General features: G+C 36.6%; 1 protein-coding gene across 2 annotated transcripts; it reads left to right on the forward strand.

Annotated features, from left to right (window-relative positions):
* Window positions 1–2,440: 2,440 nt before the first annotated feature.
* Window positions 2,441–51,063, forward strand: GUCY1B1 (guanylate cyclase 1 soluble subunit beta 1). 2 transcript variants are annotated; one of them, XM_010358034.2, is made up of 14 exons: window positions 2,441–2,611; window positions 3,255–3,328; window positions 18,653–18,753; window positions 21,220–21,338; window positions 33,317–33,514; window positions 36,786–37,016; window positions 38,267–38,383; window positions 39,309–39,442; window positions 42,809–43,006; window positions 45,779–46,016; window positions 47,016–47,156; window positions 47,979–48,133; window positions 48,488–48,614; window positions 49,811–51,063. In XM_010358034.2, the coding sequence occupies exons 1-14, from the start codon at window positions 2,609–2,611 to the stop codon at window positions 49,832–49,834; spliced, it is 1,860 nt and encodes a 619-aa protein (XP_010356336.1). In that variant the 5' UTR covers window positions 2,441–2,608; the 3' UTR covers window positions 49,835–51,063. The 2 variants fall into 2 exon arrangements, with proteins under 2 accessions (XP_010356336.1, XP_010356337.1); XM_010358035.2 differs by lacking the exon at window positions 2,441–2,611 and adding an exon at window positions 2,653–3,009.
* Window positions 51,064–63,072: the final 12,009 nt, after the last annotated feature.

A 63,072-nucleotide genomic window follows, 5' to 3' on the forward strand; every position in this document is an offset into this window, starting at 1 on the left:
TACAACACACCCTAAACGAGAGAGTATGGGTTCATTGCTTGTTGCTCAAAGGTGAACAGATAAGAGACAGAGTTTTTTCTTTTTTTAATTTTTTTAACAAGTTAAAAATTATTTTATCTATATTATTAAAAAGTCAAATAACAACAGATTCTGGCAAGGTTATAGAGAAAAGGTAACTCTTATATAGTGCTGGTGAGAATGTAAATTAGTTCAGCCATTGTGGAAAGCAGTTTGGTGATTTCACAAAGAACTTAAAACAGAAATACCATTTGACCCCGCAATCTCATTACTGAGCATATACCCAAAGGAGTATAAATCATTGTACCATAAAGGCACATTCATGCATATACATTCATTGCAGCACTAGTCACATGGAATGAAATAAACAATTCACAAAGTGAATAGTTGTGAATATATGTAAATTCATATGTGAATTCACTATATGCAAAGACATGAACTCAACCCAGATGCCCATCAATGGTAGACTGGATAAATGTGGCATATGTATACACCATGGAATACTATGTAGACATTCAAAAGAGTGAGATCATGTCCTTTGCAGCAACATGGATGGAGCTGCAGACCATTATCCTATGTGAACTAACAGAAACAGAAAACCAACTACCACATGTTCTCACTTGCAAGTGGGAGCTAAACATGGAGTACACATGAACACAAAGAAGGGAACAACAGCCACTGGGGCCTACTTGAGGATGGAAGGTGGGAAGAGGGTGAGGATCAAAAAACTATTTATTGGGTACCATGCTTAGTGCTTGGGTGACAAAGTAATCTGCACACCAAACGGCCAAGACATGTAATTTACCTATGTAACAAACCTGAAACTAAAATAAAAGTTAAAAAAAATTCAGTTATGTAACACTAAACAAAATTAATCTATGTAGAAAAACAATCAAAAGGTACAGAAAGTTATAAAAAGTAAGAGTCATGGCCATTCCAGTCACTGGTTCTAATTACAGACGATAGCCATATCAACATTTCCTGTGTTTCCTCCCAGACAATTATTCTTACAGCAACATGTATGTGCCTGTGTTATTACACACATAGCACCTTACTGTGTACTGCCTCTAAAAAATGGAAAATTATTACATTCATGTGTTTTTTGGTAAACTGACAATACTTTTCTGCATCATCATGTTCTAGTCACCCTCCTGCTTTTTCATGGTTGTTTAATGTGTCATTTTAATGGTTCAAAATTAGTGGTTAATGGTTGTTAAATAATGGTTAATATTTTAATAGTTGTTTAAAACAAGGTGTTAGATTGTACAAAAGGCTATAATCTATTTACTCATTCCACCATTGCTGGAAATTTTTAAAGTAATTTGTTGTTTTGCTTTTTTGCTATATACCGCTATTTCTTCATCAGTTTCCTTCATCATAGCTCTCTGGGTTCTGATGTCAGCACAATCTTGTTCTGACGTTTTTCTCTAACCATATTGAGACTGTTCTCACAACAAACTATTCTCATCTTAGAATATCATCTGGCTTCTCAGGTCCACTTTAGACTGATGACCTCACTTCTGACCTTGCCCTAAAAGTCAGCTAGAGTCTATATACCTCACGTACAAATAGCTTTAATGAGCTGCAACTTCCTGTTCCTCTAATCTTCTCTCTATGGCAGGACTCAGAGCGTTAACTAACCTAAGGGCCTGGTAGAACGTAAACTGCAGGTAGAGTAGTTAAAGTCTGTGCATTTTGCATTGGTCCCTTTCCAGTTCCTCTGTTGCTGAGAAACAGCAACAGAGGCCCACTCTAGAGTGTTACAAACTCCCCGGAATTATGGCTCCCGGACATGGTGTAGGGAAAGGTGTCCCACTGGGATCAAGCCTAGAACATCGCTGGATCTTGTACAGTTTAGTAAAGGGCAGGACTGGATTTAACAAGATGCCCACCAAACTACACTACTGAAAATTTTTGGTGGTTCACTCAACTAGTCTCACTGACTAGAAGTAAAAATATGTTTTTCTCAATATTACTAGTTTTAAATTTGCTATAAACTGTTGTGGGACCAAGCCACAGAGGAAATGTTTATCCGCAAGACAAAGATAAGCATGAGGATGTCAACAACGGATGATACTCCTTTTAAGGTCTGTCCATTGCAAAGTACACGCATACACGCTCACACAACAAACACGCCCTGCCCCCTTTTGCTTGTGTTAACCAGAGGGCAGATCTCTGAATAATAATACATTTAGTGGGTCCACAAGAGCTGCATTTCCTCCGCTCCAGAATTCATGCAAGGAGCACTGCTGGGGCTTCTCCACTGTCATTGTTACGGCCTCAAACGAAGGCCTTGTCACCAGGCGGGGGCGGGAAGGCACTGTAGCGCAGCAGCATTGAGAGCATCCGAATTCCCTCCTCTGTCCCTTATTGGTTGAAGAACGGGGGGGCACCGACCAGCCCCCTGCGGCTCGACTCGCTATTGGCCGGGAAGAGGTGGCAATCAGGGCGGGCCGACGCGGCTGTGCTTGCTACAGCTCAATGCTGCCTCCCCGGCCCGGTTGCGCTGTAGCCGCTGCCGCCGCTGCCTGGGTCCCTCAGGCCGTGCCTCTGCTTGGGGGTTGCCTCCCCGGCTCCCGGTGCAGACACCATGGTAAGTGCTCTCAGCCGGGTGCGGCCGGAACCTCACCCCTCCTCGTCCGGCCTGGCAGCGAGGGAACTGGCCGCGCAGCCGGAGCTTGGCTCGGGGGCCCTGGGAGCTCACCGCTGGCAGCGGGAGCAGCCTCACTCCTTGCCCGCGCCCAGGCAGGGGAGGTGGGAACGCCGCGAGTCGTGGCGGGGGCGATCGGTGCCTTTGCTTCCCAGGCGGGTTCGCCGCTCCACACCGCAGCTTCCTGAGCTCGGGAAGGGGAGGTGCGACGGAGGCGTGGGGTCTTCCCGGCTCTGGCCGGCCCCACCACTGTGGGAGGCTGAGCGCCGGCGGCAGGGAAGGCTTGGGGTTCGCGTCCCCGCGCTGCCCCCGATGCCCAGCCTCTCCCGGAGCGGTGACAGGTGAGGAGGGTGGGAAGATAGCGTGGGGGTGGGGCGGATGGTGACGGGGAGAATCCACCAGGGACTGGGAGGTTGCGCCCCCACAATCCAACCCCTTCGGTACATAGTAGCCCGGAGGGAGAGGAGTCAGGAGCGGGGTGAAAGGTTAAGCCAGCGCCTTGGGAGCAGAGGCAGCCGCCTCGTCCCCAAGCCGCTTCTCAGCTACAGCGGGTCCCTGACGCTCAAGTCTCTCCCTGTCCCCGCAGTACGGATTTGTGAATCACGCCCTGGAGCTGCTGGTGATCCGCAATTACGGCCCCGAGGTGTGGGAAGATATCAAGTAAGTGGCCGGCTCCCCTGGCTGTGGCCCAGGTCGGCGCCCAGTGTGGGAGGCCCCACGCACTTCGCCTGGTCCTCAGCCGGCTGGTCGGGTCGCGGGCGCGCATCCTTGGAGGTGCCTCCCCGCGTCGCTCCCCGTTGCAGCTGCGCTCCCACGCTCTGGGACTGGAACCAGGAGGGGAGGGGCGGCTGGGGCGGGGCTGCGAGGGCGAGAACCGCGGAAAGGAGCCCCTAGGGGTCACCACGGCTTCCCAACCCGGCCAGAGCGTGGGAACGCGCTGCTGGCGCTCCCAGACTCAGCGGGCCGGGCAGCTCCCACGCGGATAGAGCCCCGAGGGACCACACGGGCCTGCGAGAGGTTCCTGCGTCCGGAGGCCTTAGAAACAAACGGAAGACTTCGACTTCTTTATGATTTTCACACCTAGCATAAGTTAGGCCTTTTTGGTATGCTGAAACACGCAGGAGATTATTTCTTGGGCAACAGTGAATTAAGCGCATTTATTCATTTTTAAATTAAGTGAAAATTGGAAGTTTTTCATTTTCCCCAAATCCCACTGCCCGCCCCCTCCCTACTCCCCCAACCCCCCCGCCCCGCCTTTTTTTTTTCTACTGTGTTGAAGACTTACAGTTCTAGGAGGCATTCTAATTTTAGTCCTGGAGCTTTGAGCCCAGTACTGGGGGTATGAATGGAAATACCACACCCACCTGAGAGTTTAAACCTGTTGGAATGACTCACGGGTCAGCATGTCTGCAGGCAGGTTGACTATTTCACTCTAATAAAGTTCTCCTTTTCCTTCTCACTCTCATAAAATTTGCATGTAACTTACGGAATAGCCGACCACCACCAACTAGCTACTCCAAAACCATATTTATGGGTTTTCATATTAGCACAACAGTCAGACTATCTTTGTAACAAAGTTAGAAGGAAGGGTTACCTGGGTGGGCAGATGGGAATACACTGTTATTATTGACTCTGATTTCCTGTACTTACTGATTTCATTTTGTTGTCTCAGGTAGGTGAGGCTTCCATGCTGTTTTTCCCTAAGCATATTACAGTTATTAGCAATCAATTCTAATAGGCCTTATTATGCAGTTACATGATGGTGATTTCTCATAACTATCTGTTTCCATAGAAATGACCAGGGTTATATATTAAGCACTAAAATGTAACTTTTCTTTCCCCAGGATCTGTATCACTGAGCACTTCTTTCATGTTTCAGAAACCATTTATATTATCCACAGGGCATATTATCTACATATTATAAACAGAAGCAGAGATTTGGCAATTATGTGGTCGAATCCAACGAGAACATAGGCACCAAAAGTTACTTTGGGATTTGAATTTTCTGGCCATCTTAATACCATTATAATTTTTATTTTGCTTAGTAGACAGATATTGAGAAGGCAGACATCCAAAAAAGATTGTTAACAGTATAACTTAACTACCGAATTATTTTTAAGCCACTTCCTTTGTAAATTTATAAATGCAATATATATATATATATCCTCCATATGATGCTTTTGCATCTGTAAGACAGAAATTCCCAAATGTGCTGGTAGATATGCTATGACAATGAATATGCTTAGAATTTTTAGAGCAGAATAAAAGATGGCTATTATGATTAAACAGTCATTATGTAATTTAACCAGATTTAGATTGGATATCCTAGCCATTATCAGTTTAGATCACTGTTAAATACAGAGATGAAAAATAATACTTTATAGGGAAATGTATCAGACATTTAAAAAAGTTTAAATTATCAAGAGATTTGTTTATATTGCTCATATTCTCCCAGAGAAATTCCAAATATGTAAAGATTCAATTGATGAGAATTTAGCTCTGCAAAATCAAGCTGAGAATATTGTTCCATTCTACTTAAAAAAATTATTTATTAACTTACTAATTTATCTTTAAGTAGCTTCCAACAGCATTCATAATTTGTCTAAATAATAAAAATTCCAATCATCCACAACATAATTTTTCTGGTAAGAATGAAGCAAGTTATATTGGTCTTTTCTTAAATAAAATTGCCTCAAGGTTATGCCCCTGCAGGGGAAAAAGTGTTAGTCACACTGGAGTTGGTAATCCAGGTGTTAGTGTTGATTCTTTATTCGTCTAAGCATCTTTGGGTGGACCCCAGCTGGTCTTGGATGTGGTTTAGTGTCTGGGCTAGAGAACATGGTTGAACTCTCTGCACTGAGGGGATTAAAGCTGCTCTTTGGTTTCCAATCCAATACCCTTGAGTAATTACTAAATGCTTCCTGGAAGAGCATTTGCTTTCCACAGAAAAGAATCTTGCTGCCTAGGGAGAGGGGAGGAGAACCTGGAGGAGTGTAATTGAAAAATTCTCCTTGGGTGATTCTGGTTCCTCCTCCCCTCCTTACCCTCTGCTTCAGGGAATATTACAACAGTCATTGGTCCAAGATGCTTTCAGTTTTAACTTTTTATAAGCAATTGAATATAGGAGGAAAAAAAAATGTTTTTTGTCTCAGTAAGTACCAAACTCTTATTTTTTCTTTTGGTCTTTGAGAAACTATCTAAAATGATGTTTATACAAATTTACATAATACTTTTTTGCTTCACTAGGAAATGGCCATCCATCCTTCATGAGAAAGGATGGAAAAAGATGCCAAACATTTAATGACAAATAAAACCCTAAGTAACAGATTCCAGACAGCAGACAGAAAATTCTAAGTGGATAAGGGCCAAAAATGCTTCATTGTAAACTCAGTATGCACTTACACTCTTACCAACAATATAACCATTTCACAAAAGTTTTAAATTCCTCTTAAGAAGAAGAAAAATTGTCTTGACCAAGGGCCAGCAAACTTTCTCTTAAAGGGCCAGATAGTAAATGTTTTAGGTGTTGCAGGCCAAGGTAAAATTGAGAGTATTATGTAGGACTCAATGTAACTATTAAAATGTAACCACTTAAAAATATTAAAACCATTGTTAGCTCTTGGAGCAGGAAAACGCAAACAAACAACCAAACCAGACAAAGTGGACTACATGTGATCCATGGGCTATAGTTTGCTGACCTCTGATTTAGACCATAAGAAATGTGAAAAAGCAAGAGACCTCTGAATCTATTTCAAAGTTTGTTTTGTTGATTTCCTTTCAATATTCAGATAGTCCTTTTAAGAGGCTATGGTTTCTAAGTAATGACAAAAATAAATTATCAGGGTAGAAAATAAAGTTAGGTGTGATATACCCTTGAAAAACACCTGAATACTTGATTTCCCATCTCTGTTATCCTTCCATCAGCCCTGACTAAACTCATCATTGTGTCAAATTACTGGGTTTAAGTTTAGATTTTTTTTCTTCTTTCTTTCCTTCTTTTTTTCTGGGTGGCAGCAGAGGAGAGCAGTTAGAGACAGGTCTTGCTGTGTGCCCAAGCTGGTCTCAAACTCCTGTCGTCAAGTGATCCTCTGGACTCGGCCTCCCAAAGTATTGCATTATATGCACCACCTCGCCCAGCCCAATTTTAGATTTTCTAACCTCACTGAAACATACAAATTATGAAGATAGATCCAAAACATTGAAAAATCCCAAATGATTAAAAGTCTGTAAAAAAAAGTACGCTGTCCTGGCTTAATCAGATGCAACGTTTATCTTTAATGAGCGTAGTGAGCATTTTAGGCACTGAGGATAGAAAAGCAATGGTGTAATCACCACCTTCAAAAAAAATTCTAGAGATTTCATGATATTTCAGTCTTATTATTTGTTTTTATTTTCCTGCCTGTAACTCAAATATAGGAACCTTTTGACTGTTGGATAGCATATACTTCCAGTTTTGAAATTAATGTGTCTTTTTAAATTTGCTAATCACAAATTAATCATTATGGTTCAAATAAGGAAACACTTTGCTATAAACTAGTTATGGGACTTTCCAAGTTGCCTAAACTTTCCAAGCCTCCACTGCATAAAGGAAAAAAAAAATACTTTATGGAGTTGATGTAATGCATTGAATAATGTCTGCAAAATGCTTAACATCGTTCTTGACAATAGCTTAATAAATGAGATTATTTTTTATTTTACTCTAGAATCAGAGTTTTTAAACTTTCCACTTCCCCAATTTACTTGAAAGATATTAAGCCCTCCTTTAAAAAATATTATTGCAGTCTATATTCTATCAGTCTAAATTTTTTTAGCACTCTAGGATAAGTAATCATCATCATCATCATCATTTTTCATTATTTTGTTTTGAAACGCAACATATGCTCTTAATATCCATTGTATCAAAGCAAATTAAAACAAACAAAAGAGCACATCACCATGTTTTGCCATGTTTATTCAGATTTTCGTATTTATGAAGGTGTGATATAAACTTCCATACCTTTCTGTAGATCTGCTTAAGTAGGAATAAGCCTATGTATGTTTTAAAGTAGTAAGCGTACTTTATATTATAAAGCAATTTCAAATTTCCAAAGTTTTGTTCTCTTTATAATTTTGATTGACTGCTACAACATCCATTTGAAAGAGGAAAGGACTTTACAGCTCAATTTTTTTTTAATGACAAAGTTGATTTTCCAAGAGGTTAATTCCCATATGTAATTACTAACTGTCCCAGAGAATTATATATAGGAAGCTGAAAAGTCAGAACTTCAGCCCTTGTTCTTCTGGTGCCAGGTTTAATGCTTCTTTTAAGATATAATTGTGAAATAGGAACTAAAGTAGTATACATACAAAAATGAAACCACGTTAATTTTCTTACCCGGAAACTTCCTCAGTACAAATAAACACATTAATATACAGACTAAGGAAATAAGTAAGCCAGATCATTGTTAGGATCAGGATCCTTTTCTGTAGAAAGATCTGCCAGTTGACCTGAAATACAGAGGAAAGCATTGCATTGTATTGTATGTTGGCTGACAAGCTCACTAATGTTTGAAGTTATCTTTTGTGGCTGGAACTGGATGCCCGTGTGTATACTCCATCACATACCTGCTAGTGAGCTCTTTGCATAGGACTCTTCCAGAACCTGGACCATGTCTGGGAGCAGCATGGCAGGCACCTAGGTGATAAGGCGGGTCATCACATGATCTCAGGGGGTTTGTGGGTGTTTCTTTTGAGTTTTATTTTGGTTCTGATGATCTGAGGTATTCCCCAGAAGTCAAACTGGGTCTTGGAGTCTTTATTTTCCTTGCATTCTGCAATTTTAGAGAATTAAAAAAAATCAGAGGAGCACATCATTTAATTTGGCGTGTCAGAAGGAACTTTGCACATTACAGTGAACATCAGAAATCAGAAAATCTGTATTCTCACTCTTAATATACCCAGATGTAGTTTTGGCAAACATTTACTAAGCATTGTTATGATTTGCAAGAACAATGTCCTTTCTACTTTCTTGCCTTTCTCCAGAATAAGGGCCTCTAGCAAATGTTTCTCTTTAATGTGTTGGAAAACTATAGTTATGGGTTGATACTGTGCAGACATCAACAGGAAAACACACTTAAGGAAATGAATGCTATAAAGAAATCTAACTGGCTAGATCCAAGGGTAACAGCTCAGCAGACGTGAGTACTTGCAGCTTTTTCATTCTCTCCTTTGCCTCCTTGTTCATTGAAGAGGAAATGATGGGAGAAAAAAAGGTCTTCATTGTTTGTGTCTAGCAAAATGAAGCATCTTTTTCTGTGTCAAACTGTATCAAAAAATAGTGAAGTTAAAGTTGTTTTTATTCCAGGTAAAAGTAGACATTCTGAAGTATTTATTGGACCTCCTTGTTACTGTGGCTTTGGTTCTGTTGCTTATTCTGGTCTACTTTCCCTTCATTGTTGAATCATGAATTATGAAATTGTTAACTTTATTGAAATTCTTTGTGGTCAATCTTCAGATAACCCAAACATGAAAACCTTTCACTCAACTTGTCCTACATACCCTTAGCATTCCAGCCCCATGGACCTGTTTTTAGTTTCTCAGCCATACTGAGCCTTAAATGTGTCCGTTTAACACCTGTCCTTGGTATGGTCTCCTTTTCTTCACCCTCCCCAACCCTCCTGTAAATGTAAACACCTCTCAGCTTTGAGATGTCAAAACAAATGTCACTTCTTAAGGGAACCTTCTGTCACATCCAAACTTTTCCCTTTCCTTCATAGTGATATAATCCAAGAGTTTGTACTTAAGTATTTGTACTGCTGATTAATGTCTATCTTCCATGACTCTAGCCTCCATAACTCTTTCTAGAGTGCTCTCTCTCTCCCTCTCTCTGTATATTCAATAAAATTTCAGGCTCTCTTTCTGTAATAAAAATATGGATGTTTATATGTGAATGATGTATCTTTCACATTTTTCATTTCCAAAGAATAGAGCACATACATATTTTCACCAAAGGTTTTTTTCTGCAACCAGAATTTGTGTCAGCATGGTGACATCTTCAACTACTATTTAAATAAAAGCTGTTTTCAAATAGACATTTCTTTTTCTCCCAGATTTATTGAGATATAATTGACAAATAAAAGTTGTATATATTTGAGGTACACTTCATGTTTTGATGTACATATACATTGTGAAATAATCACTGTAATCAAGCCAATTGCCATATTCATCACCTCACATAGTACCCTCTCTTTTTGTAGTGAGAGCACTTAAGGCCTACCCTCTTAACACATTTCAAGTATTCATTATAATATTGCTAACTGTAATTGTTCATTGTAATTGTTAATAGTGACATTGCTGTGCAAAATAAACATTTCTTATATCAGCAAGGGCAGAAGGTACAGTAATGTAGCAATACATAACAGCACTTCCTTTTGGAACCATCAGAGTTCTTTTGTTTTCTCATGTCATATGTGGATATATTGGAAGGACTAAGAACTCTGTTGTTAGAATGACGATTTCATACGTCAAAAAACAATTGCTAGATTGAATTCAGGACATGACTAAATCCTTTAGCAAGTGCCTAAAAGGCAGGGATGTGTGGTGCTGTTTAAAGTCAGTGTTATAGACCATAGCTCAATGTTTAGAATAATAAAATTAAATTTGAAAACCAGATGGGCTCTCACCACGTCATGCTATTTTGAATGTAATATGTCACGTATATTAAACACATACCATATGGTTCTGCAGCCACAGTCCTACATGCTTTATACTCATTATCTCAGTTAATCCTCATTACCATCACAGAAAATAGATTCCTTCGTTATCCTCATTTTGCAAATAAGAGAATAGAGGCTTAAAAAAAGCTTGCCTCAAACACTCAGCTATTAATCATTAGAGCTGGGAATTGAACACAGATAAAGTCATAATTATCATGTTATATGTTTTCTTCCAAAGAGAAAGACCTATAGACAACCAATTTAGCAAGGACATGGGCAATGTTTCTGTGTATTAGTACTACCTGCTGGTTTTTCTTTTTTCTTGGAATGTTCAAGCATGCGTACAGGTGATTTTTGACAATAATATTTTTAAAGGTGAATTGACATAAAGCATACACACAAGTGTCTAAGTAAATTCATTTGTCTGTTAAAGCTGCTGACAATGGCTCAGCAGCTCAAACGAAGGTTTGTAAGTTTTGTGGATATGTTTTCAAAATTGAAGAAATTACCATTAAGGGTCTCTTGTGTCAGGCTGGTCACAGAAAGAAACATGCAATTATGTATCAAGACTGTTGTTGCTTCCCCTAAAACTGAGGTATGGGTGTCACTCATGAGAGCATTTATTGTTACTGTTTACAGTGCTTGGATGAGTGAACACATTGACATGAAAGGACTGACCTTTACCAGCTAAAAGGGGGTTCAGGCAGGAAGTCTTTACTGGATTTAAAGGGCCTGTCTCTCCACTTGGCAGTTCCCTCAAACTAGAGTCTCTCCTTTGGGGTTCAGGCTTACTGAGAATCATTAGATTGGGCTATTGAAAACTCAGAGGCTATTCATGCTTCACAGCCACTTAGAAAAAAGGAATATAAAGTTTTACTTTTTTAGATGTTATGTATAGTTACTATCCACAGTTTATAGTGGGGGATTTTAGTTTTAATAATGGTTGGGGACAATGCAACATTGTGGTACCATTTTAGCTCACATCAATGGACCGTTCTAGGATTAATTATCAAGACGACATCTACATACTGCTTTTTAATACAGCATGTGTTCTGATAATGTTGTTTACAGGATCAATAGTGTCTTGGAGCTGTCATTGGTCGGTTTGATTGTTTGATCCTGATTGACCTTTTCTGCCCAAGAGCAGACCTTATGCTGAGATTATGTTTTCAACATGCCTGTGTTCAGGCTCTCCCCTTTCAAAATACTCCACGGAAAACTTCTTTAACTGAAATATAGCAGTCTTATCATATTCTTAACTTACTCTAAAAATATACAGTAGCAGAAGCTCAGGGCCAGAATATGAATTCAGTTTTTCTATGTTCACATATTGTAGTTAAGGAATATCTCCTTGTATGTGAAGTTATAAGAAATATTACCTGGACATTTTGGACAAATTGTATACCTAGTTTTAAAAAATAAATTATAAAAGATGCTTAATTTTGAAAGCAAATGATGGACTTTTGTCAGTAATGTTTGATTGCTTGTTTTTTTGTTTTGTTTTGTTTTTTTGTTTTTTTTTGTAGGGAGCTTAGAAACATATGGGGAAATCGATTTAATTCATTCATTCACTAATTTTTAAACATGTATACCTTTATTAAGCACATACGCAGTTCCAGGCACCTGGGTTAGGCACCAGTAATTACATTAAAAAAAAAAAAAAAATTCCCAACTTACCAAACACCCCCACTATAAAAATACCAACTACCTTTTTGTGGAAAGATAATTAGCATAAATAAAGGATCTGCTTAAATTCCAGCAAATAAGAGTAAGTAGGAAGTTGACTGCTATTGGGAAACTATTTCACTTATACACATTCAACTTCTAAACAGTTATTGTGGCTACAAATACAAAGAATGTGATTATTTCTGATTTTGCTCCCAGGTGAGAATTTGATCTTTATTTATTTATTTATTTATTTATTTATTTATTTATTTTTTTTTTTTTTTGAGGCGGAGTCTCGCTCTGTCGCCCGGACTGGAGTGCAGTGGCCAGATCTCAGCTCACTGCAAGCTCCGCCTCCCGGGTTTACGCCATTCTCCTGCCTCAGCCTCCCGAGTAGCTGGGACTACAGGCGCCCGCCACCTCGCCCGGCTAGTTTTTGTATTTTTAGTAGAGACGGGGTTTCACCGTGTTAGCCAGGATGGTCTCGATCTCCTGACCTCGTGATCCGCCCGTCTCGGCCTCCCAAAGTGCTGGGATTACAGGCTTGAGCCACCGCGCCCGGCCTGATCTTTATTTTTAAAGCTCTTACGGGAGACAGAGCTTGTTTGTTTCTTGGCTATTTTAGTTTGTAAATTCTATCAGTGAATCTGCATACTAAGTGCACATATTTAGTTTAATCATTTGATTCTGAATAAAAATGACTAAGATTTTGTTGTCATTCCTCCCTTCTCTTCTTCCACTTGCCATTTCCTCTTTCTTCTTTTTCCCTTCCTTCATCTTCTCCAACATACCAGTTAGAGGAAGTATCAGGCATTAAGTGTGTGAGAAGTACTATCCTGAGGTTTTTGCATGGATTAATTCCGCTAACCAACACAATGACCGGAGGTAACTGCTGCTGTTAGCCTGTTTTGCAGATGAGGAAATGAAACACCAAGAGGTGAATCTGCCCAAACTGCACATGGGATTGGCTTAGTTGTTTATTTTCCATACTGTGTGAGGAAAGACTATGACTTATGACATAGATGAAATCAAGGGAGTTTCTCTTTATGTAGGTTTGCTTGTTAGCCAATGAAAGTGCTTTTTAAACTTCAACCTATCTAAATATTTATTATTGTCTGCTGATCTCTTTCATTGAGTAATCCACTGAATAGAACATTTTAATGCTTAAACCAAGCAGAGTCATTGGGTATGTAAATACGGCAAGTCATAGTATTTGAAAATAGTGAAAGACTATGTTCACTTGGGATTCGGTAGGGCTTTTAAAAATAAAAATAATAATAGTAAGCAACAACAGAATGTAACACAAACTAGGACCCATGAGGATTGTAGTGCTGTTGGTTATTATTTGATAGATGAGCACTCTTGAAAATAGTTTAATCCAATTCACTTATAGTTTATATGATATTTTGTATCATCTAAGAAGCATTGAAAAAAATGACAGTGTGTCCAAAATTTTCAGGAAAATCCTAAACTGTGGTTCTCAGGGAAACCTGTGGGTTTTCTCACATGTAAAATAAGTGTAATTTAAATAATAAGGAAACTGCATAATTGACCTGTGATGTAATTACATAATTACACAATAATAATTAACAATGTACATATAATGCAACAATTTAAACAAAATTGGAGCTCAAAAAATAATTCTGAAAGAATGATTGAGTCTAGAAAATTTGGTTAATGTACTTGGCTGAATTTGGATAATTTAAGCCCATATAAATTCTACTTATCACAAAAATAAATTTTAAATTATTGGAAGTGTTATTCTTGCCTTTGCTTTTGAGGAAAGAACTTAAAAGTTATGGGATAGCAAAGTGGGGGATGGAGAATTATGAAGTAATATTACTTGAATTATGTAAATTGTTTATGTAATCTACATATTAGCTTACTTCCTGACTTTTCTTTCTTTTACTGGTTGCCCTCTGTGACTTCAGGTAGCAGATGAAAAAACAGCTCTAAAGCTAAGGAGAGAAAGAATTGTGCAATGTGGGAAGGGAAGCCAATAAACCTTTCCTCAAAGAACAGTGACAGCTATATTTTGTGGAGTTCTGGGAAATGGTTATTATCATATCTCTGTGCTTTCTGGAGGCTAAAACATTTGACAGCATGAAGTCTGATTATATATAAATTTACCTAAAAGTTAGAAGAAAAGTTGTGTTGAGAATCGAGAGACAACAGAGAAGGCTTTGTTGATTCAAAATTTCTACTAGCTTCAAAGGCCATATTGTCTGAAATTAATTCTCTTAGTTATTACTCCTTTTCCACGGTAAGTTCTCTATCTCAGTTTAGTGTATTAAATCACTTCAAACTAAAGAGTTTGTGATACCTCCAATTAACTCTTGCAATATTTCCAATTAACTTTTCCCCTGAAAGGAAAGAAAATGAAGAATAGGCTAGAGAAGGAAAGGAAGTGGCCCCAGAAAGGTTAGGTGTAAGGTGGTAAGGATGGAGATTTCGTGTTCAAGTCCTTGCTCAGACGTCGCTGTCCCCATGAAGCCTACCATGAGCATGTATGTATATTATCCTCATATATATATTGCATCCAGCCCCTTCCACTTACATTTCCACTTTCATGTCTTTATCCTGAGCTACCTCTTCCTATAGCATCTATTGCTTCATAACATATTATATCATTTTGTTATACATCATGGTTATTGCTTATTACTTGTATCTGCCAGCTAAAATATAAGCTTTATGAGGGCAGGGATCTTTATCTCTTTTGTTTGTTGATATATTAAAAGTACTTAGAAAAGTGCTGGGACATAATAGGCATCCAAATATTTGTGGTAAAGCTCTTCCACCGGAAAAAAAAAAAGAAAAAGGGTAGCCCCACATTCCCAAAGATGTAAATAGAGTCCTAAGTAGTTTGAATAATTCAAAGGAATTCAGAGTTAAATTTTTAAAAGAAGATTATTATTTCCTTCCGTGTACTACTGTTTAATTTCTATTTCAGTTCCCACCAGGGAGCATTGACACTGGTCATTTCAGGAAGTAAAGCTTTGACAATAAGGGAGCTTATTTTAATAAAGAGAGAGAAAGGAAAGGAGGAATGCATTGACCCATGGTTAGGCGATTTCTGAGGAAATGGCTGTTCCCCTATTTTACACAGAGGGGAATTCTGCTTGTACCTTGTTTATTTATGTTACTAGAGATTGGTGAGTTTTTCAAATAAACTGCATTTATTACAGAAATTTATGTGATTTGACTTATTCCAATTGGAAGAAACAGAATGGTGAAAACATGAATAAATCTCTACTTTATTGTATCTTTGATTAGAATGTTCTGTCAGAGTGTCCAAAATTTTAATCTATAGATCAGTGTTGTTTCATAATAAAATGTTAATAGCAAAATGACAAAACATAGGGTATCCATATCCTTTAAACCATTAATCCCGTTCCTAGGAATTTGTTCTATTTGTACGCAGAAGTATAATAAGCTACAAAGATACTCGTCACTTTTTTTATAATTTGGAAAAAATAAAAGTATCTAACTACCTACCAAGACTTCAATATGTCTACAATGCAATTTTATGCAGCCATGGTAGAAGTATAATTATGATATAAAAAGATATCCATCAAATATGCACTCAAATGAGGAGGTTTTGAAGCAGTATGTTCTATATATAAGTATATTAAAGCATGAACAACTTGACAATTATACTAGCAGTGATTATCTCAGGATAGTGGAGGCTTATTTTCTCTTTTTAGTTTTACCTTTCCTGTACTTTATATATATTTTTACAATTAGAAATTAGAATGCAGAAAATATATAGTAGCATTTATCAGAGGATAAGAAAATGTTTGTATATTACGTTTTCATATTTTTTGATATCTCACTGACTTTTGGTATTAAAAAGACTTGAGGTCTTTGAAGAGTTGTGTCGCTTTTGTTTAACAGCTGTTTATGTTTGGAAAAAGGGAGAAGAATTTCATATTTTATGTACAGTGCTGTAATTGTTTGAGTAGACATGGGGAGCACTATACTCACTGGGATAATGTATAGTGCTTTCACTGCTTAGAATATATTTTTGTACACTTTATCTCTTTACTGTTGTGAAAGGTGAATTATCTGTTGCTCCCACTTCAGAAAACAGAGGTTTTGTTTGTTTGTTTGTTTCCTGAGTCAGGATCTGGCTCTGTTGTCCAGGCTAAATGCAGTAGCAAGATCACGCCTCACTGAGGCCTCAACTCCCGAGGCTCAAGCAAGATTCTCCCACACCAACCTCCCAAGTTACTGGGACTACAGACTTGCACCACCATGCCTGCCTAATTTTTTTTTTTTAATTTCTAGAAGAGAAGAGGTCTTGGTATGTCACCCAGGCTGTTCTCAAATTCCTGAGCTCAATGGATCCTCCACCTGGGCTTTCCAAAGTGCTGGGATAGCAGGCGTGAGCCAACCTGCCTGGCCAGAAAAGAGAGATTTTAATGCTTACGTGCTTCATGTGATTTGCTCGGGTTCATTTAGCTGGTAAATCCTGGGCTCTGAAATGCAGATCTCTGTGCTTACTGAAAACATGTTTTAAAAAATATGAATAAATGCAGGCAAATAAATTATGTGCTCTGAAGAGCAGAGGATGTTTTTAAAACTATCTGCATACTAAGGTATGGATATAAGACATACCACCATGAGGAATTTTCCCCTTGAGCATACACAGATATAGTCATGAGTGGCAGCTGTGATAGCACAGCTTCTGAAAGAGAGAAAGTGACTAACGACTTCCTTGACAATATTTAAGGAGTTATTTGAGCTGTTGTGTTGCAAGCTCGCCTAATTAGAGTGGCTAGTTTCCTTTGTATTCTCCTGGCAACGTACAAGGATTCCGATGAATTGGATTGAGAGTAAGAGGTTGACATCCAAGCTCCGTGTATTTTTGTGAAGTTAACATTGGCAATGATATCTGGAACTTAGTTCTTTTCTACAGTTGACCATGTGGGTTTTTAAAATTTACATACATTTATGACGTACACGTGCAATTTTGTTACATGCATAGTAGGCGGCAGTGTTTTGAACAATGGATTTCACCTCTTCTTTGAATGCTTATTTGAGAAAAGTAATTCAAATCCTACCTAATAAATACATTTATATAATCATGACAACTATTAAAAACAATTATCATTTTCTTTCACTAGTACTGTGTATGTTTTGAGCTACTGTGTTTAATAAGCTAAGGATGTATTTGAAGATTTTATCAATCCACTTGGCATCTCAAACTTAGTATGTTGAAAACATAGCTCTTGACCTTGAACCCCTATCTGCCTCCAACAAGTCTTTCCCAATTCTGCTACTGGTGACAACATACTTTTAGTTGCTTAGACCAAAAACCTCAGTGTCCTCCTTGAGTCCTCTCCTTTCACACCTTGTGTCCAATCCATAGCAAATCATGCTGAATTTACCTTTAGAATATATATGAGTTTGAGGCACGTCTTACCAGCTCCACAGGTTCATGTCTTTCTCCTGTCTCAGCCTCCCGAGTAGCTGGGACTACAGGTGCCTGCCACCATGCCTGGCTAATGTTTTGTATTTTTAGTAAAGATGGGGTTTCACCATGTTAGTCAGGATGGTCTCGATCTCCTGACCTCGTGATCCACCTGCCTCGGCCTCCCAAAGTGCTGGGATTACAGGCGAGAGCCACCGCGCCCAGCCCACCAACACTTCTTACCTGAATATTGGCAGCAGACTCCTAAATGGTCTCTCTCCTCTGTCTTGTACTCCTTCAGTCTAGTTTCAATGCAGCAGCCAGGTGAACCCCTTTAACCTAGATCAGCTTATATCACCACTCATGTCATAAGTGCTCAAGCCCTTCACCTCTTTGAGGTAAATGGCAATTATCCCAATGTCCAACCAGGCCAAGCACTGTAGCCTCATGTTACCTCTCCCACTCATTCCCTGATAGCTACTTTTCCCCCTCCTCTGTTCCAGCCACATTGGCCTCTGCTGTCCTACGACACCCCAGGCATGCTCCTGCCTCACCCTTTGCACTTGTTTTTCCCTCTGCCCAGAACACAATCTCTCTAAATTGCCCGTGGCTCACTCTCGGAGCTCCTTCAGACTTTACTCAAATGCTGGCTTCTCAGTGAGGCCTTCCTGGCTGTTGTACTTGAGCTCTCCACTGCTCTGCTCTGCTTTATTTTTCTCCAAAGTGTAATACTTACCATTATATGTTATTTATTAATTTTATGTGGTGTTTGTCTTCCCTTAATATATGTATTGCAAGAAGTCAGAGATTTTTGTCTGTTTTACTAAATCTTGTACCCCTAGTACCCAGGACAATGTCTGGCACATAATAGGGACTCAACAAAAACTTGCTAAACATTTATTAACCCAAAAGTTATTTAATTGATTATATTTAATGGCAGGTATTGTACTGAGCAGTAGAGTACTATGTATTGTTAATCTTGCTAAAATATACTTAAATATATCATTTTAATTTAGGGAGGGGTATATGACATCATTTCTGCTCTCTCACTAGAATTTTAGGTACATGATGCTGTTTAAACAAATTTGCCCCCCAAAAAAAATTCTATTTCAGAGATAAAACCATTGTTTATACAATTATTATACCTATAGTAGCTTTTTTTTTAACTTCACCTTTTCTGTCTGTCTCTCTCTCTCTGTTTTTGTTTTCCAGAAAAGAGGCACAGTTAGATGAAGAAGGACAGTTTCTTGTCAGAATAATATATGATGACTCCAAAACTTATGATTTGGTTGCTGCTGCAAGCAAAGTCCTCAGTAAGTTGAATGCAACTTTCCTTCTTTGGCTAAGTTACACATAGAAGCTCAAAGAATGCATGGTTCAAGATCACAACGCAGGTTTATGCAAATGGTGCAGAGCATTTGTACAACCTGCACAGTTGTGTGGTGGAAATCCACATATCATGTTAGGCTCAGGCTATGCCAAGTCTTATTTTTCCTTTTACAAGTTCTTTAGAGAATAGAAAAGAGTAAATGTGTTCTTCTTGTTGTTTTTTTGAGACAGGGTCTGGGTCTGTCACCCAAGCTGCACTGCAGTAGTGGCCCAACTCCAGCTCACTGCATCCTCTGCCTGCCAGGCTCAAGTGATCCTCCTGTCTCAGCCTCCCGAGTAACTGGGACTACAGGCATGCACCACCATGCTCAGCTAATGTTTTGTATCTCTGGTAAAGACAAAGTTTCATCATGTTGCCCAGGCTGGTCTTGAACTCCTCAGCTCAAGTTATCCACCTGGCTCTGCCTCCCAAAGTGCTGGAATTGCAGGTGTGAGCCACCATGCCAGGCCCAGTCCTTTGCCTCCCCCAAAAGAAAGCCATGTATTCAGGAAGGAAAGAAAATTATTGATACTTAATGTAACAACATCAGTTGTGGTGTCAACAGTATGGTAGTTATTCAAGTATAGTATGTGTTTTCTCCAAATCTCTTTTGCAGTCACAAGTTAAATTAGCTATTGGTAAAAGAAACGTGAAACTGAGATCTACCACACACAAATACCTTCCTGAAGAAGGCAAAGTTTTAAAAATTTTATGGAGAAAAAGTTGTTCTCAAAGTGGTATCTATTATTCCCATAGTGCTTAATTTTTAACTGGGCTATAGTTTGGATACAATAGAATGAAGATTTTAGTTTTATTACATATAACTAGGAAACCAAATGCTATCTATAGTAGAATAAAAATTTTTTAAAAGATTGGTAAATATTTAATGTTAACAAGAAAAATATCTAGCCTCTAGCAATCAAAGTTGAAACAAACATGAAATAACTTTTTTCTTATCAATTTGGCAGTCTCAAAAATGGAAATATCTAGTGTAATGATGGAGTAGAGTTAATGGGAAATCATACTCATTTTTAATGTGATGATAATTAAGACAACTTTTTTGGAGAATAATTTTGCATCATGAAAGCCTTTTAAAAATATTAAAACTCTTCAGGAATTTTTCCTAAAGAAATTATTAGATCTGTTTTCATTAAGATGCATGTATGTGTTTTCATGTTGGAGTTCCACATATTGTCAAAAACTGAAAAAAGCTTACATTTTCAATAAGAAGGGATGGGTTAAATGAATTATTGCATTTATATGTTGAATAAGATAGCAATTAAAATTGATACACAGCTCTTTGGGAGGCTGAAGTGAGTGAATCACTTGAGGCCAAGAGTTCAAGATCATCCTGGTCAATGTGGTGAAAGCCCCTGTCTATTAAAAATACAAAAATTAGCCAGATGTGGTGGCGGGTGCCTGTAGTCCCAGCTACTCAGGAGGCTGAGGCAGGAGAATGGCCTGAACCCGGGAGGTGGAGTTTGCAGTGAGCCGAGATTGTACCAGTGCACTACAGCCTGGGCAACAAAGTGAGACTCTGTCTCAAAAAAAAAAAAAATTGATACAGAAAATTTAAGTTTTAGGAAATATTAATGATTGTTTATTAAGAAAAAAGCAGAACACCAGGGTACATATTATATGTAATCAAGTTATTAAATACACATATTTATATGAAGACTATTTTGTATCAAAATACTGTCATGTGCATTCTTGATGATTTTAAAAATTTGTGTTTTTTGGAAAAAAGAAGTAGTATATCAAATATATGCTTTAAAAAGGTCAAAATTAAGTACAGGGTGAGTATCACTTGTCTAAAACTCTTGGGACCAGAAACGTTTAGGCTTTCAGAATTTTTTTCTTTTTTTTTTTGGATTTTGGAATATTTGCATATCTTAAGAAGATATCTTGGGGATGGGATTCAAGTCAAAACATAAAATTCACTTATGTTTCATGTACACCTTATAGACGTACGCTGAAGGCAATTTTGTACAATATTTTAAATGATTTTCCGCAAGAAACAACGTTTTGACTGCAGTCCATCACATGAGTTCAGGTGTAGAATTTTCCACTTGTAGTGTCATGTTGGTGACCAAAAAGTTTCAGATTCTTGAGCATTTCGAATTTGAGATTTTCAGATTAGGTATGCTCCACTTGTAATTTGTAATAGAAGCTGAAAAACTGGTTGCTTTGCTTGTAAATGCAAATGTACACCATTGACATGTTTATACATTGTCTTCTCTGATTTCATTGTATTGTCCTGGAGGGATTTTTTTCATATGATCTACGTTTGCCATGCACAAAAATTGAAGACATTTTAAATTATTTTAATAAACACTTACCTTCATTCTTTCTATTAACAATATTTCACCTATTATATGCTTTTTTTTCCCCTCTTGAACTTGTAAAATAGATCTCAATGCTGGAGAAATCCTCCAAATGTTTGGGAAGATGTTTTTCGTCTTTTGCCAAGAATCTGGTTATGATACAATCTTGCGTGTCCTGGGCTCTAATGTCAGAGAATTTCTACAGGTAAGCAATTTGAGGTCCTATAGTTAAAAGTTCTGTGTTTGTAACTCTCAAATATAGACTCTAGAATCCTTTTGTTCACTCAGCTGGACGAGAGTGTCTTACTTCTGAAATGGAATCATAGTGACCTTTTTCTAATTCACATAAAATCATAGTTACTGGAGGGTCTTGAATACATTTTAGCATTATATTTTTTCTTTAACTTCTGGTTGCTGATACTGAATACGCAAGTTGTAAATTAATGTTCCCTGAAAAACTCCAGGTGGTCTTTTGTGATCTGTTCAACTGCCCTTTTTTGGGGGTAATGACTATATATCCTAGTGACTGTCGTTTTAGACATTTAATATGGCCTTATTTTCTATTTTCAAAACATTCCTAGTTTGTAGATATAATTAAGCAATGTATCAGTGTTTATGAAGTTCTACCTGGAGCTCAACGTTTAGGCAAAAGTAGCAGGGTTTTCACGTGTTCTGTCACCAAAACATACTTAAGATACATTATCATGAGTTACATATTAATTAATCTACTGTACAAGGGAAAATAGGAAACAGTTCAAAGTCAGTTTCAGGTGAAAAAGATAAATAATGCAATCAAAGGCCTTTGTCTTATATTGTTAAAATTACCTTAAAAGATTTTACTAGTAAATTACACATTAGATGAGAGACTATTTCTGGATTGACTATACTATTTTAAGCATTGGCATTTGTGAGACCCTCTTCTTGAAATGTGTTAACATTGAAAATTATGTGGTTGTTTGCAAAGGATATTTCTAAACTGGCTGCTGAAAGCTGCCAGATCTTGCTGGAAAATGATGTCAGTGCAATACTAGCTGAACCGAAGCCCAGTTTTGAGGGAATGTAAACACTTTCAATCCAGCTGCATTATTGATTTAACAGCCAAAATAAGAACTTTAGTGTTTAATCAAAATGTCTGTTGTTTACATAGTGACATTTTTCTTATAAACTTAAAACAGCATTAAATCAAGTTGGAAACTGGTTTGCAATCTCCTGCCATGGATTTACTAAACTACTGGTGTCAAAAAAAGCTGCCACTTCCAAATGAAGTAGCTGCCAAGAGATATTTAAATAAAATTGAACAGGCAGCATTTAATGGGATTATTTTAAATGGATTAAAGTTTTGGGGGATATGGGGTTTTTGAATACATATTTCACTTTTCAGTACTTTTGTTGACCACTATCAACTTATCAGCAAAGTTTCAACTTTCAGTTGTTCTGGCTTTTAACTCTCTCTCTCTCTCTCAATGGCCATGTTTACATGACAAAACAAAGATTCAAATGGTTTTATTAATTCCTTTTTTTTTTTTTTTCTAACCTGTGCTCATGGTGACCATCTGCTAAGCTTGTTACAGCACGGTAAGAGAGCAAGCAGCCTTTTAGGTGTGTTTCTCTGTGTTCCAGAGCTGCTTTATCCAATGGGACAGTCACTGGTTTCATGAGGCTACTCAGCATTTAAAATGAGATATACAAACTAGGGAGTGGCTCACGCCTGTAGTCCCACTTACTTGGAGGCTGAGGCAGGAGGATCACTTGAGCCTGGGAGATGGAGACTGCAGTGAGTGAGCTATGATCACACTGCTGCGCTCCAGCCTGGGTGACAAAGTGAGACCCTATCTTTACATACATGCATACATACAAAGCGCAATGTGCTACAAGTGTAAAATATACACCAGATGTCAAAGACAGTAGAAAAAGAATAGAAGATGGCTCATTCACAATTTTATATTGATTTCATGTTAAAATGATAACATCTTGGATATATTTGGTTGTATAAAATTTAGTTAACATAGCTTTAAATTATACACAATTTTATTTTATTTCTCTTTCAATGTGAGAGTGAAAAATGAAGAAACTAGAAAGTTAGAATACTGTAAAGTTTTCATCAATATTTTACATAATGATTCAGTTCTTTTATTTTATCCTGGTTTTGAAATTATACATTTTAAGGGCAAATTGAATGTGTTAAAGTACTGCTTTTCTAAAAAGTAGATATTTATGTTATCATTAGACTGATTACACAGAAATTAAGTGGACTTTTTCTGTGTGACTATAAAACAAAATCATTAACTTTCATACATTGTTTTAACATACCAGCACACATATAAAGATTGATATTTTTATTACATAAATTAATAAAATATTCTTTATGGTGACTTCAACTCTTCGCTAAAAATTTGAAGACTTTCTTTCTGTTTCAGCCCTGGTTTTAATCAGTCACCACATCTTTAGATTCTATTTCCCAAATACTGAGCTTTGGGAATTCTGCCACTTTTCTCTATTTCCCCCACACTTCTTTGGGAGAGTCTACTGTTATCTAGAGGTTGGATGGATTCCCTGCTTCTCTTCATGACTCCTCCAATCTCTTCTCCATCCTATAACTCTGGTGCTTTTTCTGTAATGCAAATGTATCTCAACATATCGTTTTCTTGGTTAAACTATGGAGTAATTTTTTATTACTCATTGGAAACTGTCAAAATATTTAAAACAATAGAAACCTTCATTCTTTCTCCATCTTCCCTCTCCCTCTCCCCCAGTCCAGCCAAACTTAACCGCTTTCAGAAACTTGTATTTATTATGTTCCCGCTATCCTCGCAGATTTTCTACTGCTCTTCTGTTTGCCTGGAATATGGTTCCAGCACTTTCCCCACAGATAAATGCTATTAATCCTGCAGGTAAAATTACTTTTCTGGGAAGGCGCCACTCCTCTCTCCAAACTCTGTCTTATCCTAGTCATGGTAACTAACCTCTCTCTTATTTTCATAGGACACTGCATTTCCCAAGCCACAGTAGTTTTCAGACTGCATTATCATTCCCATTTGATGGACTGGAATGTAGAAGCCAGAGATCATGTATAATCTCTTAATGTTTGTACCTTCACAGGTGCAATCTGTATATCTGAGAATAAATGAATGTATCTTTTTTAAAAAAATGAATATTTGTTGTTTGTGCAAAAGCAGAAAACACACAATAGGAAGCAAACACACCAATAGATCAAGCTGAATTATTTGACTCAGGGTAACCCATTTTGAGGGAGAGCCTGTAATTTTATTTACAGATGAATCATAGATTGAAATATGAAAGAAGAAACATACACTAGATCAATTTCCTTTTCAGGTGAACATACTAAATTACTGTCTATTATTTAATTTACAGGGTACATTGCATGTGTCTGTTGACACTTTTAAAATAGTCATTCTAATATTTCCATTTTAAGCTTTTAGGGAACACTAAAATAGCTACTGAAATCATAACACGGGAGACTATTTGATTATGCGTTAGCTGAGCAACTCTGACTCACTCATCATAGCAAGCAGAATTTCCTTGGAAGTAGTCTGTCCACAGCCTCTCAGTTGGATACATTATTAAGAATAGGTCTGTCTTATATATGTATATACATACCATACCATTGTTTTTCCTTTTTTTGAAACAGTTTAAAAACAAATTTCTAAGTACTAGACACAGCATATAATAGGCAATTAATGAAACAGTCTTTGAATAATAGAATTAATTAATTCTGAAATATATGTGTCTTTATAATTATTTGGTCCAGCCTGTTTTATCAGGATAATACTTCTTTTGCTTAAATTTTGTACTCAAGAACATGCTGTAGAGATAATATCTGTAGCTTAGCTCCAGAAACATATTTCTTTTTTCACATGGACGTTATCATATCCATTCATAGTTGACTTAACGAATACTAACATATCTACTCCCTTGAAAGGCTTTGGTGCCAATATCCAATTCATGACCCTGCTTATGCAGTCTCTCCTGTGCTTCCAAATTCAAGTTTAAAACATTTGCATTATGCTTATTTTAAGCCACCCTGAAACTTTAACAAAAAATAACTGGAAGGCATTTCACAGTTTAGAATTGATTTTTTCTTAAATCGCCAGTGAAACCATCAACTTGTGGACTGATGAAAAAAGTAATAATCTTTGGCATTTATTCTTTGGTTGATTTAATAATTGAAAATATAATTTATCAAAAAGAGAAAAAGAAATAAGACATTTTTTAAATTTGATTTTTGGATCTTAAGAATTTTCTCTAGTTTTTCCACTTTTTTATTTGTAAATTCAGAATAAAATATGTGGTTCTGTGCTATCGCTATAGTCAATTTCTTTTCTTTTTTTTTGCTTTTTTTAATGTTTTTATTATTATTATTATTATTATAAATTATTATTATTATTATTATTTGGAGACTGAGTCTTGCTCTGTCACTCAGGCTGGAGTGCAGAGATCCGATCTCACCTCACTGCAAGCTCCGCCTCCCGGGTTCATGCCATTCTCCTGCCTCAGCCTCCCTACTAGCTGCGACTACAGGCACCTGCCACCACGCTCAGCTAATTTTTTTTTTTTTTTAGCCAGGATAGTCTCAATCTCCTGACCTCGTGATCCGCCCGCCTCGGCCTCCCAAAGTGCTGGGATTACAGGCGGGAGCCACTGCGCCCAGCCGCTATAGTCAATTTCTAACGGAAGTTTCTAGTGTACTGATGAAAAGACTGCAAAGAATACATGGGATTTGCAAGCTTCATAAGAAAATAGCTGATAAAGAATGTTCAATTTAATGTTATTTCCACCTTAATCCATGCTCACCTCTACACTCTAATGTCCTATTGCATTATGGCAGATTATATTTTCCCTAAATCACTGCAACACTCTCCCATTTCACATGCATTTCTGTAGTATGATTTTGCCTCTTCTTTGCAGGAGGTAAAATTCTTTTTTCCTTGAATCTGGGTTGGCTTTAGTGACTATTTAACCAATCAAATGGGGCAGAAGTGAGATATTTAAATTTCCTAGGCTAAAGTACAAGAAGTCTTGGTTTCCTCCTGGGTGTCTTGGAACAGTTGCTGTTGGGATGGTACCTCTAGAAACCCAGACACGTGACATGAGAAGCACAAGCTACACGGAGAGGCCAAGTGTAGACTGGCAGATAGCAGTTCTAGCTGGGCTCCCAGCAAAGAGCTAGAAATAACTACCAACCATTTGATTGATCCATCTTGGAAAACCAGACTACTCCGGCATTCTGATAATTTCAGCCCAGTTTCCATCTGATTCCATCCCAAGGGTAGAACTTTCTAATTTAGCCGGACAAACTACAGAACCATGAAAGATAGCAAATAAATTATCAAAGATGTTTAACAAAGATGTTTATCAAAGATGGTCTAGCTATGGATAACTAGACCACTACTCTGTGCATTATTTTTCCCTTTATATTTTATGTCTGTGTTAATATGTGTGTATATGCTTGTACAACGAGTCAAGAGCTTTGAGAAAGCTGTGTTTGATAAGATAATCTATTATCCCTGGGAATAGGAGCCACGTCAGTCCCAAACAGGGCTACCAATTCAATTTCAACGGTATTACATTATTATTACATTATATTGTCTTTACCTCCCCCACAAATTTACAGAGTTATAATACAATGAAAATGAACAGCAAAGGCTGCCAGGTTGACTATGAAAATATACATGGGCAAATGCAATTTTAGAGAACAGTTAGGATTTAAATTATGACCTAAGTACGCATAGAACTCAGGTGAATGGTTAGATCAACGTTCTTTCATTATTTGCTGGAGACACTGGCTTCTTCAACTAACCTTGATATGGTGACAGTTTCAGTCGTTCACTCAACTCAGATATATTTGAGTTTATCAACCTGCGCCTTTGTTCAGCCTGCAGTGGGATTTTCTTCAATTCCTGTTGGCTCCAGGTTTTGGCTTATTAAATACAACATTGTGATTTGGCCACCAGGAACCATCTGAGATTGATGACTGATCTAATTCTTAAATGTTTGTGCAAAGAGTTATTTTAGGAAATATGAGGATTTTTCCTAAACAGCTGTAAAATTCTAATACTTCCCTAAATTATTTATATTTCTTAAGAAAAAAGTGCACCATTCACTTTATTTTTAACTTTGAAATTTCAAAAAGAACTGTTTTCTCAGCATCTACAACGCCAATTTCTATAATCCACAATTTAAAAATCGACGAGTAGGGATGTAGTTTTATTTTTAAAAAACTTGTGAAGGAAGATAAGAAATATTCTAGAATTGTAAGGCTTTTCAGTTTGAATAACTGGTATATATTTTCGTAATTTTTCAAAATATTGATTGTTACATGTAGTATTATATAGGCTGGATTTTTTTAACATGAGTTTAAAAGCAAGCAGTAGAATAAGTGAAATATTTTAACTTCTTTTCTTTAATTAAAATATTTCCCTGGAGAGGATGGAAATGATAAATTGATATAGCTTTAAAGCTATATCCATTTAAATAATTTTAGTGACTCTGGTACAGTTTCTTTTTAAATAGAGATTTTCAGTATTTCCTTTAGAAAAGAATCTCTATATCTTTTCAGTTGGAAAGCTATTTAATTCTCAAGGAGGAGCTCCAAGAAGAAAAGGCAGGAAAAGTATTATGAAAGCATTCACTTCTTACTCACTCTGATCTCATGCTATTTCCTTTGGTGTTTCTCATTATCTAGGGTTTGGTGTTCCATTTTACTTAGGTCTAGTTTGTTTAAATGTTTTATCTTCAAATTCCAAAATGACTTTTTTCTTATAAAACTTAACAAAATATTTTTTAAATTACATGACTCTCATTAAAGAATGTTGGTGTTGGTCCTATTTTTCAGAGGTGTGAGGGATAGAAAGGAAATCCTGTACCTCATCCTCCTTCATTGAAAAACAAAAAGAGGTTTGCAATGACTGATTTTAAAGATTTCTTGCAGATCTAAACTGCAATAATATTCTCAAAACAGACAACTCCCTTCTCCGCATTCACCAAAACAAGGATTCTTGGAGACTGAAAAATGTTTTTCTTTAAAACGTTCAAGGCAAGGTCTTACCCATTTCTGTGGATCCTTTAAAATTTTTAATTAGATGTCCTTGAAACAGGAAAATCAGGTAGTTGACTTCTGGGGACTTGGCCTCTGTAATTATGTAAGAACTTATTTTTGGCATGCATATTACAAAAAGAAAATATGCATTTATTTTGAAACATTCCAAGGTCTATAAAAATGTGACACTTTAAAGTATTACTCAAAGGAATGATAAATTGTCTTTTGTTTTCTAAATCTGTGAAGTGTACTATGGCTGAAACTCCAGTACAGTACCCCAGAATACCATAACTAATTTTTCTTCTACAAATGATAAATGCCAGATGATAAAATAAACCAGACTGACAGGGAGCAAAATCCCTGAGTAGAAAAACCACATTCATTTGCTTGTAGAAAAACAATAAAATGGTATTAGAACATTAAGAAATGAAATTATGAAATTGAAACCTTTAGGTATCTCAAGATATCAAAATAGATGAATGGTCCTGCTCTCTATATTTTTCCTGTTTTTTGATTTTATGAAGCCTAGAAGAATGAATCAAAGCATAGTTGAGGTTTACATCGTTGTTTCCTGGGAATCTACTTGTGCTGCAATATAAGAGTTTACATTTTTTCAGTGTCTTTTTTACTTTCGTACATATAGACATACTTATTTGCTATGGACCACACAGCTCTTTACTTTCTGTAAGTGCTTCTGTGGGTAGATTTAGAAATAACACAGAATATCAGTTTTGATATGAAACTCTTATTCTCCAGAATACATTGTTAGAGCAATGTGGATGAACTATCATCTTTGTTTAGATAGCATTATCAAATGTAGAAAGGGTTTTCTGTTGGCTCTTGTAAGAATCTTTTTGTAGCAAAAAAAAACTGTAACCTGTATGTGAGGATGACACATTTATTAGCAATATAAGTATACTTAAATGAAAATAACTTAACTTTTAATCATTAATCCCATTTCTTGTAATAGTCTGGCTGTGGTAATTACTTTAAATTTTGAAAGAGTAAAGCCAAGTAAGGAAGGTTGTAACTCAAGCAATCCCGAGAGTATTTTTTATATTAGATGCTATCTAAAGAAAATCAATATTACATTAAGTGGTGTTCAATCTTTTATGATTCAGGAAAGCACTTTACTTGTTCAATTAATTAATAGTAAATTCAATAACACAGTAAATCTCTGGAGAGTTGGTTATCGCGAAAAGACTGAAAAGGTGAACATTCTCATTTGGTGTTTTTGGTATCCTACGGTGAGCGTGCAGTGCCTATCTTTAGTGACTCAAGAAGTACTGACTTGGACGATTGTGTCCACTCTCTGACTTACCTTAGCATAAGTGGTGCCAGTAACATAAGTGGTACAAGTCATTATTGCCTTATGCCATCTGCTTGAGTGAATGTAGAAATGTTTTAATAATCCAATTAAAAAAGAGTATGAAAATGATATAAGCACATTGATACACTGATTTATGAAATATGTAAGCATTCTGTATAGAAAAAAATACTAAAATGCCTATTTCAAGTTATTGTTTGGTTCAATTTTTTTTTTGGGGGGGGGACAGAATCTCGCTGTGTCTCCCAGGCTGGAGTGCAGTGGTGAGATCTCGGCTCACTGCAATCTCCACCTCCTGGGTTCAAGCGATTCTCATGCTTCAGCCTCCCGAGTAGCTGGGACCACAGGCATACTCCACCACGCCTGGCTAATTTTTGTATTTTCTTTTTTTTTTTTTTTGAGATGGAGTCTCGCTCTGTTGCCCGGGCTGGAGTGCAGTGGTGAGATCTTGGCTCACTGCAAGCTCAACCTCCCTGGTTCATGCCATTCCCCTGCCTAAGCCTCCCGAGTAGCTGGGACTATAGGCGCCTGCCACCACACCCAGCTAATTTTCTTTTTTTGTTTTTATTTTTAGTAGAGACAGGCTTTCACCATGTTAGCCAGGATGGTCTCGATCTCCTGACCTCATGATCTGCCCTCCTCGGCCTCCCATAGTGCTGGGATTACAGGCATGAGCCACCACACCAGACCAATTTTTGTATTTTCAGTAGAGATGAGGTTTCACCATGGTGGCCAGGCTGGTCTCGATCTCCTGACCTCATGATCCACCCGCCTTGGCCTCCCAAAGTGCTGGGATTATAGGCGTGAGCCACCACGCCCGGCCAATTTTTGTATTTTCAGTAGAGATGGGGTTTCACCATGTTGACCAGGCTGGTCTCAAACTCCTGACCTCAAGTGATCCACCTCCCTTGTCCTCCCAAAGTGCTGGGATTACAAGTGTGAGACAGAGTGCCCGACCTCAATTCTTTTTTAAGTGAGCCACAACACAGTACCTGGGCCTGACTCTATTAGAAACGTTTTCTAAATGCAGCCACAAGCTTAATTTTGACTTTGTGAGAAATGCAGATAAAAATAAAACTCTCTTGGTGATTTTTTTTTCTCACCCAATTTTCTTTCACAAAATGTTTCACCACATAAGTACAAGTATAAGGAGTCTTGGAGGGCTATGAAGCAGTTCTCAGGTCGTCCCTTCTAAGGGAAGAGTTCTAATGAGAATGATTTGTCATTGGAAGAACCTCTCATACTACCAAGTAAAACAGTTTTAGGACTGAGGGGTTTGTAGGTTATATACAACTCTTCAATACTTAGTGTCTGCCATATTGGATTACTTTTACATGACAATAGCAGCCTCTAGAGGCAATCCGGATGAAGTGATGTTTTTGCTAAGAATTATTTTGACTTGGACAAGTATAATTGTGGGGAAGGAAACAGTAGATGCAGACAGTTCAAAAAGTCACCAGATTTATCAAGTTGAGGAGATCATTGAATCATTTATCTGGATTAGAGTGTCAAAATTCATGACCTAGCTCAAATCTCATCTTCATTTTGAAGGATTTTTAACTCCATTCTTTCAGTCTGAGTTGTTGGCTTCCTCATTTGCTCATCAAAATCCTCTTTACACATCTATTTGTGATATAAACCATGAGCTGCTTAATCCACATCATGCGGATCCGCATCCAAACATCTACCCTGCCCCCCCAGCCCACATGGCACAGTGTATGATATATAATGCACATACAATAACTTTATAGAGTGGGTGCATGATTGAGTGGATGTGTGGAAGGGACAGAAAATTAATGCTGTAGGTGCCCTGGTAGAGTATTGCTCAAATGTAGACACCCGTGGAATCATCTCATCCTCACTCTAGTTTTTTCCCAGTAATCTCACTGGATTTTTCTGTTTTTCTAAATTGACCTCTTTGAGATATTTGGAATGAGGGCCATAGTTTAATTTTGGCATACCTCCAGTACTTTCATTTTAGATATGTTCTTTTATGCCCATGACATTTTGAAACTGTTTTATTGTTGCTTTTTTTCTTCTCTTTAAAAATAATCACCAGTTGTGAATAGATTCCTACTTGCTTGGTGTATTTGTTTTTTATTGCTACCATAACAAATGACCACAAACTTAAGTGCTTAACACAACACAAATTTATTACCCTATGGTTTCGTAAGTTGGAAGTCCATTGCAGGTCTCACTGGACTATATTCAGCATGCTGTGCTGGCAGGACTGTGTTTTTTTATGTTGGCCTTTGAGGATAATCGTTTTTTTCTTCATCCAAGTATTGACAGAATTCAGTTCCATGCAGTTATAGGGCTGAGGACCCAGTTTCCTTGACTGTCAGCAGGCAGCTGCCCTAAAGTCCTGGAGACCTCTCTCCAGTCCTTCAACAGTCTCCTACATCTCAGAATCGCTAGCATGGTGTTGAATCCTTCTTATACTTCCATCTCTTCGACCTTCTGTCATTGCACCTCTCTCTCTCATGATGTAGCAGGGAAAGCTTCTTGACTTTTAGGTGCACAGTCACTCATGTGACTAGGTTGGGCTCACCTGGATAATCCAGGATAATCTTCCCAACTAAGGTCCGTAACCCTCATCACATCTGCAAAATCCCTTTCACCGTGCGATACAACACATTCGCAGGGATTAAGGCAAGGGAATCTTTCAGAGACAGTTGTTTTGCCAACTCATCTGAAATGTGCTAAGTGCTTTATATACATTTTTAAAGTTATCTCCATTTTGCCAGAAGAAATAAAGTCTCAGAAAAATTGGGTGAATTGGCTACCTTCCTACGAAGTGACAGTCATTATTTAAACCCATGTCTAAGTTTAATTGATCCTAAGTCATATTGCTTTTAATTCCTACACCATGCTGTGCTGTGTGTATATCCTACTATATATGTGCCGCACACACACACACACACACACACACACACACACACACCCCAACATGTTATGAACTGAGTGTTATTTGAAAAATCATCTTGAGCCAAATAAAATGTATAGCTTACACCATATCTTCTAGTACTCTTTACACCAATTAGTTTTGTATATTAGTAATCTGAGACTCAGGGAAATGTGGCATCTTCCAAATTAATGGCAAGGCTACAAGAACAGAAAATATTTATTGGCCAATTTATTAGTTTTCCAAGACTTCCATTTCAAAATGTAGTTATTTCACAGATTAGCTATGAAACTCCACCTTGATGATAGCATATTAAAGAACATGAAGAAATTACCTTGCTTTAGTTTCTGAAATAGATTTTTTAATTTCTAATATATTAGAATAGTTAAATAGAAATCACAAAAGAATACGCCTATGTTTTATATGCTTATAATTTGGGCATAGTTTGGTTTTCTGAGTTGAAAATTAAGTTTTAGAACTGCAGTATAAACAGAAGGGAAACGTGTGAGTCCTTTGGGCATTTCCTGTTGTTGATCACAACACCTCTAAACAACTGCCCCAAGCTCTTGTAAATATGAGTATCTTTGCCTTAGCCCTTAACTATGTTTTTTTCTGTTTCGGCCATTCTTTTCAATCCCAGTTCTTTATCTTTTCTTAAAATGTACTAACCATTCATAGCACAGATATTTTTCTTAATTCTACTATGTTAGTTACATTTTCTCTGTGGCACTTGCTTTACAGATACCTCGGTGGAGTGAAGGATGTGCTACATGTGCTGCTTTGCTGATCTGCCCACTAGACTCCGATTTGACTCATTTTCATAACTTGCTTTCCCAGAGTCTGCTGTCATTGCTGAAGCATTGTTTATTGGTCTCCCTTTCTTCTTTGCTGTAGAACCTTGATGCTCTGCACGACCACCTTGCTACTATCTACCCAGGAATGCGTGCACCTTCCTTTAGGTGCACTGATGCAGAAAAGGGCAAAGGACTCATTCTGCACTACTACTCAGAGAGAGAAGGACTTCAGGATATTGTCATTGGAATCATCAAAACAGTGGCTCAACAAATCCATGGCACTGAAATAGACATGAAGGTAACAAACAGCAGTGGAGACTTCTGAACACAGATGACAACTAAAAGTATTTTAAATGACACTCTTTAAATTTACCTGCAGTTATCACTGTTAGTGCTCTTCCCTGGAAGTATATATAAGCCAAAACAGTGGAAAGACCAGCAGTCTTCTATATTTGGCCCGGGAGTGCTTTATACAGGATATTTTTTCCTTCTGGCAGCAGATTTTTCTTTCTAATTATATATTGTTCAAGACTACAAGAAATTTACTTTGCATTCCCTGTGAACACACACCAGCTGGGAAGCTGAAGGATATGTGACTGACTGAGCTGTGGGTTTCAGCATGTAAAATATCCATAATATGGATAGTCAAATTCTAAGGCAATCTAAAACTAGTATTATTTTACAGAACATTATCTCCTTGTTGATTTTTGTCTGCCCTGAAATATAGTTGGAATGTCTGATTTTGTGAATGAAAGTGTTTGTTTTTGTTTTTGTTTTTGTTTTTAATCAAGTTACTTGGTGAAAGAAGCCAGGTCTGGTACTTTAAAAATTGTGCTGCTATTGATAATACACACTCTTAGTTTTAAGTGCTAATTTCAAGGTACTGATAGGGCAACCGTATCACAAAGAGAATCATTGTTTCTCTTTATCTCTGGCCCTTATAGTCTCTCCTAGTCAGGCTACTTTTTATGTGTTCAGCATATTCGTTCCCAAGAATCAATTCTCAGTAGCCTTAAACTTGAGACCAAAGTGGGGAGATAGATACCTTTTTCCAACCTTTCTTTATTTATAGAAAACCTAATAGACAGTTCTTTCTTATAGATCATAGATATGTTGTAACACACTTGGGAAGTCTAAAACCCTTAAGTGGAGTACTATGCAAAATTAAAATAGTAACATTTAATTAAATTAGAAATATATTCCACATATTTAATCTAGTAAGGTTATATTAGAGTTCATGGTTTTCTTTCTTTCAGAAGTTGATGTTAGTTCTTATATGGCACTTGTTGGTGATTCCCAAGTGCATCATTAATTTTTCTACAACCATTAGTAATGGTAAAAACCACAATTACTTTTGCAGCAACCTAATAGAAAGTAGGACTGCATATAACATGGCATTATCAAATGCAGACATTTAAAAATTAAAACCTTGGGTAAAGTATCACAATTCATCCATGATTGGGAATCTCACTGGTATTCAATCAAAAAAGTATATACCTCACATTTCCAATCTTTTGTTCTTGACATTAAACTGACACAGTATCGCCCGGGTGCAGTGGCTCATGCCTATAATCCCAGCATTTTAGGAGGCCAAGGCAGGGGGATCACGAGGTCAGGAGATTGAGACCATCCTGTCTAACATGGTGAAACCCTGTCTCTACTAAAAATACAAAAAAAAAAAAAAAAAAAAAATAGCCAGGCATGGTGGTGGGCACCTGTAATCCCAGCTACTTGGAGGCCAAGGCAGAAGAATCGCTTGAACCCGGGAGATGGAGGTTGCAGTGAACCGAGATCCCACTACTGCACTCCAGCCTGGATGACACAGCGAGACTCCATTCTCAAAATAATACAAACAAAACAAAACAAAACAAAAAAAACGCACCATCTATACTGAGAGAACCTATATGCATATTGTATGCACTGTTGGTTTTGTTTTTACTTAACCAGACTGAGAAAGAGGTTGGTTCATAGAAACTTCAGAGATAAACACATATTAGGACACACTTGGAAACTACTATTACTGTGGTATTAGAATCTTTGGCATGGGAGATTGATGGCTTTAGCAAACTGTATGAAACTCAAATGTTTACTTAATTATATGGTTCACTTTATAAAATATTTAAATTCTCTTCTGACCATTTATTCAAGTGCTTCAATGTGAACTTCTGAAATATTTGCATTTTATAAGTATATTTTGTGTATTTAATTTTTTCAAAGGCACTGTTTTGACTTCTTGAGGCATTCCCACATTAAGTTTATCAGGTCCAGAGATACCAGACAATTTGAACCACATAACTAATACTAGATCATGTCATAAAGTGATATACCAATGAGAAGTTAAAAATATGACTAGAGAAGCTATTTGTTTTGCCAGTTTGATCGAAGCAAAAAATTAGAATTGAATAATTAATTCATAAGTTTGGGATACATAAAATTCAGTTTCTCTAGTTAAATAGAAACAGAGTAGAACATCAAAATTAGGCCTGACGTTTAAGGTTGACTCTCTTGCTTTGTCTATGAGTCAGGGAAATCAACCTTAATGTGGTAAATTCTATACTTTAATAATGTATTTGCCTGTGAATAATACTTTAGAAATGTAGGATTTTTTTACATTATAGATATTAGTTCACAATTACGATTACTTCCTTAGAATGAATTTCTAGATTTGCAATTAAATCAAAGAATCCACAAAATTTTAAGGAATTTTTATGCCTATTGTCAATTTATCCTTCAGAAAGATTAATCAAAATACCCTCTCATCAGTGGTATTTGAGATGCCTCTTTTTCAGTACCTTACCTAATTTGGTATTGTAACTTTTTTTTTCTTTTTTTGAGACGGAGTCTCGCTCTATTGCCCAGGCTGGAGTGCAATGGCATGATCTCAGCTCACTACAATCTCTGCCTCCCAGGTTCAAGCAATTCTACTGCCTCAGCCTCCTGCGTAGCTGGGATTATAGGCGCCCACCACAGCGCCTGGCTAATTTATGGGGTTTTGCCATGTTAGCCAGGCTGGTTTCAAACTCCTGACCTCAGGTGACCTGCCCGCCTCACCCTCACAAAGTGCTGGGATTACAGGCATGAACCACTGCACCTAGCCTGGTATTGTAACTTTATATATTTGCCAATTGATAGTTAAATGACATTGCATTTATTTTTGAATATGAATCTCTATCATTTTATTTCCCATTGTTTTAAAACAGCGTTGTAATCTTTTTTGATAGTGCCAGCTTCTATGGCTTTCAGGTTGTTCACTATACAAGTGTGCTTGGCTGAGAAGGTAGAGTCCACCAGTGCTTTTTTCCCCCTAATTCTACCAAAGAGACCATATAGGATACTGGGGAACTGACACCAGATTTGTAATTTTACAATGATTATTCAATCTTCAAATTTTATAGATCAAAGTCCAGAAATATTTTCCTAGTTTAGACATATGTAGTATTTGCATACATGTATTGAATTTTTGTAATTAATCTTCTAACTGCAGTATTCATAACTCATTTTTTATATTTAGGTATTTTAATTAAACTGAAATGAAGACAATTCATGCCATTTCCCCCTTTGATATCCAGGTTATTCAGCAAAGAAATGAAGAATGTGATCATACTCAATTTTTAATTGAAGAAAAAGAGTCAAAAGAAGAGGATTTTTATGAAGATCTTGACAGATTTGAAGAAAATGGTACCCAGGAATCACGCATCAGCCCATATACATTCTGCAAAGCTTTTCCTTTTCATATAATATTTGACCGGGACCTAGTGGTCACTCAGTGTGGCAATGCTATATACAGAGTTCTCCCCCAGGTAAAACAACAGCACACTTCCTTGGGGGCCTGAGCCTAAAGCCCATAGAAATACTATTGTTACAGGCAGCCATCCTTTCATTTAACCCTCTGACTATGTATTCGGTAATATGCAGTTTATTGTAAGTTACACAAATTGTTTAATTGTGAACTAAGTGTATTTGAGCATAGCACAACTTTCCCTAGGACAACTTTTTTTTAATAATAATCACATACAGAAACAGTAGGAATGTTATATAAGAACAGTATACTTGTTTCAATGAAAAAAAATGGGTAACTTTTTAGTAACAGTCACCTTTCATATGTTTGTTTATTCACTGAATAAATATTCATTGGATATCTACCATCTGTAAATAGCTTTAAAAATCAGCTATTGATAGTGTTAAGGGAAAAGGAGGGATTTTAAAAGGCACCAAAACACAAAATAGAGATGATCATGGATTGAGTAGAAAAAGTATCAAAGGAAGCAGTTGGGATGATGATGAGAACCTACTGTTAACTTCTATGACAGATCCACTGGTAAAATCCTTTATGCTTACTCTTTCTTTCTTATATACTAACTTTTGGAGTTGTATATGGCATGTGTTTCGAGATACTTTTTGCTTGTAATTAAAGAGACTTGAAAATTCAGGATTAGCCCAATTGGATCAGGTGAAAATGGAAGCAGAGTAGTGTGCTGCCCTGGCTCTAGTATTGACTCCACCTATCCCTCACTGTATGACCTTGAACTTGGTACTTCACCTCTCTCAGCCTGTTTCTCTTTGTTCTGGCATGAGGATAGAAAGCATATGAAAAACACTTAGTTTATTGCAAGCAATCAATCAGTGTTACCTATTGTTTTTGCTTTTAGTCCTCTAGATAAATATTAAGAGAGTGTTTGCTCGTGTTTTTGGTATTTTAATTTCATTTCAAACCATATGCATTTAGCATATCACTGTACATTTTAAAAGATAAATTTTCATGTTTTCTTCTGAAAATGCATTGTAAATTTGTGCTAGCTTACATTTGAATATTAGTCATCTGAATCCATATCAGATTTCATGTTCTTGCCACTATTTAATGCCCATGTAGTCACCGAGTTGTAGAGATTGAGATTTGAGTTCATAGTTCAGCTAAGTTTCTCGTGAATTACAATAATTATAATTTTCTATTTTTAAATATAACTGAGCTGATTTAATCAAGTGACTAACATAAAAGTATAAAAACTATTTTAACTGATTAGATATTCTTTGCTGTCTGTCTACATTTTAGCTCCAGCCTGGGAATTGCAGCCTTCTCTCTGTCTTCTCGCTGGTTCGTCCTCATATTGATATTAGTTTCCATGGGATCCTTTCGCACATCAATACGGTTTTTGTATTGAGAAGCAAGGTAATCAAGATATTATTTCATTAAATGTGAGAAAGGTATGTTACAAATTAGAAGTATTCAGGGGGGAAAATTATTACATTCTCTGAGAAGATATAGAGAGATAAAACGCAGACCTCAAAGGAAGTTCTATTTAAAAGGCAATGCTATTGGTTTTTGGTTTGCTTAAGAAGCCGTGGAACTCTATCAGCTGATTAAAATTAACAGAGGTAAATTTTAGAAACTGTCTTTCTGAGATTGCCCTTGTTTCACATCATAAAACCAGCATCTTTTACTCCTTGTACAGGTACAATGCCTTATTTCAGAAATTAGAACTAAAAAGTTTTTTTTGTTTGTTTTTGGAATTTCACTCAAAACCACTTATTTATTCTTTCTTAAATTGTCTGTTGTTCTTAGTAGCATTTTTGTGGGTGAATAAAAGTGATAAAATATTCACACAGTTGGTAATTTAGATAGTGCTGGGATCTCATAGTTTCTGTTCTTGGGATAGATACAGCAAAGGTCAGTTTCCTAGACTACCCATTTAATCCTTTCTGTATTCAGAACTGACTGTTTCCAGCTGCTCTATGAATACAGGGTGGAGGAATGGGGAGGCTTGGCTTATTGTTTGGTAGTGTCTGGTAATGTATGCTGTAACCATACCAGAAAATCAGAGGGATAAAAAAGATTCACAAAAGCTTGAAATAATTATGTGAAAAGTAGCACAGTTACTATCCTATTCAAAGGAGATAGTCACTTTTCTGCAGTGTGGCAAGGTAGCCACTAGGCTTATTACAGGCAGAACTCTGACGAAAGACCCTCTCCTGTTCTAATGACGTACATATTCTGCTTTGTGGTTTGGTGGGAAATGAGATATGTGTGTCCTTGTTGCTGAATTCTTAGGTAGGGAGAAAGGCATTCGTTAATGGTTATATCTTGCTTTTTCAAGGAAGGATTGTTGGATGTGGAGAAATTAGAGTGTGAGGATGAACTGACTGGGACTGAGATCAGCTGCTTACGTCTCAAGGGTCAAATGATCTACTTACCTGAAGCAGATAGCATACTTTTTCTGTGTTCACCAAGGTAATAACTTTTAGATTAATTATAATGACTATCAGTACCTATCTTTAGCTAACAAAGGAATGCCACAATATTTTATTCTGTGACATTTACATATTCTCTGAGGTGTAATTGGATTTTACAACCCTTGTTATGTATTACTTTGTAACAATGATAATCTTATTTAATATTTGCTAATAAACTCAGAAGAAATCACATACTCTATGTTATTTGCCACGTCTTAATACATTTGTGGAGTGTTTATGCTATTACACCAATGAACAAATAATCTGCAGTAAACTCATTCTATACTTTTGGACCTTCAAAATAGACATTATGTAGAAAAGCGATTTTTTAAAGCAGCTAATAGGATGGCGTAATAAATACATTGGTATATTTGACACCAAAAAATTATTTTTTCTATAGTATGTTAGCAAAAAATCTGAAGGGTCTCTTTCTGGGTTTGAACTATTTTAAATTAAAAATATTTACCTATTCTAATCCAAATACACTGTTCCAAGTATATTAAAATTTATGTAAAATGTGATTTTAAATAAACATCAGAGAAAAATAAAACTATAGATTGTTGTTTTCCAATTTGGGAAAGCATTTTCCTAGGAGATACATGGGAATTCAGAATATAAAAATTGTGTCTAAATTTGCTTCAGAACAATAGAAAAGATCATTGTGGCGATTATCATAAGATGATATTCTGTGTATTCATAATTTTGTATAAACAAAGTGTATGTGCATTATTTAATAACACAGTCAAGAAAGCATGTTTTGGTGAGCTATTGGTTAAAAATTTAATTTGAATTCCATCACTTTTCACTTAAAAATGTGGTCTTAAATTTTCTGAAAGATGTAATAAACTTTGTAACAACCTCCTTTTATATTATTACTATTGTATTGCACATTACATAACAATAATATATAAGTCCAAATAAGAATAATATATCGTTGGCGTAGTGGCTCACGTCTGTAATCCCAGCACTTTGGAAGGCCGAGGCGGGTGGATCACAAGGTCAGGAGTTTGAGATCAGCCTGGCAAACACGGTGAAATCCCGTCTCTACTAAAAACACAAAAATTAGCCAAGTGTGGTGGTGGGCGCCTGTAATTCCAGCTGAGACTGAGGCAGGAGAGTCGCTTGAACCCGGGAGGCAGAGGTTGCAGTGAGCCAAGATCATGCCACTGCACTCCTGGGCAACAGAGCAAGACTCTGTCTCAAAAAAAAGAAAAGAAAAGAAAACAGAATAATATATAGTTAATTGACAAATATATTTAAGATTAATTAAATATTGTTTAACTATAACATATAAGAATAATGTATCAGATAATATAAGGATATGGATGTCTTTCCCTGAGAAATAAATATCATGCAAATAAAAGAAACAAAACTAAGAAACATAAACCCTTTTTAAAAAAAAATAATAAGCTACATTGATCTAAAGATTTCCCATCTGCTATCAGTAAGTGTTTTCTTCTTCTGCCTCTTTGCAGGTTGAGCTTAGGAAAATGTCAATTTCTCATTAGGGGTAATTTCTATTTATGGAAAGAAAGGTTTCTTCAGAAATAAAAGCAGAAAATTTGGAGTTTATTTGTTAATTCCCATATGCAGACATCACCCAGTGAGAAAACTGCAGATTGTCCTATGAGATATGCTCAGGTGTGTAGGAAGATTTGTACTCACATTACATAAACAAAAGATCAATTAAAAGTAGTTTTACTTGTAAAATAATTCTAAGATGATTCATTTAAATTTAGAAAACCTTAATGGTTCATTAAAATAATGATATAGGACATTTTGAAAACCATGAGACCTTTATGATGTAAGTTTTGTATCTCAGTATGAGCGTTCTTAACCATTCATTTTTGAACTTACAGTCATGTTTTTTCTCTGCTCCTAGGCAGGTCTCGTATACCTTTGGCCGATGATCTGGCCTCTTTCTAGATGTGTCTTTTTCTGCAAGTGGACTTACATATCCATTTTAACAAAATTAAAAGATATCATGTATTTCATTAGTAAAATCTTTGATTCTTTTATTTTCTTTATAGGTATGCTAATTTTGGCTTTGTTTTTTGAACATTGCTGCTGAGAATGTATTACATTAATCCAAAATTCTGCAAAGTCACCCCTTTTGAAGAATTTTGGATAGGATTAATTCAAAATTCTTCAAATTATTAATCCCAGATTCTCCAAAGTCGTAACTAAATTTTTTCATTTTAGAGTAATTATTATTCTCAGTGGCCAGAAGTAATGCCGTTGCATTAAAAAACTTCAAGCCAAAGATATAACCTTATGCCATTTTAACCAATTAGTTTTGTTGTTGTTGTTGTCGCTGTTGTTATTGTTGTTGTTGTTTTTTGAGATGGAGTCTCGCTGTGTCGCCCAGGCTAGAATGCAGTGGCGTGATCTCGGCTCACTGCAGCCTCCTGCTCCTGGGTTCAAGCAATTCTCCAGCCTCAGCCTCCCAAGTAGCTGGGACTACAGGCACGAGCCACCACAGCCAGCTCATTTTTGTACTTTTGGTAGAGACGTGTTTCATCATGCTAGCCAGGCTGATCTTGAACTTCTGGCCTCAAGTGATCTGCCCAACTCAACCTCCCAAAGTCCTGGGATTACAGGTGTGAGCCACTGTGCCCAGCCTCAAAGAGTACATTTTTAAAAAGCAGTTAACTTTTTATTTGTCAGATTATCACTGAAATAGTAAACATTATTATATTGTTGGAAAAATGACACAAGTTACAATGATGATGCATAAAATTCAGCAAGATTCAATAATATTTCAAATAAATGAGAAAAAATTGTCAAAGGAAAAGAAGTCATGAGAGCCAGAAGTAAGAACGACATATAGTCTTAGATACATAAATTACATGCTGAGGATGGGTCATAAACGTGGTTGGGAATTTTTACTCATTGTTTCCAGAAGGAAAAAATAACCAGTTACAAGATTCATAGAATACAGAAAGCAAAATGAAATACTTAATCAAAAGAAGCACTATTATTCTTGAGAAAGTGAATAAAGATAGATTTTTTCCTCTCCTTATCATGAGAAAAAATTTGAGAATAATAAATTACACACTGTATTAAATACCTCAACATGTATCATAGAGATGTTTTCTCCAGGATCGTTTCAATTTAGACTGATGGCACCAAAAAGTGCAACCTGACAAAAATGCATCTCAAGTTCACTGCTTTTTGGTAGATGTTTAAATATCTAAGAGAATAAACTCACAATCTTCGTTCAATTCTCCATAATTTGATTGTCTTCAGCCTGATGTTTTGAATGATAGGAGGTGGCAGGATCAGATTCCTTGACAGAAATTCAGGGTTGCATTTTCATGTGTATATGTTGAGACTGATCTTGCCTCATTTCTTCCTGTGACAGTGTCATGAACCTGGACGATTTGACAAGGAGAGGGCTGTATCTAAGTGACATCCCTCTGCATGATGCCACGCGCGATCTCGTTCTTTTGGGAGAACAATTTAGAGAGGAATACAAACTCACCCAAGAACTGGAAATCCTCACTGACAGGCTACAGCTCACGTTAAGAGCCCTGGAAGATGAAAAGAAAAAGACAGACACGTAAGAATGTAACACTTAGGGCACTACTGTTATTCATAACATATTGTGACTCTACCATATTTAGGATTGGGAACCAGACTGAAAAGCCATGTGACCTGTAATAGCTCTGGTGTAGTGAATAAAATCTTTCACATTTGCTTTTAAAAAGAAATTATGCTTAAGGAAATAAACCAGTCTTAATGGTAGTGGAAATATGTCTTCTATTTTTAGAAGCCAAGTTGGAATAATATATGCCAAAATATCTTTTGGAAAATGATGAGAATAACTCAAATTCAAATTTAGTTCAAAAATTAAAGTTTATCATTTATTCACGCATTCTTTCATACAAGAGTTATATATTGACCATCTTCAGTATGCTGGGGGCTGCTGCATACAGAGAGCTGCTCTGCACAATGAACTTATCATTGGCCATGTTAATTTTTTAAAATTAACTTTAGGCCGGGCGCGGTGGCTCAAGCCTGTAATCTCAGCACTTTGGGAGGCCGAGACGGGTGGATCACGAGGTCAGGAGATCGAGACCATCCTGGCTAACACGGTGAAACCCCGTCTCTACTAAAAATACAAAAACTAGCCGGGCGAGGTGGCGGGCGCCTGTAGTCCCAGCTACTGGGGAGGCTGAGGCAGGAGAATGGCATAAACCCGGGAGGCGGAGCTTGCCGTGAGCTGAGATTCGGCCACTGCACTCCAGTCCGAGCGACAGAGTGAGACTCCGCCTCAAAAATAAATAAATAAATAAATAAATAAATAAATAAATAAATAAATAAATAAAATAAAATTATCTTTAAAATTAATTTAAGAATTTTTTTTAATTAATTTAAAAATGATTAAAATTTTAAATTTTTAAAAATTTCTTTTCTGGGACCTTGAATTTAGGGTTAGAAAGAAATGAATCTGACAAATTGTAATATCATATGTAATGACAATAATTGCATGTATAGTGACACACATTCGCAAAAATATCAAAGTATAAAACATTTCTATGAGTGGCGGATTGAATTGTGAAATATTGGGCAAGGACATGAAAAATAATACTTCCTTTTCAAGAAATGTATTTAAGTAAGTACATAGCATGCATACTACTTGGCCTTGCTTTCATACGCTAATTAAACTGGCATTTATAAGCTATTTTACCCAAGTTCTTATGTGTTCATTTTTTAATGTTTATATAAACATTTTGTAGCACTTCTAAGACCTTAGGATGAATGTTCAAAGTTTCATTGGTTTGTAGGTTTGAGTTACTCAGTATTGTCTTTTGGCTGTTTGTATTAGAAAATCATCTAGGTTTCATTTTTTTGTATTGTGACCCAATTTGCTAATATCTACATTCATGATAAATAGATAATAACCAGCACTATAAAGATTATAAACCTATATATAGATTATATATATAGATTATATATATAACTATATATAAAGATTATAAAAAGATAAATATGTAAATATATCTTTTAAATTATGACATATCCAAGATATTCTGTACTGAAAAAACTGTTAATTCACTTTTTTTCCTAAACTGTCAGCTTAAGCAGAGTATTAGCTTCTCTTCCCAGACCAGGAGTCGAAACCTGGGAGTTGCTGGGAGTTAAACAGTGGCCTTGTCTTTAATAAGAGTAGCTGATAAGTACTTATCACAGAATTACTTCTTTGTTTGGATTCCCCAAGGTGGGTTTCACATTCAGGAACTATTTGCACCATTTCAAGTGATTGTGCTTCAAAAATCCTTATATTATTTTTTAGATTATTAGATTTAGAATTTGATTTTTGTAGATACTTGAGTTTCAAGGTGATGTCATTAGAAACCATTTACTATTAATTTTCTTTAAAGCTAAGTAGTTCTACTGTTCTTACTTACTATTCAAATATAGCTTTAATATTTTATAAAACATTCAATGTTTAAAAATTGAAAATGAAAGACTAGAGAAATTTTACTATGACTAGGAAAAATATTGAGAGCTCAGCTCCATTTTGCATATTTAAACTTCCCACATATGCCCTTTTGCTCTAGAGCAAAAGGCAGGAAGAAAAAGGCAGGAAGGCCTCATTTGTTCCTCTCAAGTCTTCCAATCCAGAGCCCACAGGTCTAGTTTCTGCTTCTTTTCCTCTAAATTCATCAGCTGTCATCCTCCTCCTGTGTGCTAACATTTGTCCCTTAGCATAGTAGTAGCAGTATACTATGCTACCATAGTAGTCTCAGTTGTGCCTAAAGAAATAAAATATTTTATATTCTAGACCAACTTCTGCTGATTTTATCGGTTTCTTCTATGGAGGAGTGAGGCATGAATGAGACTGGAGAGAAATTCTGCTTCTTTTAATATTACTTACCAAAAATAGAGATATATTTCTTATTCTAAGAGGCAATCCTGTTTCTATTACTGTGCTATTCATACCATGTTTTAGGTGCTGGTAATGACAATCTTCATACTGTGACTACCATAAGAGCAGGGTCAGAATACAGGACTACAAATGAAAACTTTGATTTTCTATTACCAGTCTTTTTGTTTTGTCTGTTTGCTTGGCTTATTTTGATTTGGTTTGAACTAGTTTGGGCTTGCGGATGTTTTATGTGATTAGAATAAACAAATAATTTGTATTTTCTGTAAGTCCTTGCTTATAAATACGGCTAATATTTGATGCTAATTTTAGAGGATGTCCTGCTAGAATCCAGGCCTTTAAAGTACAAATGACACTGATGCTATGTGAAAGGGATAGCAGAAGCACTAAGGGCTTTCCCAGCATTTCTTACAGTGGCTTTCTCCTAATTTCACTGAACAGATTGCTGTATTCTGTCCTTCCTCCATCTGTTGCCAATGAGCTGCGGCACAAGCGTCCAGTGCCTGCCAAAAGATATGACAATGTGACCATCCTTTTCAGTGGTATTGTGGGCTTCAATGCTTTCTGTAGCAAGCATGCATCTGGAGAAGGGGCCATGAAGATCGTAAACCTTCTCAACGACCTCTACACCAGATTTGACACACTGACTGATTCCCGGAAAAACCCATTTGTTTATAAGGCAAGTCTTCATTATCGCTGACTGCAGAGCTATCCGGATGCTGGCATTCTGAGCCTCCCCTCCAGAGGCCATGCCATCACAGTTCTCTGACTCCAGCACTGCAGCCTTGAGTACAGTGAGCCTCTGTGTATTCACTCTACCATTTTCTTAAATAATTGCCTTTTGTTATAAAACTGTCTCTTCCTTGTAACCACAATGAATGTTTCATGGAGTGGGTGATTGCCTGGTTAAAATGAAATGTTCACCATCTTACTTGCACTTAGGCTAACAAATCTGGACAGGCTGTTTATCGCATTTAGTATAAACAGCATTCAATTCAGTGCTCTGCAAGAGACATTTTTACTGAGATATATAAGTCATGGAGCATGAGAAGGACTTAGATTTGCGTTTAGATAACATCAACTTGAAGAAGATAAACATTTATAAGGCGTTTTTGCCCTTTGTTTCATTTAGAAATAAATATAATATTGGAAAAAAGAAGTCAGTGGAATATTGCTGCCTAAAGGCAAGAATGTTAAGTAAACCATCCCTAGGTATCTGGGGTAATATAACTACACAAAGACTATTTATTTTATAGTCATTTTCTGAGGTACACTGTAGCATGTGGTGAGCACATCATAAAAATAAATGATTAATGACCATGATAAATCACTGAACTTCAAATGGTGGCTCTCCATGCCATCAAGCCATCGCTGTTTTAGGGAGAAATGTAAAAAATTATTCTTCTGAATTATAAGGTGATCAGAGGTGAGAAATTAATTGCTTACTAAAGCAAAAATAATTCTATGTCTGTACCTGCCCATCATCAAAGACCCCAAGTGTCTGTCATGTGTGTAAATTATAAGCAATTCAAGATTTCATTTTGCTAGAGTTGAATGTATTAGAAATTTTAAGAGAATTAAAGGGGGAGGGCCTTGAAAAAATATGGTTTTTATTGGGGTAACACATGAAAGTCTTTTTTATGCTAACGAGTAAACATCTAAATATATGTACTGTTAGGTGGAGACTGTTGGTGACAAGTATATGACAGTGAGTGGTTTACCAGAGCCATGCATTCACCATGCACGATCCATCTGCCACCTGGCCTTGGACATGATGGAAATTGCTGGCCAGGTTCAAGTAGATGGGGAATCTGTTCAGGTTAGTAAATGAAGTAGATATTGTAATAATGGTGTATAAACCTTTTTGGACAATTGATTCATATTGTTGACCAGAAAATCATTAATGTGTATAAAGAAGGGTGTCTTGACAACAGAAGCTGTATTTCATCCAGCCCACTGTACTACATTATTTCACAGACATAGAGATTTGTCTACCAGTTTGAAATTGTCTAGTCTGTTTCATGTACTGAAAATCATGAGGATGAGAAAAAAACCTCTTGTACCTTCTAGTTTGTTTTTTAAAATCTCTTTCATGTCTCATGTGACTTACTAGGTTTGCATCTTTGAAATTTTCAGACTTCAAATGTTTCTCTTGAGACAGGATATTTCTCTGGGGAGACAGATTTCGTGGAGGGCTTTTGAAGTTGTCGGTAATATGCTTGAAATTCTCATAGAGATCTCTTATGATGTTATATGATGACTCTACATTATTCTGTAATATAAAGTAAGCAAAACTTCATGTGTTACAGGAACAGAAAACCAAACACCGCATGTTCTTACTCATAAGTTGGAGCTGAACAATGAGAACACATGGACACAGGGAGGGGAACATCACACACTAGGGCCTGTTGGGGGGTTGGGGGCAAGGGGAGGGAGAGCATTAGGACAAATACCTAATGCATGCGGGGCTTAAAACCTAGATAATGGGTTGATAGGCACAACAAACCACCATGACACATATATACCTGTGTAACAAACCTGCACGTTCTGCACATGTATGCCAGAACTTAAAGTAAAATTAAAAAAAAAAATTCATCTGTTAGTGATCAAAGTGATTGAAGCAAAGCTTGCTTTTTTGCAGATAACAATAGGGATACACACTGGAGAGGTAGTTACAGGTGTCATAGGACAGCGGATGCCTCGATACTGTCTTTTTGGAAATACTGTCAACCTCACAAGCCGAACAGAAACCACAGGAGAAAAGGGAAAAATAAATGTGTCTGAATATACATACAGGTGAGAGAAAATGTCTTGGTATTTACTGATTTGCAAAGAAAATGTGTCTTTGTATGTGGTTTAATTCTCTAAGAGATTTTATTGCTTTAACAGAGTTATCACCACCACTCTTCCCTACCGCTTGTAGAATTGTTTATTTTTTATTTGAGAAGATTGTGCATTATTTCCATTTTATATGATTTCACATCATCGTAGGAAATCCTGATATGATCATTGTTTCTAAAACTTCGAGTTACCTTTCAGTACAACTTCAGCATTTGTTCTTGCCGTCTCGGTTTATAACATGGTACATGTCACCTTCTCCATAAAACTTTTGTATGCTTCTCTCTCTACTCCCCTTCCCTCGTCTTTTAGATGTCTTATGTCTCCAGAAAATTCAGATCCACAATTCCATTTGGAGCACCGAGGCCCAGTGTCCATGAAGGGCAAAAAAGAACCAATGCAAGTTTGGTTTCTATCCAGAAAAAATACAGGAACAGAGGTATGAATAATCAAAGTGTAATTTGTGTACTTAAGACACAGTATAAGTATGGAAAACTAAAGCATAATCGCTGAAAATGTATTTCATTTGAAAAGAATTCTTGCTAACAGAAATTAACTTTTAAGTAAAGCAGGAGAAATAACTGAACATTAATGAGCCAGTTACAATGGTAAGTACTTTTTAGGGGATACTTTAGTGACTTTTGTCCTCTAATGAAATGAACCCAACGGACTGGATTGAGAAGGCCGCTTTTTTCTGGCTGTTGTGGTTGTTTTGCTTTCTGTGTATTCTGGCTCAAAGGTAAGTGGGCTGTGAGGGGCTCCCCTGACCCTTTTCCTCAGCTCTCTAAGTTGGCTCTGAGATCACCAGCATCGTTAAATAAGGGCTGCAGTTCATGGGAGGTTTGCTAACCATGAAGCTTAAGATCCTTTTAAGGGCCAGGCTATCTTTCCATGGAGTGATTGGGGAATTTTGGAAATCTTAGTCCCTCATGTGTGTTTCTCCTAGATAGATGAGTGATTTTTAACTTGCTAGAATCCGATTACTTCCTTATGGAAGATTTAAGTTCTTTCTAGTACTGTGGTTATACTCCAGGCAGAACCCATGTGCTGGAATGAACTTCAGAACAGTGGCACATCCAAAGTGGAATCACACCTCTCATAGAGGCCTTGCACACACTGAGATCATGGCTAGCCTCTTCCTAGCCTTTTGTAAAGTGTGGCATCAGAAGGAGGTTTGATACTTTGTTACCCTGTTGATGTGTTGCTTCTTCATGGGGGATAAGACTACATGCTCCTATTTCTCTTTTGGTGTGTATACATTCTCTGAAAATGCTTTTATAGCATAGCAGCTTCTAAAGGGAATAGAATGCCAGGGTTGGAAATATTTATCTTCTTTCACCTGGTTTAACATTAAATCATTTTCCTATGAGGTGGAAATGCTTATTGATGTTCTTCTGATAAACTAAACCATAACTACCTCAAACATTGGTCATCGTAGTCGTGTGGCCCTGTTTTCCCCAGAATTATGGTGGGAATGATTTACAGAAACTGTAGATGTGAACGTGGATCACACTCTCATAAAGAGAAAAATATATTTAATTGATTTTATAAACTTCATCATCACTGTAAATCAATCCCTCTTTTCTTCTGCCTTATCACTGTAAATCAATCCCTCTTTTCTTCTGCCTTTTTAAGGAAACAAAGCAGGATGACGACTGAATCTTGGATTATGGGGTGAAGAGGAGCGCAGACTAGGTTCCAGTTTTCTCCTAACACATGCCAAGCCCAGGAGCAGTCCTTCCCTATGGATACAGATTTTCTTTCATCCTTGTCAATTGCCCCAAGCCTTTCTTCTAGGTATATCTCTCACTATCCAGTATTCAACTTTAGCTCTGCTTTTTATTATTTTTTTTAGGCTTTAATATATTATCTAAAGTTTGACTTTTGATGTGGATGATGTGAGCTTCATGTGTCTTAAAATCTACTACAAGCATTACCTAGCATGGTGATCTGCAAGTAGTGGGCACCCAATGAATATTTGTTGAATTTAGTTAAATGAAACTGAACAGTATTTGACCATGTGTATATTTATATCATGGTGTACCAAATCTGTTTAGTGCTCCATATATGTGTATATGTATATTTTAATGACTATAATATGTAATAAAGTTTATATCATGTTGGTGTATATCATTATAGAAATCATTTTCTAAAGGAGTGAATTCTAAGTTTTAGGGGAAAAATGCAATTTATTTTCAGACTCCCAAAGTAAGAATTAATATATCATGCTAAGAAAATAGTGACTATTTTGAGGTATGCTACTTTCCTTTTGGAAATATAGAATACCCGTTTCTGTTATTAAAGTATTTGGTTACTAATTCAAATCACGTGGCAATTATAATTCTTCTAAAATGCTATCATTTGTAACTATATCCCCTGTACTAAATCTCATTAACCACAGGCGGCTGTTACAGAAAGCTGCATTGTTTCACATTGAGCTGTTACATTAGTTCAGGCTAAATGTTGGGAGCTCCAACCACATACAAGAATAAATCTGGAAACACACTGCTGGGATACTGCTGTTAGAGCCCTTCTTGGTTTTGTATTCCCAGAAATGAGTTCCCTTTCCTTAGCTTAGAAGAATGTGATTATATACAGGACATCATGTTCAGAAAATTTTAGTTTAATTTCAGCATAGAATGCATTACTATTGGAATAATTGGCCTCTAGTTCTTAAATGTCTCTGATAACTTATTAATATCTATCTTTATAAAATAGAGTGCAACTACTTTTGTGTAAAAATGTTTGCCTTTAAATTTAGTATTTCATATCAGCACCTCGATATATGTATAAATGTTCCATGTTAATGTGTAAAAGAATCTGTAATAAATTATTTTTTTCACTTGTCTCTATACACTTTTTATTTCAATAAAAATGATATTACCATTGTTTTTCATTTTATTAATGCCACTATTTTGTAAATACATTTTACAATTTTGCCTATTTGCTACCATTATAAATTTTCACTGACTCCTCATAGACAGCATATTCTTAAATGCTATATTTCTTTTTAATACCAACAAAGTGACAGGAAATAAAGACTGGACATGGAAGGGGAAACAGTTAAATATGGAATGTCATCAGCTTACTTAAAGAGCTCTGAATCATTTAGGGATGATAGACATGTATACAAGTAATGAAAATATGTGATATTCATAATGAAGAAATATATTCAAATAGAGAAATAATACTTAGAGAAAGAGTAACTTGAGAGAAAAGGGGTGAAGTGGGGATAGTTATTATGCCTGTTTTGGGGGGAGATTTAGGAATACTCAGAAACTACAATGACACTGACATCTTCCCAGAATCCTACATATATTTATTTAGCATCTACTTTTGGTCAGCACTGCTCAAGATGTTTGAGATGTGTCATTGAACAAAACATCTCTGTGTTTGAATACCTCATATTCCAATTTTTACATCTTGCATTTTTTAAGTCTTGACTTTATGCTGCCAACACTCTCCTAAGTCCAGACACTCATCATGTGTAACCTGAACAATTGCAAGATCTTCCCTATAAATCTGGCTACTTCCTATCTTTGCCACCTCCATTCCACACTCAAATTGCTGGCAGAGTGGTCTTTTACAAATCCAAATTGCTGTCCTGCCTACCATCACTTAAATGCTACTCATTGTCTGTACACCTTAGCAAAGCATGCAAACGTTGTCACCTTAACCAGCCTTATCTGCTAATTGTTACCTTTGTAATTCTATGCTTTGCTCTGTCTGAATACCCTCTACCCACACCCTGCTGCAAACTCATTTCTTGCTAAGACTCAGCTCAGTATCCTCTTATTGGAAATGTCCCTGTTAGGCAAGTTTAGCTTCCCCTATTGTCCCAGGATCTTTACAATGGTTCACACATAATCTGTTTATATATAAGATTCCTTATTAGGCTTTAAGTTTCTTATGGCTAAAATAGTTCCTCTTTCCCCAGATATTCCTTGAACCTTCCACAAAATAGTCACTTGACAAATATTTGTTGAACAAAGGAATGGAGGCAGCAGCCTCTTCGAGCAGTGGGGCTAGAAGCCAGATGTGAAGGGAATGAGGAATAATAAATGAGACTGTAGAAAAGAGGAGGCACAAAAATGGCACTGCTAAATTTGTGCTTCGAGAAAATCATGCTGACATTGGTGCAGGGGTTGATTTAGAGGGAAAGAGCCTGGTTTAAGGGTGGCGTTAGGGGGCTACTGTACTTCATTCATAGGCTTGTTTTAAAGTGATGGCAGGACAGGAGGCTAATTGAAGAGCAGTCAAGATTCACATTAAAAGTGCATAATAATGCACAGGCCAAAGGGGATGAGAAGAAGGTTAGGGCCAAGTAGAAAGCTTCTGGCTTGCTTAGTGGGTAGTTTATGATTCCATTACATGTGGTGGAGGATATAGAAAGGTAACTGAGCTTATAGGAAAGGCGTCTAATATTAGGCATGGCTTTGAAGCTCTGACAAACACATTTTTAAAAAACAATTATTTTCAAGTAGCATTAATGTGTGGAGAGAATAGAAGTTCGTTTTTTCAAGTTGGGCCAAACTGCTTTGAATTTCCAAACAACCTGTTACTAGCTCTATGATATTGGTAAAGTCATTTAACCTTTGTGTAACCTGGTTAGGTCATTGTAAAAGCAGAGATTATAATAACCACTCACTAGAGTTGTTGGCAGATCTAATTGAAATACGAAGAAATCAGAGGAGGTGGAACTTTGGCTTGCCATTTCAGGAAGACTAAAAGGTAATCTAAGAAATGCAAATTTACAAATCATTGGAAACAGATATTGTTATAGTTGAATCATGGACAGCACATATCATGAAAAAACAGGAGGGTCAACAAGAAAAATCAATGAACACATTTATCTTTGCCAATTATTGAAACAAACCCAATGAAAACCACAAAAAAATTAGAACCAAATGTTGTGAAATGATAACAGTTTATCAGTCTGAACTGAATTGTTTTAAACTTTAACAATTAAATACCAATTTAAACATATATATTTTTAATTATATAAGTTATATAGTATATATTTATGTATTTATTATACAGTATATATTATTTATATTGTAGATTATATATATTATATGTATTTCAGTACTAATTCACTATTTCATTTGGTTTAAATCTGTGTTTGATTCACCAAATGATATGTTCTATTTCCTTTGTCATTGAAGGGAAAAATAATTTGCTTACCTCCCTCGTAGGTTTCTTTCTTTCCTTCCTTCCTTCCTTCCTTCCTTCCTTCCTTCCTTCCTTCCTTCCTTCCTTCCTTTTCTCTTTCTTTCTTTTCTTTCTTTTTTTTTGTACCACCCTCACTAATGGTTTATAGAACCTCTAGAGGGCAGCAGAGAATGCTGTTTGTAATTGAAATCTGAAAAAGAACTGAAAGGACACAGATTCTCTCACCGGAGAGAGTTCATCGTGTCTCCCAACTGTCACTTCCTGTGTGCAACCTTGAATTCACTCCTTCTACTCTTTGTCAAGTTCAAAGGAATATAATAAAAATAATTATTTCTACTCATTATGACCATTCGTATAGCATGAAATCTATCCACACGTATCTTGTTCTGAAATGTCATCCAAGTATTTCCTGCTAATTCTGCAGGAAGGTAAAACATTTGCTAAAACAAGCAATTTATAATAGGAACAATAGTTTTGTACAATATTTTTATGAGCAAACTAAGTTGCTTGTAGTTCATGTTAAAAGTTATTAAATACAAATAGCATACTATTTACTTATAAGGATCAAATTGGAAAAACAATTATTTTACATTGATAAAAAATGCTTTTGTGATTCTTCCTTGCTACTTATGCCATATCAGAGAGGAGAAATATAGTGCAAATTAATAAAACAAAATTTAACAAAAAACAAAACACTGTACAGAGAATCAAGAGCCCAAGTCCAATTCTGGTAAGGAAATATTGTGGCCTTTACAAGTCACTTAACTTTACAACTCAGTTACCTCATCTGAAAAAAAGGAGCTGGTTAAGGTGATATCCAAAGCAAATTATTGCTCCAAAATTCTATCATTTTGTTGGTAAGAATTCCAGGGTTTCTGTGTCAGAATCTTTCTAACCAAAGTGACTCCATCTTTACAGAGGGTGGGTAAAATGAGGCTGAGACCTGCTGGGCTGCATTCCCAGGACGTTGGGCATTCTTAGTCACAGAATGTCTACAGCGAAGGCAATAGGTTAATAATGTTTACCGAACAGACCCAGGACTTAACAGACCCAGGACTTAACAGACCCAGGACTTAACAGACCCAGGACTTAACAGACCCAGGACTTAACAGACCCAGGACTTAACAGACCCAGGAAATGTCCAGGTGTCCCAATATCTTAGGAACAAATGTATTCTTAATCTAAGAATATATTTTACTTTAAAGATAATAATGCAGATTCTTGTAGAACAGTAGTTAAGCAAATACTTAGCTGATAAAACACCACACAGTAAAGAAGCAGGGCGAAACTCACCAAAACCAAGATGGCAGTGAAAGCCACCTCTGGTCATCTTCACTGCTCATTATATGCCAATTATAATAAATTAGCAGCTTAAAAGACGCTCCCATTAGCCCCATGGCAGTTTACAAATGCCATGGCATCATCAGAAGTTACTCTATCTTGTCTGAAATAGGGAGTAACTCTCAGTCCTTGGAATTCTCCACTCCTTTCCTGGAAAGCTCATGACTATTCCACCCCTTGTTTAGCATTTAATCAAGAAATAACCATATGTTTACTCAGTGCAGCAGTCATGCCACTGCTGTGTAGTAGCCATTCTTTTACTCCTTTACTTTCTTAATAAACTTGTTTTCAATGTACTCTGTGGACTCACCTCAGATTCTTTCTTGGACAGTATCCAAGAACTCTCTCTTATCGTCTGGTTCACTACCCTTTTCCAGTAACTCTTGGGCTAGGAGTTTGGCCTGAACCTTTTGGGAATACAATCTAAAGTTTTGACAATCCAGTAGTGTTGAGTAGATCAACTGAAAGACTGGAAGGCTAACTTCCAAGAAATAAACAAATCTGAGGTAAACAGCTGGTGAGGACTTTTGAATCCAAGCTAAAATCAAAATGACTAAGGTCCTGATTAGTGTATGAGAGTATTAATGTATGTATTTCTACTAAAAGTGTGCCCTATAATATTTAATTACATTAGCTAAATTTAAGTGTTTAATAAATAAACATTCACATTTTTGATGACCTGAAAACAAGGAGAGAATATATGTCTCTATTTCAATTATATGTCTTCACACAATTGCTGTAGTACAGTCTATCCCAAATAGGACTTAAATATAGGAGCCGGGTATGGTGGCTCACGTCTGTAAACCAGCACTTTAGGAGGCCAAAGCAGATGAATCACTTGAGGTCGGGAGTTTGAGATCAGCCTAGCCAACATGGTGAAAACCTGTCTCTGCTGAAAATACAAAATTAGCTGGGTGTTGTGGTGGGCACCTGTAATCCCAGATACTCGGGAGGCTGAGGCAGGAGAATCAATTGAGCCTGGGAGGCAGAGGTGCAGTGAGCCGAGATCACCACTGCACCCCAGCCTGGGTGTCAGAGCAAGAATCTGTCTCCAAAAAAAAATACAGATAGGAAGTGTCAGTGAGTATTACATATAGGTTGGGGTTTTTAAAATGTTATTGTTATGAAATATATTTCTCAATTATGTAAAGTAGTGACCACAGTTGCCTACTAAACAGTTTTAGATCATTAGGGGAAAAGGAGTCACATAAAAATAAAGTATTAACTTGAAAAAGACTTTTAAACTGTTGTAAATACTGCCCTTTTTGTGGTTTTCTGCATCACATGAATAAATTCCAATATATTAATAATTTTTATCTACCCATGAATATAATACCATGAGTTCTATATGAGGTATTTCTCAAATAACATTTACAGAAAAGAAAGCGTACTATTTTATAAGTTGTACTATTTTATAAGTTGCTAACATTAGCAACTTCACGATTTGAGATGATTAAGGATCTTACATTTTCACCTTGACAATTCTTTTGCAGTCTTTTAATAAGAAGCAATTATAAAGCACTAAGAAGTACCTATTATCTTTTGACAAAGTTAAGGCTCTTTATAAAGATCTAGTTCATCAGTCAGTTACCACCCACATCATATTTCTTTTTTTTAATTTTTCATTTGTATTCCTGTTAAAGGTTGTTCTTTCCCTGTCAACCCAACTTACTCTTTTTGCACTTGACAGTAATATTACCAAAGTATTAACTGAAAGAGAATTATGCAAAAGATGACTACCAAAAGGTTTGTACCCTTGAATACACATGAACAATTTTTACTTGATTCGTGCTCAGTGAAGTGTATCGGAACGTTCAGGACCCTTCAGACCTCAGGAGGAACAAATGTTCCTGTCACACTGACCATATGTCCTTTTGTGAATTTACCAAAAGTTCTTCCTGATTCATGAACGTTTGAAATTCAAAACTCATTGTATACAGCTTGTTGAATTTCTTGAAATGTAAAGCACTTTCAAAAAGAGTTCTTTTAAAGATAGTGTTAATACTATAATAAAAGTTTTAAATTTTGTTTTTTAAAAGTATATTTCTTTAAATATTGTGCTGTATTACAACTGACCATCAAACAACAGACATGAGAGTTCAGTGATGAACAGATCCCTGCTGCCCCTCAGGCTCACAACTACCAGCATGGCAATCAGGGAGCAATCCCACAGTCACTACAAGTTCAATGGTGATTCGAACATTTTACCTGTTTAATCCTTGTAGCAGTTTATTAAGTATATACTCTCATTATCGACTCCATTTTACTCATGAGGAAACTGGAGCACATAAAGTTTGGGGAACTGCCCAAATGTTAAACAGTGAGTGGGTAAAGCCAGTATCCATACCCAGACAAATGGATTCCAGAACCCAAGCTTCCAACCAGGATGCTTTGATGCATCTCACAATACAATAAGCAAGCGGCTGGCAAGTGGTGTACATCTGGTGGGAGTTTTAACACCAGGTGAGTGTGTGCCAGGTAACAAAGTTCTAGTCAGGTAAGCAGGCAAGGAGTGTGAAGAAGATATGGCAGGTGGTATTGGCCTTAAACTTTATGACTAACTCTGAAGAACAGGAGGTGGAAGGCTGGGGCACAAGCAGTGGGGGCTGAAGCAGGAAGGGCGAACATGTTCCACTAAAGATGGATCACAAGACAGCAATGATAAAGGCTAGACCAGGAGAATCCATATGCTGTGCAGGAGGAAAGTCATCTTGATACTTATTTGCCCCTCTATGTATAAAATGTTTACATTCTTCTGCCTGAAACCCAGATTGGTTCTAGAGTTTTCAGATGTGGGGACTGAGGAACTCCAACAGCAAACCCTGATGAGCTGTACAAGTAGGGAAAGAATGTCCTTGACTGTATCCTTCCATTAAGGCATCTGCTAAGAGAGCAGGCTTGCTGGATGTGGAGGGAATCCTCCATGAAAGTAGACAGACTTAGTCTTCCTCACTCTGCCACCATGACTAGCATTTTAATCTTATTTGTATGGGCTTCTGACAAGGGAAATTTGGGGCAGGGAGGGGGCTCTTTCTAACATAGAAGACATTTTTCAGCTTTCCCAATCTAAGTTAGGTCCATGCTTCCATAGTATCTGAGTAGAAGACCATTGCTATTCTTCTCTCTTACAATTTTAATGATTTACTACTGTCTTCTTGTCAAATAGACTGTGGGAGAAATCAGGTCAGAGACTGCACATCCCCTCATTAGCCCCAGTAGCCAGTTCCAGAGCCTTGTCACACAGTAGGGATTCAGAATTGTCAGGAGTCCTTCCTCCAAATACTGGAGAACAGCTGGTGAGGAAGAATGGCATTTGTACAATTTGTAAAGTATCTGTGTTTTCCGCTTGATGGTCTGTTTTTTACATTGGCTCTAGATTTATTTACTGGAATGGTCTTCCCATCACATATATGTACACACCCATGGCTGATATCATGTTGTAGTTTTTAACAAAGCATTGTTGAACATTTGAAGGGTAATATCAGAAGGGAATAGTTGCTCAGAATATAAAGCACTCAAGATTAAAAATTCTTCTGCCTGTAATCCCAGCACTTTGGGAGGCCGAGGTGGGCAAATCACAAGGTCAAGAAATGGAGGCCATCCTGGCCAACATGGTGAAACCCCATCTCTACTAAAAATGCAAGAATTAGCTGGGCATGGTGGCTGGTGCCTGCAGTCCCAGCTACTTGAGAAGTTGAGGCAGGAGAATCACTTGAACCCGGGAGGCAGAGGTTGTAGTGAGCTGAGATCGTGCCACTGCATTCCAGCCTGGGAACAGAGCACAGTCTCAAAAAAAAAAAAAAAAAAAATTATTCTTCCTTCTCAATTTTCTAAATTCCCCTGGCTATATTCAATCACATGGCATCCCAGTGCCATCCAAAGGACGCCTCAGTGAGGAATCTTTTCTATCTTCACTCTTCACCAAGTCCCAGTGCCTCTAAATCTCTCTTGGCCTACCTAGAGGTATCGTCAGTTTTCTTGCATTATTGATGTCTAGAACTTATCACAACTTATTATGAAGTTAAGGGAATAATTTTTAAATTGTTAGCAATTATCATTACTATCACATAATGAAACATTGTTGATATATGTGAAGACATCCCAGGATTCAAGCATAATGTATGCACTTTCTTCTAAATGGTGCCATAAAAAAGAACGTGATTTGCAGATATTTACCAAAAGCAACAACCACTCTAAGTGGAAAGAAAAAGTACTTTGCCCCTCTGGTTTTCACTTAGTAATTTAGGAATTACACATTATTTATATGGGATTGTATATGTTTATCCACATTTTAATGACTAGATTTAAATTGATTTTAAATTACTATGAATTTATTATGTTAATCATTAAAACTTCATTACATCATTAAAAAATCATTTAGAAAGTTTTGCTCCTTTTAAAACTAAAGCATGAATTAAGCTGAGTAACAACAAAAAAGTATCAATATTTTACCATCACTAACACCACTGAATAATACTGTTTTCATGACCAAAAATTACCATTTTTCCAAGCATAAGTTATTTATGCTGCCAAATTATACTAAAAACAAATATCAAATGTCACCAAAATATAAAATCTTCATCCATTATTCTGTATCAGATGGCGAGAGAAGAAAGAACCTGATTTACTCAGTGATTCATATGAATCTGATTTGAGCAGTAAAATTAATAATGACAGTGTTGGATTATAGCCCATATAATTAAGAATACTTCCTGAACTCATAATTATGTAAGTAAATGGCTGAAATAATAAATACATGAGGGGAAAAGGTCAACTCTTCATTACAGAATGATTTCAATAAAAATAATGATGAACAGAGCAGTACTTGGGGTGAGGGAAGGAGAGAATTTGGAGAGTTGGAGTAATGGATCTAACATGGAGTGAAATTAATCAACAGGTACCTAGAATGAAACTATTGTATATCTTTGTGAGATTCCCTTTACCATAAAAAGTGGTTTGTGTACTTAAAATGATTCTCTGTTATACCAACCTTAATATAATAGAAAAGTTTTGTTTTATTTTTTTCAATGTATTCTTAGGGAATAACCCCATGCTTATAGTTACAGTATTTTCCCTAGTTTATATATTTTTTGTAAAAGATTACACAGTATTGAGTCTTTTTTCACTCAATATCATAGTTAAGCATTTTTCCACATCTTAAGAGTTTTCATAGAGTGAGTATATAATGTTCACATAAAATTTCATCCTGTAGCTGGACCATGATTTTCTCAACCATTTTAGAATAGCCAGACATTGACACTCAGAAGCTGAGGATGGATTGGGTAGTGAGGCACAGCCCAGTTTTCTTGTGCATTTCAGTCGCCTACATGGTACAGCCCTAATACACTGAGGCAAGACCTACCAGTTCATTTAGCACATATTAATTGAGCTCCCACAATGTGCTAGACTCTGGTCTAAGAGCATGGGTTAGACTGATGGTAAACAAAACTCCTCGCCCTTAGAGGGCTTACCTTCTAGCAGAGGGGGAAGAAAATACACCATAAATGTATTAGGTTGGGTCAAAAGTAATTGTGTTTTTGACATTAAAAGTAAGTTGCACCAACCTAATAATATAACAGTAAATTAAATGATAGAGGATGATGTATTCTATGGGGAAAAATTTAAGCACAGAGGAAGGGAGATCAGGAGTGCAAGGATGCGGTGAGGCTACTTGCAATTTGGAAATTAGGAGTTGGGAATGGCCTCAATGAAGGGTGAAGGTGATGAGTGAGCAAACACTGGAATGCTGTGAGGTAGGTATTTGACAGAAAAGAAGCTCAGGGAGAGACTGCCAGTATTTGAGCTCACAACAGGTTCAAGTTGCTTGTGTTCCAGAAACCAAAAGGAGAGTGTACCAGGAGCAACCAAGTCTTTTAGTACCTATGAATTTAATTATAAGAAAGAAAATATATGTCCCAGGGAAGCTGAGACAGTTCATAATTATCCCTCAATCCAATGTAATAGGGAGATATTTGAAATATCCTGCATGCATTGCTATTCTCACTCATGAAACCTTTTTATGCCTTTTGCAGTTGTCTGCTTCCTGCTTCCTGGTAATGGTTTTTGATGACTATGTATTATTTCATCATATAGCTTATCCACAATTTTTTCATAACTCTTCTTTTGTTGGATATTTGGATTAATTCCAATTTTCAATTATTATGAGCAATGCTACAGTGATATCCTTGCTTATATAAATTATTTTTAAAGAATATAAAAATAATAACTGGCCAGATGTGATGACTCATGCCTGTAATCCTAGCAATTTGGAAGGCTGGGGCAGAGGGTCGCTTGAGCCCACAAGTTCAAGGCTGCAGTGAGCTAGTGAGCTATGATCACACCACTGCACTCCAGCCTGACTGACAGAAAGAGACTCTGTCTCTAAATAAAACCAAAAACTCTCTTTGCGGCTGACAAGTTGACAATACAGGAAAATGGACATACTCCTAAACTACTAATTTGTCTTTAACTGTGTGAAGAGTAATTTGGAAATACATAAAAAACAGGTTAAACATTATCAAGAAATCCTTGAAATTTGTTCTCTGAAAATAATATGAAATGGGCAAAACATTTTGTGATTTAGAATATTCATTGAAGTATGATTTGTAATGATTAAAAACGAAAACAAATTTAACTTATAAAGACTATTAAATTAATGATATATCTATATGTTGAATAATGTGGAAAAAACTCATAGGTAGTACATTGTATATACAATATTATAAACATTGTATATTATTATTTTTATGGCATATTTGTATTTTTTGGTGTCTGGTGGTGGGATGTTTGTTTTTATAAACACTATGAAACACACTTTTAATAGAGATATAAGTATCCTGTTAATATACACAGTATTTTTTTATTCCTTTATTTCCATTTCTTTTGTAATGTTTCTTGTGGTTGAGCATTTACTAATGAAACGGTGTCCTGAGGGGATTTTTCTTCTTTGTCTTGTAGACTTTTTGACCACCTCTGACCAAATAGATTCATCTATTCTTTGTATTAGAGGTATTTGTGCATGTAATGCTTTGTCCCCAGCATGCCCAGATCACCAAGCTTGATTTTTTTTCTACATTTGTCTATATCACACCTATAAGACCATGCATCATGCAACTGTGTGTCTTTCCCTTCTCTAAATCATGTTAATAATGAGTGCTTACAGACGCCTTTAAAAGAATCATTCATGAGACAACAATCATGTAATTTCCAGTGTAGTGGCAGCTACTTGGTTTTCTTCCTTCTTCTTTCTCTCTCTTGTATCTCTCTCTTTGTCTTGTTTTTTCTTTTTTTTTAATAGTTGTTGCTATCTTTCCCTTGTTTGCTATATATTTTCATATCTCCATGTTATTTTAATACAAATTTTGTGGCTTAAAATAGCATATTCATCTGAGTGCTGCTTCTGTTCCATATAGCCTTGGCTAGAGTCACTCATTCAGCTATATTTAGCTGGGAACTGTCCAAGGAGACTTTAGCCATTTGTTACATATCTCAATACTCCTCCATAGGACCTTTTTAACTGTATGTGACCTAAACATGGCAGCTGGGACAAGTTTCAAAGGGACAAGTCCCTAAAGGCAAGCTCTTAATGATCCTCTATGTTACATTTGACCCATTTGGTCAAAATGAATCACAATGCCAAGCCCAATGTAGAAGAAGATTACCAAAGGGTATGAATACTGAGAGGTATGGGTGTCATCAATGTAACAGTCTACAAAGTAATATTTTTTACTAATGGATCCCAGAATGTGCCCAACTCCCAATCTTGGGATGTATGTGTCTCTTCATGTTTTTATGTGATAATTCCTGCTAGAGAGATGTTATATACATACATACATACATGGTACACACACACACATACACACACATGCACACCCATACCCACACGCACACATTCTCTGAGAGTAAAATTGCTGGGTCCTAATTATGTTTATATTTAATTTGCCTTAAGTACTGTCACAGTGATCTCCAGATTTGCTGTACCTGTGGACATTACCATCACCAGTGCATGAGAATTCTCATATTCCTATATTCCTTGCCAACATTTGGCACTGTACTGCCTATTTTCCTTTCTGGTCCTAACCACAATCTGACCACCTCATTCAGGAAACTGCAGTAGCTCTTTCTAAATTTGTGGTAGGGTGAAGATCTTGGATAAGAATTCAAAATCCCCATCTATTCATATTTAGAATACTCTTTCCCCAGTAACTATGACATTTACTGCAATTATCTTTTCACACCACAACAAAACAAACAACCTAAGAAGCTGGTCAATATCTGTATTAGATAGATTGGCCAATACCTACCTGAAAGTCATGCAATACACCCTCCATCATGTTACAGGGGCTAAAATTTAAGTGTGACTGTTCATTCACCCTGTTGACTCT

The sequence above is a fragment of the Rhinopithecus roxellana genome, chromosome 2, assembly GCF_007565055.1.
Source record: "Rhinopithecus roxellana isolate Shanxi Qingling chromosome 2, ASM756505v1, whole genome shotgun sequence".
Classification (NCBI taxonomy): Eukaryota; Metazoa; Chordata; class Mammalia; order Primates; family Cercopithecidae; genus Rhinopithecus; species Rhinopithecus roxellana.

Coding starts and splice junctions, on each gene's coding strand:
- GUCY1B1 (XM_010358034.2), top strand. Junction 47,157..47,978: donor TAGATGGGGAATCTGTTCAG/GTTAGTAAATGA, acceptor GCTTTTTTGCAG/ATAACAATAGGGATACACAC. Junction 48,134..48,487: donor GTGTCTGAATATACATACAG/GTGAGAGAAAAT, acceptor CTCGTCTTTTAG/ATGTCTTATGTCTCCAGAAA.